The sequence below is a fragment of the Diceros bicornis genome, chromosome X (genome assembly GCF_020826845.1).
Source record: "Diceros bicornis minor isolate mBicDic1 chromosome X, mDicBic1.mat.cur, whole genome shotgun sequence".
Taxonomy (NCBI): domain Eukaryota; kingdom Metazoa; phylum Chordata; class Mammalia; order Perissodactyla; family Rhinocerotidae; genus Diceros; species Diceros bicornis.
The window spans coordinates 67,050,268-67,120,505 of record NC_080781.1 but is presented as its reverse complement, the minus strand read 5'-3'; the positions used below and the strand labels follow the sequence as shown (position 1 = coordinate 67,120,505).

The 70,238-nt window shown below is 40.1% G+C and overlaps 1 long non-coding RNA gene across 4 annotated transcripts; it reads left to right on the top strand.

Annotated features, from left to right (window-relative positions):
* The first annotated feature begins 25,327 nt into the window (after positions 1-25,327).
* On the top strand, positions 25,328-62,851 carry LOC131401142 (uncharacterized). 4 transcript variants are annotated; one of them, XR_009217552.1, is made up of 9 exons: positions 25,328-27,369; positions 43,577-43,606; positions 45,003-45,095; positions 51,499-51,634; positions 53,026-53,234; positions 53,512-53,831; positions 54,190-54,321; positions 55,424-57,317; positions 62,510-62,851. It is a non-coding gene; the product is annotated as an uncharacterized LOC131401142 (long non-coding RNA). The 4 variants fall into 4 exon arrangements; XR_009217554.1 differs by lacking the exons at positions 25,328-27,369; positions 43,577-43,606 and adding an exon at positions 38,888-43,516 and having other exon boundaries at positions 55,488-57,317; XR_009217551.1 differs by lacking the exons at positions 25,328-27,369; positions 43,577-43,606 and adding an exon at positions 38,888-43,516.
* The last annotated feature ends 7,387 nt before the right edge of the window (positions 62,852-70,238 follow it).

Sequence of the window (70,238 nt, the reverse complement as noted above, 5' to 3'; positions counted from 1 at the left end):
CTTTAATGTGGTAAGGAAGGATAAACTCACCATTGTCTTATCAATAGATTTTCTTCTCCCCACTATTCCCACCCAGGATGCCCCTACCTTCAGCTCTACTATTCCAACTCAGGTCTCTGGACATCTTTGCCTATAAGAGCTCCAGACCAGCATCATGCTGCTTCAGGGTCTCCTCCTATAAACCGAACTCTCTCTGGAGCCCAACCATATTTCATTCTACTTCTCCTCCCTACCTTCTTTTATTTATGCAGGAGAACATTAATGTTCTCATCTTCCCTAAGCAAATCAATTGTTCCCTCTCCTGGACTCATGGCTTTGTCTGTGTCTACTCTGTCACTGACTATGAAAGCTACCACCTCATATACCCCTTGTTCCAGAATAGTCACTTGATTGACCTGAGCCCCAACATCCCCATGCCACCGGTAGCCAACAAAGGTGACCTGCTATGGAATCACAAGTTGTCATCAGAAGAGATTGTGCAGCTTCCCAGTGACTTGGATAGCATTTACTCTAAACTCTATGCCAGGGAGTATGTTTGATACCTTCCAGAAGCTATGTCATGAGGTGGACCACAGACATATTCAGCCTGGTGACAGGGCCAACAACAGAGCTCAGGTCAGTGGGGGAGGGGGCAGCACCAACAGTGTGAACAGCAGCAATAGGGGCAATGGGGAAAAACACAGGAGGTGGCTCCTTTCTCTCTCCAAGTCTCCCAACAAACAAGCAGGCCCTGACCTCTAAGAGCAGGGCATCTACTACCCATACCTGAAGAGTCAGAAATGGTGAGCTGAGAATTGAAGCATTTTTGTTTCTCTTCCTGTGTTACTGAATGTCTTGATTTCTAAGTTTGTGGTTTTCTGCTCTTATTGGTTATTTCTTATGGAAGCAGAAGCTCTCTGAGAAGATCCATCCCTTCATACCACCTGATAGCCTCTCCATCAGACCACATCTGTCCTTAGCTTGGAAAAGGTAGAATTGGGTACCCTGAAATTGTCAGTACTGCTCAGTACTTCAGGGAACACCTTACTTGTGGTTGGTCTTTAGGTCTTTCTTTTCTCCTCTCCATCTTATTCATTTATTTTTAAAGTCAAAGATATGACCTTGCTTCTGAGATTTCATTTGAGTTCCTCTTCTTTTCCTCAAGGTGATTCCAGGGGTCTCCTCTCCCAAACTGGTAAACAACTCAGTGTCATGGTCTAATGCTTCTGAACTCATGTTTTCCCCATTCCCTCAAACCTCTGTTGTATTTTCTTGCTTCTGTTTCTTAGCTGTTTTTCTCCTGCCTACCACTCCTCCCATTTTAGATTCTATGGGATATGCATGATAAAATGAAGAGGAAAGCTAAATGCAAGGCAGCATATTGATATCATTCTCTAGCGTGGTAACAGATGAATTTCTGTAAATGTGTGTATGTGTGTGCATTTACGTAAAGTAGTGTTTGGCTCCTAAATTTCAATATTTTCTCAGATAAGTGGATGCCAGAGGAGGAGTCACATTAAATGGCAAATACATCTTGTTTTTCAGTAAAATACATTATATCTTGACCACTATTTTTTTAGTGAGGCTGTCAGTTTGACTGAAGTGCCGTTTTAATAGAAACTCATAAAATCTCCATTCCTGGTAAAAAATAAGAAGGGAAAGATACTGAATAGGGTCCATTTATTTATTAAAGAGCTCCTGCTCTGTGCCAGCCACTGGGACTGGAACCAAGGATACGTTCATACATGAATAATCCATAGCCCCTGCTTTCAAAGATACAGCACTGCAAGCATCCTAGGAGAACTAAAACAATACTAGAAAAGTTGAGAGAAGGAAACAATCACCCATGACGTGGTCATCAGAGAATACTACAAGGAGGAAGTAAGACTTGAATTGGATTTTATATTGAAATGAGAGGGAGCACATTTCATGTAAAAGCATAGAGGTGGGAAGATGCAAGGTTTGGCTAAAGTAGAAAGCACATATATGTGGAAAGTGGGTGATAGGTGAAAAAGGTAGAAAGAGCATAAGCTGGAGACTCAGAGCCCCAAGGCCTGTCTTATTCATGTGGCAGGTCCTGGTTAGACAGGCCCTAAGGCTTTATCTTTATCAACATAAATCTTTGTCCAGCTCAGACAGGTGACAGAAACTGCCCCTTGGCATGACCTGAGGGAGGGGAATATGTAGGGGTGAGGAGAGGGTAAGGAAGAAAGGTATCAGCATGCAAGAGGACACCTGATCTGGGGCTCGTTGATAAACTGATTGGAGCCTAGAGTTCCGAAAACTAGAATGGGAGCAGGGGCTTAGAGGCAAAAGAAACACAAATTTTCTCAGTGCTATACAGAAATGGAAGCAGCAAAGAAGATAGTCTAAGGGGTAATGGAAAAAATCACTGTTCTGGCTCTGCCAGAACTTGCTGCATGACCCTGGGAAGGGCGTTGCTCCTCCCTTGGTTTCAGTTTCCCCATCTGTGAAAGGAAAGAGGAATTTATTCAGTAATCATTACGATACCTTCCAGTTTTAACATTTTATTCTTTATAATTCTATGATTGCATGTGATACCAGAATGGCCACTACTGCAATCCCAATGGTGAGGTGAGCCATGGGTCTGTGAAGGGTAGAAGGTATGACTAGGTTTTGTTCTTTGTTGTCAGGTGAGTAGTCAGAAGTTTTTGGGAATGGCTTGAGCAATAGGGCGTACAGAAATGAAAATAGTGGCTTCAGAACTAGCAGCTCCCTGATCTTGCCAACACAGTACCCAAAGGAAGGGCTCACTTTCTTGTCTTCCTTTTATTTGAGCCTCAGAGTCTAGTATCTAACTTTGAATTTTTATGCTATTGGATAGTTGGAGCCCAGAGTTGTGATGGAGGCTGAGCCTGTCTACAAAGAGAGTATAGGATGGGATGGAGCAGCCCAGAAAGGCCCCCATTCCTTGATGCCTGAAATCTCTTTTACAGGCAACAAAGCCTTCCATTCCCTTATCATATAAGGCTAATGTCAAAAGAATCTTTCCTGAAACACTGCTTGAAGAGAGAGATGGGTACAAGATGTTGGGGTCTGTGGGGCTCAAGGGGCAGGGAGCACCACAGAGGGGGCCAACAAGCTCAGAAATGAAAGTGTCTGTGCACTAAGTCAAACATCAAGTTAAAAATCTAGCCCTGGTCCTCTCTGTGATCCAATCAATCCCTCTACTGGTTATAGCAAGTCGATGGAGAGTTATCTGACTTCAGCATGATCCCCAGAACCAGATGGATCTGGTATATCATCCTAGGTCAGCCCTACATATGGGAAGAATAAGCAGCCACATATACGACACCTATGTTTGGGATTTCATCTCAATCAGGTTTTGCCAAATGCAAATATTTTATCTGAGAGTGGTGGACAAACTTATTAATTAATGCTTAATCATCAAAATCTTAGCTCTATTCAAATTCTCTGACTTGGTTGGAGGAAATGGGGCAGAAAGGGAAGATACAATTTAATAGGGGAGTTGGGGCTGAAGAAATGTCTGAAAGGTTCTGAAACATGGGGCACTGGCTGGGTTGGATAGTATGCCAGAGTGCAAAATGGCATGAGGGAGGGAAGGGTTCCCCCCAGGCAATAAAGGAATAACTTATTTCTTTTTGCATAACATTATAGTTAATTTTGTAGACTGTTTTCCCAGCTGGGCTGAGAGCAACTTGAGGTTCTAGTATGCTCATGGCTATTTCCACCAAGTGTCTAATATGTTATCTCAAAGTGCTGCTCCTGAATTAGGAGATAAACTTCTGAGAGCCAGTCATGAATATGTTTCATGGACTAAGGAGCTTGTACTTCATCTTGTAGGCAGGCTTGGAAATGGCTACTTCTCTTCCTAGAGGTGCTTATTACCATCTACTCTCTGTCAGATTTTAACCTCCTGGGCCCTCCTCATTCATCTATGATCTGAATTAAGGTAATAAGAGTAGGACCAGAAGGGAAAAGTGACCACAAGAGAAGTCAGAAACCTCCTACCTGGTATCTCTACTTCCAATCAGTCATCTTAACAGAACTGCCAGATTGTTCACCCCAAGCGCTAAAATCTGCTGATAAAAAACTCTTCAATAGAAATGGATAAATTCTTAGACTCACACAGCCTCTCAAAACTGAATCAAGAAGAAATAGAGAACCTGAGCAGACCAATCACAAGTAAAGAGATTGAAACAGTAATCAAAAACCTCCCAAAGAATAAAAGTCCTGGACCAGATGGCTTCTCTGGATGATTTTACCAAACATTCAAAGAAGATTTAATACGTATCCTTCTCAAACTATTTCAAAGAATTGAGGAAGATGGGACACTTCACAACACATTCTATGAGGCCAACATCACCCTGATACCAAAGCCAGACAAAGGTAATACTAAGAAGGAAAACTACAGACCACTATCCCTGATGAATATAGATGCAAAAATCCTCAACAAAATGTTGGCAAACCGAATACAGCAATACACTGAAAAGATCATACACCCTGATCAAGTGGGATTTATACGAGGGATGCGGGGATGGTTCAACATCCGCAAATCAATCAATGTGATACACCACATAAACAAAACGAGGAATAAAAACCGTATGATCATCTCAATAGATGCAGAGAAGGCATTTGACAAGACCCAACATCCATTTAGGATAAAATGGGTATAGAAGGAAAGTACCTCAACATAATAGAGGCCATATATGACAAACCCACAGCCAACATCATACTCAATGGGGAAAAACTGAAAGCCATCCCTCTGAAAACAGGAACAAGACAAGGGTGCCCACTCACACCACTCTTATTCAACACAGTCCTGGAAGTTCTGGCCAGAGCAATTAGGCAAGAAAAACGAATAAAAGGAATACAAATAGGCAACGAAGAAGTGAAACTCTTGCTGCTTGCAGATGACATGATCATATATATAGAAAACCTTACAGAATCCATTGGAAAACTATTAGAAATAATCAACAACTATAGCAAAGTTGCAGGGTACAAAATCAACTTATAGAAATCAGTTGCATTTCTATATACCAACAACGAACTAACAGAAAGAGAGCTCAAGAAGACAATCCCGTTTACAATTGCAACAAAAAGAATAAAATATCTGGGAATAAATTTGACCAAGAAAGTGAAAGACCTATACAATGAAAACTATAAGACATTATTGAGTGAAATCAATGATGACATAAAGAAATGGAAAAATATTCCATGCACTTGGATTGGAAGACTAAATATAGTTAAAATGTAAATACTACCTAAAGCAATCTACAGATTCAATGCAATCCAAATCAGAATCCCAAGGGCATTTTTCATGGAAATAGAACAAAGAATACTAAAATTCATATGGGTGATCCAGCTATTCCACTGCTGGGTATTTATCCAAAGAACTTGAAAACACCAAGGCGTGAAGATACATGCACCCCTGTGTTCATTGCAGCATTATTCACAATAGCCAAGACTTGGAAGCAACGTAAGTGCCCATCAAGGGACGAATGGATAAAGAAGATGTGGTAGATATACACAATGGAATACTACTCAGCCATAAGAAAGAATGAAATCCAACCATTTGTGACAACATGGATGGACATTGAGGGTATTATGCAAAGTGAAATAAGTCAGAGGGAGAAGGTCAAATACCATATGATTTCCCTCATTAAGTAGTAGATAATAACAACAACAAGCACACACATAGAGACAGAGATTGGATTGGTGGTTACCAGAGGGGAAGGGGGGAGGGAGGAGGGCGAAAGGGATAATTCGGCACAAGTGTGTGGTGATGGGTTGTAGTTAGTATTTGGGTGGTGAACATGATGTACTCTATGCAGAAATAGAAGTATAATGATGTACACTTGAAACTTATACAATGTTATAAACCAATGTTACTGCAATAAACAAAAATAAAAAAATAAAAAAAAAATTGTCACACACAAAAAAATTCATATGGGGAAACAAAAGACCCCGAATAGCTAAAGCAATCCTGAGAAAAAAGAACAAAGCTGGAGGCATCACAATCCCTGACTTCAAAACACACTACAAAGCGATAGTAATCAAAACAGCATGGTACTAATACAAAAACAGACACACAGATCAATGGAACAGAATTGAAAGCCCAGAAATAAAACCTCACATCTACGGACAGCTAATTTTTGACAAAGGAGTTAAGAACATGCAATGGAAAAAGGAAAGTCTCTTCGATAAATGGTGTTGGGAAAACTGGACAGCCACTTGCAAAAGAATGAAAGTAGACCATCTCCTTTCGCCATACACAAAAATTAACTCAAAATGGTTCAAAGACCTGAAGGTGAGACCTGAAACTATAAAACTCATGGAAGAAAATACAAGCAGTACACTATTCGTCATCAGCCATAAAGGGATCTTTTCGAATTCCATGTCTACTCAGACAAGGGGAACAAAAGAAAAAATAAACAAGTGGGACTTCATCAGATTAAAGAGCTCCTACAAAGCAAATGAAACCAGGATCAAAATGAACAGGCAACCCACCAGCTGGGAAAAAATATTTGCAAACCATATATCCAACAAGGGATTAATCTCCATAATATGTAAAGAACTCATGCAACTGAACAACAACAAAAATAAACAACTAGATCAAAAAATGGGCAGAGGAAATGAACAAACACTTCTCCAAAGAAGATATACAGATGGCCAATAGGCACATGAAAAGATGCTCAACATCATTAATCATCAAGGAAATGCAAATCAAAACCACACCAAGGTATCATCTTACACTCGTTAGAATGGCTATAATCACCAAGACAAAAAATAACAAATGCTGGAGAAGCTGTGGAGAAATGGGAACCTTAATCCACTGCTGGTGGGAATGTATACTGGCGCAGCCTCTATGAAAAACAGTATGGAGATTCCTCAAAAAATTCAAAATAGAAATACCTTATGATCCAGCTATCCCACTACTGGGTATCTACCCAACGAACCTGAAATCAACAATCCAAAGAGGCTTATGCACCCTTATGTTCATTGCAGCATTATTCACTATAGCCAAGACGTGGAAGCAACCCAGGTGTCCCTCGACTGATGATTGTATAAAGAAGATGTGGTATATATATACAGTGGAATACTACTCAGCCATAAAAAAAAAAACAAAAACACAAAATCATCCCATTTGCAGCAACATGGATGAACCTGGAAGGCATTATGTTAAGCGAAATAAGCCAGAAAGAGAAAGACAAACACTGCATGATTTCACTCTTATGTGGAAGATAAACCAACACACAGACAGATAGAACTGTTTGGTGGTTACCAGGGGCAAGAGAGGTCGGGGGTGGGCACAAGGGGTGAAGGGATGCATTTACATGGTGACTGACAAACAATGATGTACAACAAAAATTTCACAATAAAAAATATGTAAATAAACTTTGGAATCATTTGCACAAATTCCTTCAAAAAACAAAAACAAAAACAAAAACAAAGCAAGAAAACTATTTAATATGTTTCCAATGCCTTCAAAATAAAGTCCATCATCAGTTTCTAATAAAAATTGTCAGAAAATGAGAGGAACTTCCTCAACTTGGTAAAGAACGTCTACAAAAACACCTACAGATAACATTATACTTCATGGTGAAAGACCAAACACTTCCCCTTAAAGTGGGAAAAAGGAAAGGATGCCTGCTCCTACCACTCTCATTCAACATATTACTGGAAGTTCAAGCCACTGCAATAAGGCCAGAAAAAGAAATGGAAGGCATCCCAATTGGAAAGAAAGAAATAAAACTGTCCCTTTTTGCAGAAGACATGATTGTCTATGTGAAAATCCCAAGGAATCTACAGAAAATCTCATAGAATTAATGAGTTCAACAATGCCAAAGGCGGCAGAATCAACATACAAATATCAACTGAATTTCTATATACTGACAATGAATATTTAGAAACAGAATTTAAGACACAATAGCATCTACAAGCATTCCAAAAACAATGAAATAATACTTAGGTATAAACTTAACTAAACATGTACAGGATCTATATGGTGAAAATTACAAAATGCTGATGAAAAAAATCAAAGAAAATCTAAATAATTGGAGAAACTTACCATATTCATGAATTGGAAAATTTAACATAGTAAAGATGTCAATTTTCTCCAACTGATCTATAGGTTTCATGACATTCCTATCAGAATCACAGCATGTTTTGTAGACATAGAAAAGCTTATTCTAAAATTTATATGGAAAGGTAAAGGCAAACCACATATCTTACAGAGAACTAGAATAGTTAAAACAATCTTGAAAAAGAATAGATTACAAGTAGTTATATAGGCCTACTATATATGTAGAGAAATCAAAACAATGAGGTATTGGCAGAGGAATAGATACACATCAGTGGAAGAGAATAGAGAACCCAGAAATAGACACACACAAATATGTCCAACTGATTCTTATTGAAGTTGCAAAAGCAACTCAACGGAGTAAGAATAAGCTTTTAAACATATGGTGGTGGAACAACTGGACATGCGTAGGCCAAAAAATGAACTTCTGCCTGAGTCTCATATCTTTTACAAAAATGAACTCAAAATGGATCACAGAGTGAATTGTAAAACACTATATAACTTTTAGAAAAACATAAGGAAAATCTTTGGGATCTAGGGTGAGGCAAAGAGTTCATATATTTGACACTGAAGGTATGATCCATAAAAGGAAATATTAATAAGTTATGCCACATCAAAATTTAAAACTTTTGCTCTGCAAAAGACCCTGTAGAGAAGACAAGCTACAGATCAGGAGAAAATATTTGCAAACCACATATCTCACACAGGATTAGTATCTAGAATATATAAAGAACTCTCACAACTCAACAGTAAAAACAAATAATCTAAAAAACCCCTCAAACATCTAAATAGATAATGGGCAAAAGATGTGAAGAGACATGTCACCTCAAGGGCTATACAGATGGCAAATAAATCCATATAAAGATGTTCAACATCATTAGCCAATTGTGAAGTACAAATCAAAACCACAATTAAAACTACCTACCAGCAGGCCTAAAATAAAAAATAGTGACAACACCAAATGCTGATAAGGGGCCAGGGAAATTGGATCACTCATATATTGCAGTTGGAATATAAAATAGTAATCTACACTGGAAAACAATTTGGCAGCTTCTTATAGACTGAATATGCAACTACTATATGACCTAGCAAATACATTCTTGGGCATTTATTCCAGAGAAATGAAAATTTATAGTCACACAAAACCCTGTAAACAAATGTTCATAACATCTTTATTCATAATAACCAAAAATTGTAAACACTTCAGACGTATTTCAGCAAGTGAATGGCTAAGCAAACTGTGATACATCCATAACATGGAATGCTACTCAGCAATGAAAAAAGAATGAACTAGTGATACATATGACAACTTGAATGAATTTCCACTGAATTATGCTGAGTGAAAAAAGCCAATCCCAAAAAGTTACATACTGTTTGATTTCATTTATGTAACATTCTTGAAATGACAAAATTATAGAAATGAACAGATTAGTGGTTGCCAGGGCTCAGAGTGTGTGTGTGTTGGGGAGAGTGGTGGGACAAGGAAGTGGCTGTGGATAGAAAAGGATGGCAGGATCCATCCTTTAGGTGATGGAAATGTTTTGTATTTTGACTATGTCAATGTCAGTTTCTGGTTGTGGCATTTTACCATAGTTTTGTGAGATGTTCCCACTGGGTGAAACTGGGTAAATGGTATATGGTCTCTCTCTGTATTATTTCTCACAACTCCATGTCAATTAATCTACAATGATCTCAAAATTAAAAATTTGATATGAAAAAGTCAATTGACTCTTATTTCCACTCAATTCTGAGAACAGCTACTCTTGCAACTAAGGACAGGTTTAATGAATGATGCTAAAGAGCAGTGAAAAGGCGAAGCAGGAAGTAAGTTGCCAAGGAAAGGTTTACAAGGCTTGAACAATGTGTACCTGTCTTTGTGGCTTGCAGATAGTTTTGGTTTTGAAAATGGAAAATGGAAAAAGACTTCTGCATGACAGAGTGTAAGTTTGTCATGTTTCCAGGGCGTTTATGCTTAAAGCCACTCAGTTAATTAACAAAAGCCCTTTTAGAGTACAAGAAGATTTAAGTGGACCTGCACTGGAAGTGTTCTTTGGGTTTGCCTACTAGGTCTAAACCTGAGCTAGCTTTCAGGGACCTAGAATATCATGTGATCAGGAAGCCAATGCTGCAGATGTGTTTATTTAAAGACAGGATTTGAAATAGGCAGAGAACTCTGAAATTTGGAATCCTAGGAGGTGTGATAGAGGAGCCCCAGTAGAGAGAGACAGAAGCCCATAGAGAGGGTCAAGTTCCCTTCTCACTACCTTTGTGATACCGCATAGTCTTCTGATGCACTTTTCCTTATATACAGGTTTTTAAGGCCACTGAGGCCAAGTATTTCAGGGTTAGGTGAACATATCTGAGATTCTTAAATCCTGAAGTAACTACATGAAAACAGGAGTGAGAAGTCAATATTCATAGTTCCAACCTTGCCTCAACCCTCAGTGCTCCTCATAGTTGTACATCTCCTCTCTACTTCTTCCTCTCAATTCTGTGGATAAAAAGAATGCTAAGATGGGTAGCTTTTGAGTGGGCCTCATTTTCAAGCACTGATAAGATGTTCACTCTGGTGCCTACCTTCTTTCTCTCTTAGTGCCTTGTTCTTCCTTTCAGGGCCCTGAATCCTAAAACTACACTAATATACAATCGCTTGACTCTGCCTGTACACAGACACAAATACACATGGAGACAGACAGACAGACAGACACACACATCAATGCAAGTGTCTGGGTTTTTAAAAATGTAATGCATCCTTATTTTATTTTATTTTGTTTTTTCCAGCTTTACTGTGGTATCATTGACAAATAAAATTGTATATAATGTGTGCAATGTGATGATTTGATATATGTATACATTGTGAAATGACTACCACAATTAAGTTAATTAACCCATCCATCACTTCACAGCTACCTTTATTTTTTTTTTTGGTGAGAATGCCTAAGATCAACTCTTAGCAAATTTCAAGTATAACAATACAGTATCTTTAACTATAGTCACAATGCTGTACATTAGATCCTCACAACATTCATCTTATAACTGAAAGTTTGTACCTTTAGACCAACATCTCCCCATTTCCCTCACCCCCAGCCCATGGTAACCACCATTCTACTCTCTGTTTCAGAGTTTGACTTGCTTTTTTGATTTCACATGTAAGTGATACCATACAGTATTTGTCTTTCTCTATCTGGCTCATTTCACTTCGCATAATGCCCTCCAGGTTCATGCATGTTGTTGCAAATGGCAGGATTTCTTTTTTTTTTTTTTGGCTGAATAATATTCCATTATATATATATGTATCACATTTTCTTTATCCATTCATCTGTTGATGGAAACATAGGCTGTCTCTATATCTTGGCTATTGTGAATAATGCTGCAATGAACGTGGGAGTGCAGAGATCTCTTCAAGAAATGGGCTTGATTTCCTTTGTATATATACCCAGAAGTGTGATTGCAGGATTACACAGTAATTATATTTTTAATTTCTTGAGGAGCCTCCATACTGTTTTCCATAAGACTGTACCAATTTACATTCCCACCAACAGTGTACAAGTGTTCCCTTTTCTCCACATTCTCACCAATACTTGTTATTTCTATCTTTTTAATAACCATCCTAACAGGTGTGAGGTGATATCTCATTATGGTTTTGATTTGCATTTCCCTGATGATTAGTGACGTGAAGCACCTTCTTATACACCTGTTGGCCATTTGTATGTCTTCTTTGGAAAAATGTCTATTCAAGTCCTTTGCTTATTTTTTATTCAGATTGTTTTTTTTATATTGAGCTGTATGTGTTCCTTATATATTTTGGATTTCAACCCCTTCTCTAATATATGGTTTGGAAATATTTTCTCCCATTCTAAGGGCTGCCATTTCATATTGTTGATTGTTTCCTTTGCTGTGCAGAAGCTTTTTAGTTTGATGTAGTCTCACTTGTTTATTTTTTCTTTTATTGCCTATGCTTTAGGTGTCATATCCAAAAAATCATTGTCAAGAACAATGTCAAGGTACTTTTTCCCTGTTTTCTTCCAGAAGTTTTATGGTTTTAGATCTTAAATTTAAGTCTTTAACCCATTTTGAATTAATTTTTTTGAATGGTCCAAGACATGAGTCCAGCTTCATTTTTTGCATGGGGATATCCATTTTTCCCAATGCTATTTATTGAAGAGACTATCCTTTCTCTGTTGTGTGTTCTTGGCCCCCTTGTCAAAGATTAGTTGACTGAATATGCATGGGTTTATTTCTGGGTTCTCTACTCTTTTCCATTAGTCTATGTGTCTGTTTTTATGCCAATACTCTACGGTTTTGATTACTATAGCTTTGTAATATGGTTTAAAATAAGGAATTGTGATGCCTCCATCTTTGTTCTTCTTTCTCAAGATTGCTTTGGCTATTTGGGGTCATTTGTGGTTTCATACAAATTTTAGAGTTGTTTTTTCTATTTCTGTGAAAAATGCCATTGGAATTTTGATAGGGATTGCACTGAATCTGTAGATCACTTTGGGTAGGGTGGGTATTTTAGCAATATTAATTTTTCCAATCCAAGAACATGGGATATCTTTCCACTTATTTGTGTCTTCTTCAATTTTTTTCATCAGTGTCATGTAGTTTTCAGTGTACAGGTCTTTCACTTGCTTGGTTAAATTTATTCCTAAGTATTTTATTGCTTTTGATGCTATTGTAAATGGGATTAGGTTTTAAATTTCTCTTTCAGAGAGTTTGTTGCTAGTGTATAGAAATGCAAATTTTTGTATGCTGATATTGTAGCCTGCAACTTTATTGAATTTGTTAATTAGTTCTACCAGTTTTTTGGTGGAGTCTTTAGGGTTGTCTACATATAAGATCATGTCATCTGCAAACAAAGACAATTTTACTTCTTCCTTCCTGATTTGGATGCCTTTTTTTTTTCCTCTCCTAATTGCTCTGGCTAGGACATCCAGTACTATGTCGAATGGAAGTGGTGAGAATGGGCATCCTTGCCTTGTTCCAGATCTTAGAGAAAAAGCTTCAGTGTTTCACCATGATGTTAGCTGTGAGTGTTTCATATATGTTCTTTATCGTGTTGAGGTAAGTTCCTCTTATATCTATAATTTTATTTATTTATTTTTTCCCCCAAAGCCCCAGTAGATAGTTGTATGTCATAGCTGCACATCCTTCTAGTTGCTGTATGTGGGACGTGGCCTCAGCATGGCTGGAGAAGCGGTGCGTCGGTGCGCGCCCAGGATCCGAACCTGGGCTACCAGCAGCGGAGAGCATGCACTCAATGGCTAAGCCACGGGGCCGACCCTCCTTTTATATCTAATTTGTTGAGAGTTTTAATCATGAAAGTGTTGAATTTTGTCAAACGCTTTTTCTGCATCTATTGAGATGAGTATGTGATTTTGAGCCTTCATTCTGTTAGCGTGGTGTATCATATTTATGGATTTGGGTATGTTGAACCATTCTTGTATCCCAGGGATAAATCCCACTTGACCATAGTGTATGATCCTTTTAACGTACTGTTGAATATGATTTACTAGTATTTTGCTGAGGATTTTTGCATCTATGTTTATTAGGGATATTGGCTTGTAACTTTCTTTCCTTGTAGTGTCCTTTTCTGGCTTTGGTATCAGTGTAATGGTGGCTTTGTATAATGAGTTTGGAAGTGTTTCTTCCTCTTCAACTGGCATTAATTGGCATTGTGAAGCATTTGGTCTTGGTCTTTTCTTAGGAGACTTTTGATTACCAATTCAATCTCCCTACTAGTTATAGTTCTATTCAAATTTTTTATTTCTTCATGATTTAGTCTTAGTATGTTGTATGTTTCTAGGAATTTTTCCATTTCTTCTAGGTTATCCAACTTGTTGACATATAGTTGTTCATAGTAGTCTGTTATGAGCCTTTGCATTTCTGCAATATCAGTGGTGATGTTTCCTTTTTCAGTTCTGATTTTGAGTCCTCTCTCTGTTTTTTCTTAGTCTAACAAATTTGTCAATTTTTTTATCTTTCAAAAAAAATCTGTTCTTAGTTTCATTGATCTTTTCTATTGTTTGTCTACTCTCTATTTCATTTATTTCTGCTCTGAATTTTATTTCCTTCCTTCTACTAACTTTGAGTTTAGTTTGTTCTTTTTCTGGTGTCATGGGAAGTAAAATTAGGTTGCTTATTTGAGATTTCTTTTTTCTTAATGTAGGCATTTATCACTATAAACTTCCTTCTTAGAACTGCTTTTGTAGTATCCCATAAATTTCGGCTATGTTGTTTCTATTTTCATTTGTCTTAAGATTTTTTTAAATTTCCCTTTTGATTTCTTCTTTGACTCCTTGATTACTCAGGGGTGTATTATTTAATTTCCACATATTTGTGAATTTTCTAGTTTTCCTCCTGTTGCTGATTTCTAGTGTTGTTTTATGTTGTATATGCATTAACAAATTATTGTAGCTATAGTTATTTTTCATACTTTTATCTTTTAACCTTTATACTAGACCACCAATAAATTTTAGAGTATTTTGAATTTTACTATATACTTACTTACCAATGAGTTTTATACTTTCATATGTTTTCATTTTGTTAGCATCCTTTCATTTCAGCTTAAAGAACTCCTTTTAGTATTTCTTGTAAGGCAAGTGTAGTGGTGATGTACTCCCTTACCTTTCATTTGTTTGGGAAAGTCTTTATCTCTCCTAATTTATTAAGGACAGATTTGCTGGGTTAAAGTATTCTTGGTTGGCAGTTTTTTTTTTCACCACTTTGAATATATCATCCCTCTCACTCCTGGCCTGCAAGGTTTCTGCTGAGAAATCTGCTGATAGCCTTATGAGGATTCCCTTGTATGAGATGAGTTTCTTTTCTCTTGCTGCTTTCAAAATTCTCTCTTTGTCTTTGATTTTTGACAATTTTATTTTAATGTGTGTCAGTGAAGTCCTCCTTGGGTTGAATCTGTATGGGGAATTATGAGCTTCGTGTACCTGGATGTCCATATCGGTCCCCAGATTTGGGAAGTTTTCAGCCTTTATTTCTTTAAATAAGCTTTCTACATCTTTGTCTCTCTTCTTCTTCTGGGACTCCCATAATGTGACTATTGTTTTGTTTGATGATGTCCCATAATTCACCAAGGCTTTATTCACTCTATTTCATTCTTTTTTATTTTTTCTCCTCTAAATAATTTCAAATGATCATCCTTTGAGTTCTCAGATTCTTTCTTCTGCTTGATCAAGTCTACTGTTTATGTTCTCTATTGCGTTTTTTGTTTCATTCATTATATTTTCCAACTCCAGAATTTCTGTTTAGTTCTTTTTATCATTTCTATCCCTATGTTAAACTTTTCATTTTGTTCATGTATTGTTGCCCTGATTTCATTGAGTATCTATCTTTGCTCTCTTGTAGCTCACTGAATTTCCTTAAAACAATTATTTTAGGGGCTGGCCCAGTGGTGCAGCGGTTAAGTGCGTGTGCTCTGCTTTGGCGGCCCAGGGTTCGCAGGTTTGGATCCTGGACGCCCACCAACACACTGCTTGTCAAGCCATGCTGTGGCGGCATCCCATATAAAGTAAGAGGAGGAGGGGCACAGATGTTGGCCCAGGGCCAATCTTCCTCAGCAAAAAGAGGAGAATTGGCATCAGATGTTGGCTCAGGGCTAATCTTCCTCAAAAAAAAAAGAAAAACAATTATTTTGAATTCTTTGTCCAGCAATTCATAGATGTTCATTTCTTTGGGGTCAGTAACTGAAAAATTATTGTATTTCTTTGGTGGTGTCATGATTCCTTGATTTTTTTGTGTTTCTTGTGGTCTTGCTTTGATGTCTGTGCATTTTATGAAGCAGTTACCTCTTCTAGACTTTACAGACTGGTTTTGTTGGGGAAAGACTTTCACCAGCTGGTGCATGTCAGGCTTGGTGGAGTGTCACAGATCTGGTTCCAGGAAAGGTCCAGAGCCATAGTCTCCATGCAACTTTGTCATCTGAGGCCAGTTTCAGCAAAAATTGCAGGTGTTCTCAATGGCCAAGTTTGCAGGTATCCACAGGTATGGTGAGCACTATTGGGTCCTTGGTATTGAAGTCTGCTGGGAACCTCCTAATCTCTTTTTCTCCCATGGGGAATGTCATGGCCTGGGGAATTCCTCTTGGTGCTGGGTCCAGCTCGTGGGTGCCCTTGTGGTAGTGGTACTGATGTCTGATGTGCAAGTGTCCATGGAGCAACCTTGGAGCAAGAGTCCGGAGTGCAGGCATTCATGGAGAGATAGTGGCTCTGGGGTCCAGGGTGCTGGCTTACTCGCAGCAGAGGTGGCATCAGTGCCTGAGACATGGGCACATTCTAAATTGCCATGGATCTGGGGTCTGGAGCACAGATGCTTGCAGAGAAACAGAAGCTCTAAGGACACTGACTAGCCCACATTGGTGATACTCTGGTGCCTGAGACATGGGCACACATGGGGCAGCTGCATAGCTGGGGACTGGAGCATAAGTGTGTGTGTAGTAGCCATGGAACAAGGGTCTGAAGTGCAGGTGCAGACAGAGCAGCCATGGCTTGGAGTATGGAGAATGCATGGGGCTGGTGGGGGGTGGCAGACCTGGTCCCAGGACAGCATGACAGCAACTCTTTCTAGGAGGTGTGCAGCAGCATCTCCCTTTCTGGGGAGTCTATGGTGGTGATGGTTGTTGGTTACCTCAGTGGTGAAAGATGCTGGTGTCCTCTGCAGAGCAGGCTGCTAGAGTCTGCACTGATGAACACCATAGGGTCCTCCACTGTGAAAGCTTCAGGGAGTCCACAGCTTTCACAGGGGCTGTTGAGGTCCTCAGAGGCCAAGGCTGCCAGGGTCCTCTGCAGAGCAGGCCACCGAAGATCGTGATGGCACTTGCCACGTGACTGATTCTGATAGACCCCACCCTTCTTCTTTCTTTCTAGCTGTCTCCAGAGATCTCAGCTAAGTTGATTTCCCCAGCAATTCTTTCTGTATGGTTATTCTCCATTGTTTGCTCCTCTGTGTTGGTGTAGGTTCTTAATTGGACTTTTGAGTCCTCTCAGGGCTATTTTCCTTCATGGATGGCTGTCTAATTGTTGTTTATGGGACAACGAAGGCTTGTATCTCCTACTTCACCATCTTGCTGATGTTGCCTCTGCATCCCCTATTTTAAAACCTCTTCGAACCAAAGTTTGCTCTAGCTTACTTGGTGATTTGCAGTGGATATAGTTGATCTTCATTTTTTGACAACATGCTGTGTCACTGCTCATCTCTCTCTACCTTGCTATCTGTTCCCTGACAAAGAAATAAAATAGCACTACACTATTTTTGCTGTAGGAGTTTGAGGTACAGGACCTGAAAGAATACCATTGCTTGAAATAAGGAAAACAACTGCCTAGGAACCTTTGCATTTTGCGTTAGAAAAATCTTCATGGAGATAAAAGGAAACTATGCTGTTCTCACACTGAACTTACTTGGAAGATAACAGTACCTAGGAATTTTTGTGGGAGACAGGAAGGCTTCACTGGGCAGGGAGGAAGCACTTTTCTTAGGAAAACCATTTTTGAAGCAACTTTATGTAACCCTTGTTTTCTTTTACACTAAGTTGGCATACGAGCATACAGTACGTTAAATCTCAAAGGGTTGGGAGGTTAAATTAGGATGGCTGTGTCATATGTTACAAAATTTATTAGAGTATGGGAAAATCAGAAATTAACTCTGGTTTGGGCCTCTACAAAAGCATTCTTAGACAAGGTAGGATAGAGTTAGGCTTTAAAAAGATGGATTTGGCAGCTCTGAATTTAAGCTCTTACTTTGCCTTTTTTTCTTCCTGATTTAAGATCCACAATAGGGCCTCATATGACAGTTTGGTGTGGTTGACACCCATGAGATAGGATAAATTTTTTAGAGACAATGTAAAGTAGTGCTTGTATCATGGACTCTGGCATTAAGACCAGATTCAAATGTCAGTGCTTCCCATTCCTAGCTTTTGGGACCCTGGGATGGTCACCTCACATTCCTGAGATTGAGTTCTGCATCTGTATGATGAAGATGACTTATAATGCCTTTTGTAAGGATCAAATTAAACAAGATATTTAAAGCTTTTGGCATGGAATAAGTGCTCAATATATGGTGGTAGTCATTATCATTGCAGAGAAAAGAAGGCAACACAATCAAACAACTTGAAGTGATTCTGATGCTGCTGGTTTGCTGGACCCATCACTCTTTGAGAACCACTGACCTAGGAAAGCTCATTAGATTGGTAGCTATCAACCAGAAAAATAACTCTATGTGAAACAGTCAAATATCCCAATTTGAATAGGATTAATCTGAGAGATGATGAGAAAGAAATATGGCTCTGAGTGGCAAGTATGGCTATTTTTTTTTTTTTTTTTTTTTTTTTACCTTCGATTGCCTATGGTACTTAGAATTGGGACCAGGTCAATTTCTGGTGGATTATCTTATTCAAGGTTTAGCTTATTTGTTGAATTCCTTTCTAAGAGGTGAGCTGCAGTCTCTTCTTATCTCATCCTTTTTGAAAGAGCAAACTTTGGTGTACTGCAGAATCACCTGGGTCTATACCTAGGTTCCTATTTTTTGGCTTAAAACATCGATAATTTATTATTTCTCATGATTCTGCAGGTTGGATGAGCTCAACCGGGCAGTTTTGATTTATATGGCATTGTCTGAGTCCCTCATGTAGCTTCTTTCAACTGGGAGCTTGACTAGGGCTGGAAAATCCAAGATAGCTTTAGTCACTGGTTTGGTAACTTAGCTGGGGTAGCTGGAATGGCTGGAAGCTGCTGGGCCTCTCTCTATATCAAGGTAGTTAGACTTTTTATATGGTGGCTCAGGGTTCCAATTCCTCCATGACCTTCCTTATTGTTTTTCCAAAATTTTCTTTTCAAAAATTGTGATAAAATACACATAATGTGAAATTTACCATTTTAACCATTTTAAAGTGTGCAATTCAGTGACAGTACATTCAAAAATGTTGTGCAATTATCTCCACTGTCTAGTTCCAGAACAGTTTCAAGAACCCAAAATAAAACCTCTCCCATTAAGCAGCCACTCGCCATTCCCCCCTCCCTCCAGCCCCTGGTAACCACTAATCTCCCTTTGGATTCTATGGATTTGCTTTGTCTGGATATTTCATATAAATAGAATCATGCACTATGTGGCCTTTTTGTTTGTGGCTTCTTTGAATTAGCATAATGTTTTTGAGGTTCATCTACCTTGTAGCATGTTTTAGTACTTCATGTTTTATTATCAAATAATATTTCATTGTATGGATATACCTCATTTTGTTTATCCATTCATCAGTTGATGGACATTCAGGCTGTTTCCACCTTGTGGCTATTGTGAATAATATTCCTAATTTCCTTTTCAAATTGTTCATTGCTAGTGTATAGAAATACAACTAATTTTGTGTTCTGCACTATTGCTGAATTCATTTACTAGCACTAATAGCATTTTTCTGAATGCTTTAAGAAAGCTTTTATATATATAAGATAATGTCATCTATGAATAGAAATAGATTTATGTCTACTCTTCCAATTTGGGTACCTTTTATATCTTTTTCTTGCCTAATTCCTCTAGTTAGAACTTCCAGAACAATGTTGAATAACAGTGGTAAAAGCAGGCATCCTTGTCTTGCTCTTGATCTTAGGGGGAAAGCTTTCAGAATTTCACCATTCAGTGTAATAATAACTGTGGGTTTTTTTTTTTTTTTAATAAATGCCCTTTATCATCTTGAGGAAGTTCCTTTCTATTCCTAGTTTGCTGACTGTTTTTATGATGCTAAATTGTTGGATTTTATCAAATGCTGTTTCTGCATCAATTAAGATGATCATGTTGTTTCTTTCAGTCTATCAATGTGGTGTATTACATTGATTGATATTTAATATTTTGAAACACTCTTGCATTCCTGGGATAAATTCCAATTGGTCATGGTGTATAACCCTTTTAATATGCTGCTGGATTAAGTTTGCTAGTATGTTGTTGAGAATTTTTGCATCTATGTACATAAGGAATATTGGTCTCTAGCTTTCTTTTTGTGTGTGGTGTCTTTGTCTGGCTTTGGTGTTAGGGAATAAGTTAGGAGGTGTTTCCTACTCTATTAGTTTTTGAAAGAGTTTGAGAATAATTGGTATTAATTCTTCTTCAAACTTTTGGTAGATTTCTGTAGCGAAGCTATCTGGTCCTGGATTTTTCTTTGTTTAGAAGTTTTACGTTACTGATTTAATTTCCTTACTTGGTATAATTTTGTTCAGGTTTTCTATTTCTTCTTGAGCCAGATTTGGTAGTTTACGTGTTTCTTGGAATTTGTCTATTTCATCTAAGTTATCTAAGTTTCTGGCCTTCAAGTGTTCATAATAATAACTTATTACTATGTGATAATAGTAATCACATTACTATGTGATAATATTAATCACATTACTATGTGATAATAGTAATCACTTACTACAACCTTACAAAAATAAAAAAGGTAAGGTCCTTTTACTTCTGTAGGGTTGTAGTGCAGGCTGCCATTCCCACTGCAGCTGCCCAGCTGGGAAACAGAGAGAAGTAGTTGGGTGTATAAAAATGCCATAATGCTCTCTCACTGTATTTTAGCAGTCTTTTTTTTTTTTTTTCCATTAAGCACTCCTCTGGTTGCTCTAAGTTGTTTTACGTTAGACTCAAGCATTCTGAAAAAGTTGATTCTGACAGTTTTTCCCAGCTTAGTGGTTGCTTCAGTGGATGGATATATCCTTGGAGCTCCCTCCTCCTTCATTCTCAGTGATGTCATCCACCACCCATATTTCATTTTGAATGTGAATATTTTCAATCACGCAGCAAAGATGAAAGAATAGTGCAGTGAAGCCTCACCACATAGGTTCTACCATTAAAATGCTGTTATACTTGTTTTCAATCATATAGCTATTTGTCTACCAATCCCTTTATCAATCCATTAACTCATCTTATGCTTTGATACATTTCAAAATAAATTGCAGACTTCCATATACCCTCTGTCACTTCCACATGTATATCACTAACAGAATTCAATATTCCTTTATAGTATTGTAAATTCTTATGTAAAGAATATATACAATGAAATACACAATTATTAAGTATACACTGACTGAGCTTTGACATGTGTAACTCCATATTCTTTTTTGATAAACATAAAAACCTATCCCAACATCCTGATATACCCTTGAAAGACACCATAAATGGTGTGTGTGTGCGGTGGGGCAGGATGAGAGAAATGCCCCAAATAGTCTGATGAAGTTCACAGGATTTTGAGCTAGTTAGAAGATCCTTACAGGGCATGTGGCCCAACTTTTCTTTCTGATGATTCTCTCCATAGCATCCCCACGAAATCCAGCATTGGCTTGCATACCTTCAGGGATTGACGTTTCACTAGTTCTGGAGGTATTCTGTTCCATCTTTGGAGCTCAGATTATTCAGACATCCTTATTTATATAGAGCTACCGACAACAAGGCCAATCTTTTCTTTCTCGCACTGCAGACAGTCCTTATGAGTTGTAAACAGCCCTTCCCCAAGTATTCTCGTCCCATAATATGTCCTAGTTCCTTTAACTGCTTTGCAGTGATGATGGAGTTGAGGGCCCTCACCAGCCTGATTCCATTCTGACTGCTTCATCAAAGTGGCAGTTATTAAATGGCACTGCATCGAAGCCAAGGACAAACTCCCACTAAGGAGGACTTTTCAAATTAGAAGAAGTTAAGTACTTTTCTTGCACTCTTTCTTCTGATACTGAGCCTGTATGAATAAGACATTTTCCCCTTCAACTCAGACCTTAGTTGGGCTTGGTATAAGACCTTGGCTTCTTTCCAGCAGTCTGGCTCAGTGTTTCTTTGATAATTTCATGCTGCCATCTGGTGGCTAAATCAGGTAATTCCTACCTTTTTCTGAGCTAGTCTAGTAGGGGAGAGGAAGTATGTAGGTCAACAGAGTGATTAGCCTAGAAGCAGAATGACGGGAATTTTAAAAAGAGGACTTGATTCCTTCCCTCCATATAATTCCTGTTGTATGCCATGCATTTGGAAGCCCAAAGTAGAAGATGTGGACACAACGAGGGTATAGCCACAGGCAATATGCCTGAAACATCCCCATTTTGGTCCAACTCTGACTAGCTAATTGACTTTGAGCAAGTCATTTTTCCTTCTAGTGTCTCAGTTTCCACACCTGTAACCCCAACAGGTTTATAAAATGAAGCCAAGCAGTAGTGAAGGCAAAGCCAGGCTGTGAGGGGAAGAAAGTGAAGTGGAGGACTGAGGGTTGCTGGGGGTGGGGGGGAGGGTGGTAGGGTAGGGATAAGTCAAGCCTGAAGATGATAAATGGCAGAAGAGAGCAGGAATGCTCCAGGGCATGCAGGGCCCTAGGCAAATATTTTTGGGGAGTCCATTTCTATATAAGTGATCTGAGTAAAATACATTATAAAGTTCATGGGCTCATGTGAGGAGTAGTAATTTAGCAATGAAGATTTAGAATAATGAGTAGAGAATATATATTTGTTTATTGAACACACATATATTTGTTTATTGAACAGTTCATGTGAAAATTCTTCATAATGTCCATGTACCATCTCTTCCTTTTCAGGTCCAGAAACCAGATCTTCATGCTCTTTGTTGTCAAATGCACCATACCTGGCTAATTTCATATCTCTCATTATGAGAGAAAGGTAGCCGCACTCACACTACTTCCAATGCGATGGCTCTCTGGAACCTGTTTACATTGAAATAATATAGATTTCTTGCCTTTGCAGTTCTTTTAGCCAAAGTGTCAGCAGTGGGCCTTGGTAGTCTAGAGCCTGAAAATGTCTTGCGTCTGACGTGAGTGAGAGTCACCCAAAATCAGCATGTTATCACCATTTTGGTGGCCTAATCTCACCCGATCCCATGAAAGAAATTACTATGACAGCCAATGGGAGTGATTTGCTAGCCTGGCCACCCTCCTGGAACCATGGCCTGACTGCAGATCCCCGGCACAATCAGTTTATAACTTATCTTTTTACCTTTTAAGGTGTTTTTGTGAAACAAAAGTTTTTAATTTCAAAAAGTTAAATTTATCGATCTTTTGTAGTCAATGATCTTTGAGTTTTGTTTAAGAAAATTTTCCCTAACTCAAAGTTTAAAAAGTATAGAACATCTCTATAATTGTAGAAAATTCTATTGGACAGACCTGCATTGGACAGGCCTAGGTACCCTAATAATTGGTAGCCTGTGCTAAAGACACAATAATAGGTTAAATTCTATAGTGGAATCAGATTCCTATTAGTTCATGGCCTATAGGGAAGGAGTTTAAGACTGGTCCAGGTAGCCTGACAGCGTTGCTGCTGGTGGTAGTTGGCTTGCTTTTTAGGTCCTGCTGGCTAGTCCAGGCTGATTCCAGGGTTAACAGAATACTACTTATAATCATTTTTTTTCTGATGACTGTGTGATATCAAAGTGGTTGTAGCTACTGCCTTTTACAGGAATGGTTGTTATTTTTCAAATATACCATGATCATTACAGTGATTTTAAACTCCACACAAATTCCACAATTCTCACTAGAGAGATCTGACATGCAAGGCAGTCTTGTTAACAGAGTTATTTCACTAAAGTGCAACCAAAGTTATCTGAGTCCAAGGACCTCTACTCTGGGATCCTCATGCTGTCACTAGCTTTTAAACCAAAAGCAAAGGAATCAACATCCCTCAATCTCAATTTACCAGTCTATACAATGAAAGACTCCTTTTCCCCTATTTGTTTCACTAGAAACTTGTGAAAGCTTAAATTAGCGTAAAAACTTAAAGACATTCAGAATTACATATATATATATACATATATAAAATCAATCCATTTCCAGCCCCAAAACTGGAGAGCATAGCAGGTCTTGTTTATAGGTTTTTGCTCCATAGTTTAATTTTTGGGTGTTCAGGAAGGCTCCTGTGGCAAATTATCTTCCAGACTGAAGTTCTATTATTGGATTCTTTTTGCATTAAGCACCGTCTTCTCAAGGGTACCACTTTTACAACACAATGTCTCTCATTTGGAATGACAAGGCAGATTACTTTTTTGTGGGAACCAAGAGCACTTAGAAGATGGAGTATGTCCTTTAAGGAAGAAAATTTTGCATACTTTATTATTTATCTAGAGACTGGAGGGCATGCTTACCTGATAGTATTTGGGTTAATAGTTATACCTTTCAGTTCAGCCAGTGGGAGGGCAATGTGTCCTTTGACTTTCTAGGAGTCATTGTGTGATACGTAAGTTTCTATTGTCTCCCCGGGGGAGGGTTGTCTATTGTCATTCTGATAAACAATATAGGACAGTTTACGAGTTTAATTGCTTCTCATTGAAATAGCCAGGTTTCTGGGGGCAGCTATGGCTTTTATATGAGATTTTTCCTACCAGTTACTGCCAGTGGGTGAACTTCACTACTGTGCTCTTATGATTGGTTCAATGTTGGGGTCATCAGATTCATGGAGAAAGTAAGAAAATACTAAAGATTAAGGATTCACAGTTTAAAAATTACAAACGGGTCACAAACAGTACTCCTTCTTGATTACTTAGGGCCCAAGTCAGCATTCTGTGAAATGCCTTCCTTTCCTTCCTCTCTCTTGCTCACCAATTGACTCATAAGCACTTCCAGTCTCCTATGATCAGGGGCCATACAAAGACAGAATACTGGAGTAGAAAATATACCGACTCAGAATCATGGTGTGTGACCTCATGCACTTCATGTAACCTTTATGGGCGTCTCTTTCACAATCTACAAAACAAAGGACTAAATCTTAACTACCACATTAGATAATGAAAGGGAAAGTCCCTTGAAGAGGGTTCTAACCTTAATGTATTGCTGCTTCCTAGCTTCTTTGGTTCAAAAGTTTGGTAGGGGGGTTATACATTCTGGCAGAATGAGGTATTTGCATACTTTATCAACATATCAAAGCTGTACCATCCCATTCTTTCTATTTCAAAACCAAACTAAACTAAAATCTTTTTATTTGGTATGCTGTTTATGCAGGATTTTAGTATTAGTTACCTAATTGGATTCACTCAACGTCCCTATTCCATAGATGAGAACCCATTGAAAACTCATTGAAGTTGTAGCTCCTGCACTAAAAATGAAGACTATTTCCAGTCTAGTGTTCTTTCTAACATGTTGTTTTCTTGAAATCTCCCTTTTTCTTATTACTGAGTAAATTTTGAGCTGGGTAAACCACCAAGATGTCTGGCTTTCAATCTTCTAGGCCACTCCTCTTCTACTTCTCCGCCCCCAGTCCCCTCCCCCTCACTTCTTAAAGCGCTGCAATTTGCTGCTGCCGCCATATTTCTTCTTTTCCTGGGGCGGAAGCTTGCAAACACTTGATCTCTTTGCCCGTGTGGTTCTTTCTGGAACATTTTCTAGCCCCCGACCACTCCTTATGGCGTATTTCTTTAAAAAAAAATGCACCAAAATTCCATAACACGTTTTTAAAGTTCTGAACTTTCTCCTAGTATTTTCTTGACACCTCCTCCCTGTTTTTCAGGTATTTGGGATATTTTTAGGCAATTTTCCATTTTAAAGGAATTTTTCTTTGGAATGATTTTTGGTTGACACCTCTGTTTTTTGTGGTTTAGTGTTCTTTTTTCTCCCTTTTTCTGTATTTTGCCCATCGGGGCTGTGGATACCTGGTTTTATTATTATTAATTTTTTTGCCCAACGGGGCCGTGGATACCTGTCTTCTAATTCTTCTTTTTTTTTTTTTGCCCATCGGGGCTGCGGATACCTGCTTTTAATTTTTTTTTCCCCCTTAGCCCATCGGGGCCTCGGATACCTGCTTTTTTTCTTAAATTTATTTTTTGGCCCATCGGGGCCTCGGATACCTGCTTTTATTTGTTTTTTTTTCCCTTGCCCATCGGGGCCTCGGATACCTGCTTTTATTTATTTTTTCCCTTGCCCATCGGGGCCACGGATACCTGCTTAGATTTTTGTTTTTAATTGCCCATCGGGGCTTCTTATGGATGGAAAAGTGTTGGTTTTTGTGGTTCCTTGTACTATCTGGAATGTCTACAGATTTTTGCTGCTAATCATTTGGTGGTGTGTGAGTGAACCTACAGCTTTAGCTGGGAGATGACTTGGCAGTTAGGCTAGGAGGTTCGTTGGGCTGGGGAGGAAAGATGGCGGCCACTTGAGATTTGCCGCCCAGCTCCGCTGACTGTTAGTTGTTTGTTCTAAGAATAAACTAGGGAGACAAGATGGATAGCGGGACAGGCAGAGGCAATTGTATGCGTTGTATGAGCTAAATGTTTTGAATGAGCTTATTTGGGGCTTGTTAGGAGCTTCGCATGAATTATGGCATCGTGAGGTGGAAAAACAGGATGGTCCTGTGTCATATTACAAGGGGCTAGTCGAAAATGGGAGGGAGAAAACTTAGGCACAGGGTTCAAAATGGCGGTTTTGACTTTGTGGCATTGCTTAGCATGACTGTCGGCTTTGTTAGCGTGTCCAAAATGGCGGATCCAATTTTGCCGCAGTGTTCAAGTGGCGGGAAGGCCACATCATGGTGGTGTGTGTTCTAGTGCGCAGCATGGTGGTGGAAATATTCTGTTACATAGCAAAATATGGCGGCTGAAGTACTTGCCGCAGTGTAAAATATGGCGGGCTTTTGTCTTTGCCGTGTGCATTTCCTGACAGGTTTTGCCGCAGGGACAATATGGCAGACCTTGTCATGCGCATATCATGGCAGTTTGTCATGTGGACGTCATGGCTGGGGGTTTTTGCCCGGGACATTCTTGGCGGGCTTTGCACCAGGTGGGCCTGCCGCATTGTTAAAGATGGCGGGTTTTTGCCATGTTTGCCGCAAAAAGTGGCAGAAAGGTGGCAAGGGCAGTGTTGGATTGCCGCATGACCCACCCAATCAGAAAGGGTGGTAGAATTGGGAACAACTAATTAGTGAATGATGGAATTAGGCTGTGAGTTAGTGTAGCACCTCACTGTGGTCTTTATTCAGCCAGTCAACAGGAAGTAGAGAAGCCACGTTTGTAAGTCTGCTCCCAGTGGGTGGTACCCAAGGTCTTTCCAAGGACATTTACCCTTTCCATCTCCCTCCCCTCTCACTTGCTCCCTCCCCTCCAGCATTGACTCTTGCAGTGCTGGATATCTGGCTGTGTGGGCTGAACCTCACCCCATACCTCCGCGTTGCTGCCTTGGCCTAAGGCTAGTCTACTCCCCCCTGGCCTCTGCTCTTCTGCACTGTGGCCAGGGGCAGTGCTCCATGCCTGCCAAGTGTGAATATGGCGGTGAGTCGTGGCAAAGACCAGAATGGATCGCAGATGATCGTTGGCCAACAGGTGGCAGAAGAGGAATCCCTGACTTCCTCAAGAGGAACACCTACCCCGTGGCTAATGCTGGGGTCGGATTTTGATTTCTATTTCTTGGATGTCAGTCATATATAGTTTGATTATGTGGTTTGCTAGTGTTCAACTTAAGCCTTAAGTGACTATTATGGAAATATATTTAGAGGCTTTGTTTATTTGTAGAATTTTTTTCAATTACATTTAGTGAGTTTTCATTTTGGGATTCCTTAAAATTCCTTAAAGTTTTCAATTTTTTTATAAATTGCTTCAACATTTTTTTGGCTTTAGATATTCAAAGTAAAATAATTTGGCATTTAAAAGATTTTTACTAATTTGTTCACTTTGAAATTGACTTAATAAACTCCTTCTCTTTGGATTTTTGAAGAGCCTTATAGCACAGAAATAGTTAATTGAAAATTCAACTTTATGACCCTATGTAAATAGGAATATTTGAAGGTCCACTCTAGTCCAGGCCTTGCTTTGTTCCCATCCTTAATGCTGCACTAATTGACTTTATGACCTGCGTATCAGGCAAGAAACCTGAATTGCTGTGGACTTGTTTCCTCTATTCAAACTCACTATATTGGAGTATTAATGCCCACAATTTCAATTTTCTATGGTGCCCTGCCTCCAAGGCCCCCAGTCCTTTCTCCACCCCTCCCCCAGCCCTGCCCTAGCCACAGCCTCCCAGCCCCTGCCCCTGCCCCTGCCCCAGCCCTGCCCCGGCCCCGGCCCCAGCCCCAGCCCCAGCCCCTGCCCCTGCCCCAGCCCCAGCCCCAGCCCCAGCTCCCCCTAGCCTTGCTTCTTCCTAAAGCCGCTACAATTTGCATTGATTCAGTGCTAAAAATAAGTTGACTATTGCTCATCCATGAGACTGGGATACCCTATCTGCCTCTAGCATTGCTGATCTTCAGTGCTGACTACCTGAGTCATCATTTTCAATGAACGTACACAATCCCCTTTGTCCATTGTCCCATGTTAGAACAAAGAATCCATACACCCTTTGTGTTAATGTTAGGAAGTGTTAATTAATCGAGTTTCATATCAAGCAGTTATTGTCCATAATTCAAGTTCATCATCATCATCTCAATCCTCTGCCCTTAAGAAAGGAGAAACCATTCCTCTGTCATTGCTGCAGTAGTCACAGTCCCAATTTTCTGGGCAGTGCTCATATACTGTGCTGACCACCTAAACTCTGCACTGAGTGAAATTCTAATTGTCCATAATTCTGCCCATTGGATTAAATCCCAGTCCAAAACCCTTTTGCATTCAGCAAGGGGCATAGAAAACCCAAGTCTTGTTCAACAGTAAACGTGCTCAGTCCCAATTGTCATAACCTTGTCCATTAAACAAAGGCACCCTACTTTTTTGCCCTGCTTCTGGAGAGTCCTGCTGTTCTTGGACAATTAAAGTATCAAATTGTTGTTGTACGTTGTCTCGCTCATTAATCAACGATCCTCCATCCCCTTTGCATTGCTACTAGGTAGTGCTGACTACCTGAGACCATGTTCCTTGAATTATTAATGAGTATAATCCCAATTGTCTATATCCCTGTTCATTACACAAGTCCTTGACAGCTTCTTTGCACAATAGCAGAAGTGCTCATTCTCAAAGCCCTTTACCTTGGAATGTTAATGGATACAATCATTATTGTTCATGGACCTGCCTAACAGATGAGACCCACCCATGCTCTTTTCATTGCTCCTAGGTAGTACCTACCAACTTGCATAGTATATAAAATCCTCCTTGCCCATGGTCCCACCCATTAGGATATTCCTTACCTCTATGCCATTGCTTCTAAGGAGTTCTGATTACCCAAGGTCCCTTCTCTTAAAGTTGATGTGCATAAATGCATATATTCATGGTCCTGTGCAATAAAAAATGGAATCTCACCCCATGCCACCCTCTGTGGGATATTGCTTGAAAGTGCAGATTATTCAAGAACTCAGCTCTTGGACAATTAATTTGCAGTTGCAGTTGTCCAGAAAGAGCCACTGTATCCCATTTGCATGCTATAATGTGGGCCCATCACTCAAGGACCCTTCTCTTGAATTGAAAATGTCCATAATTGCATTTGTCCCTGTCCTGTGAGGTAGCCACAGCCACTCCCTTTGTATTCCAGCCAGGGACCTTTACTACTCAAGAACTCTGTACTAGGACAGTTTACATGCACAATCCTAATTGGTTAAAACTGAACCTTTGGTATCAGGAACCCTGCACCATCTTTACTTTACATCTGAAAGGTGCTAATTACCTAAGGCCCTTCTTTTGAAATTGTTCATGCACAAAATTGATATCCCCAATGTCTCTTTTGTTAAACTGGATCCCATCCCCACTTAACTCCCTTTGCATTACTACAGAGGGCACTTGGAACAGTTAACGTGCTCAATTACAGCTGTGGTCCCTTCTGTTAGTCTAGGACCCCATCCCCTCCACTTGCTTTGCATCATTGAGAGGGTACCTGGGACTGTTAATGGGCTTAATTACAGCTAAAGTCCCTTCCCTTAGTCTAGGATCCCATCCACTCCTAAGCACTTTACATTACAACAGAGGATACAAGGGACTGCTAATGTGCTTAAATGCAGCTACAGTCCCTTATGTTAATCCAGGATCTCATTCCCACCTAACTCCATTTGCATTACTGCAGAGGGTACTTGGGACTGTTAATGTGCTTCATTTGCATCTACAGTCCCTTTTGTTAGTCTAGGATCCCATTCCCACCTACTACCCTCGCATTACCACAGAGAGTACAAAGGGCTGTTAAGTGCTTAAATGCAGATACTGTCCCTTATGTTAGTGTAGTGTTCCATCCTTTCCAACTCTCTTTGCATTACTACAGAGAGTACATGAGACAGTTAACTACTTAAATGCAGATACTGTCCCTTATGTTAGTGTAGGGTTCATCCTCTCCAACTCTTTGCATTACAAGAGAGGGTACTTAGGACCTTTAAGGTGCTTAATTGCAGATATGGTCCGTTCCGTTTGTCTAGGATCTCATCCCCTCCCACCCCCTTGCATTACTGCAGAGGACACTTGGGATTGTTAGGGGCTTAATTGCAGCTACCGTCCCTTCTGTTGTCTAGGATCGCATGCCCTCCAACTCCCTTTGTATTACACAGGAGATACTTGGGACTGTTAATGGGCTTAATTGCACCTACAGTCCTTTCTGTTACTAGGATCTCATGCCTTCCAACTCCCTTTGTATACACAGAGGGGACTTGGGACTGTTAATGTGCTTAACTGCAGCTACAGTCCCTTCTGTTAGTCTAAGATCCCATGACCTCCAGTTGCCTTGCATTACTGGGTGGTATTTATGACAGAAAAGTACTTAATTGCCACTGCTCCCTTCTGTTGTCTAGAGTCCCCTGCCCTCCAACTCCCTTTACATTACACAGGGGGTATTTGGAACAGAAAGGTGCTTAATTGCAGCTGTGGTCCCTTCTGTGAGTCTGGGATCCCGTGCCCTCCAATGCTCTTTGCATTACACCCAGAGTACTTGGGACTGTTAATGGGCTTAATTGCACCTACAGTCCCTTTCCCTTCTGTGAGTCTGGGATCCCATGCCCTTCAATGCTCTTTGCATTACACACGGGGTACTTGGGACTGTTAATGGGCTTAATTACACCTACAGTCCCTTCTGTTAGTCCAATATCCCATGTCCTCCAACTCCCTTTGCGTACAGCAGAGGGTACTTGGGATTGTAATTGTGCTTAATTGCATCTGTGGTCCTTTCTGTTAGTCTGGGGGCCCATGCCCTCCAATTCTCTTTGAATTACACACGGTATACTTGGGACTGTTAATGGGCTTAATTGGCAGCTACAGTCCCTTCTTTTTGTCTAGGATTCCATCCCCTCCAACTCTTTTTGCATTACACAGGGGGTATTTGGGACTGTTAAAGTTCTCAATTGCAGCTACAGTTCCTTCTGTGCTTCTAGTGTCCAATGCTCTCCAACTCCCTTTGCATTACATAGGGAGTATTTGGGACAGAAAGGTGCTTAATTGCATCTGTGGTCCCTTCTGTTAGTCTGGGACCCCATGGCCTCCAACTTCCTTTGCATCACACAGGGGGTACTTGGGACTGTTAATGGGCTTAATAGCAGCCACAGTTCCTTCTGTTAGTTTAGGATCCCATGCCTTGCAACTCCCTTTGCATAAGCGGAGGGTACCTGGGACTCTTAATGTGCTTAATGACAGCTGTGGTCCCTTCTGTTTGGGATCCCATGCCCTCCAATGCCCTTTGCATTACACAGGTGGTTCTTGGGACTGTTAAAGTGCTCAATTGCAGCTACAGTTCCTTTGTTTCTAGGGTCCCATGGCATCCAACTCCCTTTGCATTACACAGTGGGTACTTGGGACTGTTCATGGGCTTAATTGCAGCCACAGTCCCTTTTGTTAGTCTAGGATCCCATGCCTTCCAACTCCCTTTGCATACAGTGGAGGGTACCTGGGATGGTTAATGTACCTAATTGCAGCTGTGGTCCCTTCTGTTTGTCTGGGATCCCATGCCCTCCAGTTCCCTCTGGGTTAGGCACAGGGTACTTGGGACTGTTAATGGGCTTAATTGCAGCCACAGTCCCTTCTGTTAGTAAGATCCCATGCCCCCCAACTCCTTTTGCATACAGCAGAGGGTACCTGGGAGTCCTAATGTGCTTAATTACAGTGTGGTCCCTTCTGTTTGTCTAGGATCCCATACCTTCCAACTCCCTTTGCATTACACATGGGGTACTTGGGACTGTTAATGTTATGGGACAGTTGCTGCTACAGTGCCTTCTGTTTGTCTAGGATCCTATGCCCTCTAACTCCTTTTGCATACAGCAGAGGGTACCTGGGACTTTTAATGTGTTTAACTGCAGATATAGTCCCTTCTGTTAGTCTAAGATCCCATACCCTCCAAGTGCCTTGCATTACCAGGTGGTATTTATGACAGAAAAGAGCTTAATTGGATCTGTGGTCCCTTTTCTTAGTTTAGGATCCCATGTCCTCCAACTCCCTTTACATTACACCGGGGGTTCTTGGGACTATTAAAGTGCTCCATTGCAGCTATAGTTCCTTCTGTGCTTCTGGGATCCCATGCCCTCCAACTCACTTTGCTTTACACGTGGAGTACTTGCGACTTTTAATGTCCTTAATTGTGGCCACAGTCCCTTCTGTTAGTACATTCTCATGCCCTCCAATCCCCTTTGCATACAGCAGAGGTTACCTGGGATTCTTAATGGGCTTAATTGCGTCTGTGGTCCCTTCTGTTAGTCTAGGATCCCAGGCCCTCCAACTCCCTTTGCATTACACAGTGGGTACATTGGAGTGTCAGTGGGCTTATTTGCCACTCTGGTCCCTTTTGTTAGCCTGGGATCCCATGCCCTCCAACTACCTTTGCATAAGCGGAGTGTACCTGGAACAGTTAATGTGCTTAACTGCAGCTACAGTCCCTTCTGTTAGTCTACGATCCCATGCTCTCCAACTCGCTTGCATTACCAGGTGGTATTTATGACAGAAAAGAGCTTAGTTACATCTGTGGTCCCTTCTGTTGTTCTAGGATCCCATGCCCTCCAACTCCCTTTGCATTACACAGGGGCTTCTTGGGACTGTTAAAGTGCTCAATTGCAGCTACAGTTCCTTCTGTGTTTCTAGGGTCCCACGCCCTCCAACTCCATTTGCATTACACAGGGGGTATTTGGGACAAAAAGGTGCTTAATTGCATCTGTGGTCCCCTCTGTTAGTCTAGGATCTCAGGTGCTCCGATTCCCTTTGCATTACACACAGTGTAATTGGGACTGTTAATGGGCTTAATTGCAGCCACAGTTCCTTCTCTTAGTCTAGGATCCCATACCTTCCAACTCCCTTTGCATACAGCAGAGGGTACCTGGGACTTTTAATGTGCTTAATTATAGCTATGGTCCCTTCTATTTTTCTGGGATCCCATGCCCTCCAGATCCCTTTGCGTTAGGCACAGGATACTTGGCACTCTTAATGGGCTTAATCGCAGCCACAGTCCCTTCTGTTAGTAGGATCCCATGCCCTCCAACTCCCTTTGCATAAGCGGAGGGTACCTGGGACTCTTAATGTGCTTAATGACAGCTGTGGTCCCTTCTGTTTGTCTGGGATCCCATGCCCTCCAGCTCCCCTTGCGTTAGGCACAGGGTACTTGGGACTGTTAATGGGCTTAATTGTGCCACAGTCCCTTCTGTTAGTAAGATCCCATGCCCTCCAACTCCCTTTGCATAAGCGGAGTGTACCTGGGACTCTTAATGTGCTTAATTACAACTGAGGTCTCTCTGTCTGGGATCCCATGCCCTCCAACTCCCTTTCTCTTACACACGGAGTACTTGCGACTTTTAATGTGCTTAATTGTGGCCACAGTCCCTTCTGTTAGTAGGATCCCATGCCCTCCAACCCCCTTTGCATACAGCAGAGGGTACCTGGGGCTATTAAGGGCTTAATTGCATCTGTGGTCCCTTCTGTTAGTCTAGGATCCCAGGCCCTCCAACTCCCTTTGCATTACACAGTGGGTACATTGGAGTGTCAGTGGGCTTATTTGCCACTCTGGTCCCTTTTGTTAGCCTGGGATCCCATGCCCTCCAACTACCTTTGCATTACATATGGGGTACTTGGGACTGTTAATGTGCTTAACTGCAGCTACAGTCCCTTCTGTTAGTCTACGATCCCATGCTCTCCAACTCGCTTGCATTACCAGGTGGTATTTATGACAGAAAAAGAGCTTAGTTACATCTGTGGTCCCTTCTGTTAGTCTAGGATCTCAGGTGCTCCGATTCCCTTTGCATTACACGCAGTGTAATTGGGACTGTTAATGGGCTTAATTGCAGCCACAGTTCCTTCTCTTAGTCTAGGATCCCATACCTTCCAACTCCCTTCGCATACAGCAGAGGGTACCTGGGACTCTTAATGTGCTTAATTATAGCTATGGTCCCTTCTGTTTTTCTGGGATCCCATGCCCTCCAGCTCCCTTTGCGTTAGGCACAGGATACTTGGCACTCTTAATGGGCTTAATCGCAGCCACAGTCCCTTCTGTTAGTAGGATCCCATGCCCTCCAACTCCCTTTGCATAAGCGGAGGGTACCTGGGACTCTTAATGTGCTTAATGACAGCTGTGGTCCCTTCTGTTTGTCTGGGATCCCATGCCCTCCAGCTCCCCTTGCGTTAGGCACAGGGTACGTGGGACTGTTAATGGGCTTAATTGTGCCACAGTCCCTTCTGTTAGTAAGATCCCATGCCCTCCAACTCCCTTTGCATAAGCGGAGTGTACCTGGGACTCTTAATGTGCTTAATTACAACTGAGGTCTCTCTGTCTGGGATCCCATGCCCTCCAACTCCCTTTCTCTTACACACGGGGTACTTGCGACTTTTAATGTGCTTAATTGTGGCCACAGTCGCTTCTGTTAGTAGGATCCCATGCCCTCCAACCCCCTTTGCATACAGCAGAGGGTACCTGGGGCTCTTAAAGGGCTTAATTGCATCTGTGGTCCCTTCTGTTAGTCTAGGATCCCAGGCCCTCCAACTCCCTTTGCATTACACAGTGGGCACATTGGAGTGTCAGTGGGCTTATTTGCCACTCTGGTCCCTTTTGTTAGCCTGGGATCCCATGCCCTCCAACTACCTTTGCATTACATATGGGGTACTTGGGACTGTTAATGTGCTTAACTGCAGCTACAGTCCCTTCTGTTAGTCTATGATCCCATGCTCTCCAACTCCATTGCATTACCAGGTGGTATTTATGACAGAAAAGAGCTTAGTTACATCTGTGGTCCCTTCTGTTGTTCTAGAATCCCATGCCCTCCAACTCCCTTTGCATTACACAGGGGCTTCTTGGGACTGTTAAGTGCTCAATTGCAGCTACAGTTCCTTCTGTGTTTCTAGGGTCCCACGCCCTCCAGCTCCATTTGCATTACACAGTGGGTATTTGGGACAAAAAGGTGCTTAATTGCATCTGTGGTCCCTTCTGTTAGTCTAGGATCTCAGGTGCTCCGATTCCCTTTGCATTACACACAGTGTAATTGGGACTGTTAATGGGCTTAATTGCAGCCACAGTTCCTTCTCTTAGTCTAGGATCCCATACCTTCCAACTCCCTTCGCATACAGCAGAGGGTACCTGGGACTCTTAATGTGCTTAATTATAGCTATGGTCCCTTCTGTTTTTCTGGGATCCCATGCCCTCCAGCTCCCCTTGCGTTAGGCACAGGGTAGTGGGACTGTTAATGGGCTTAATTGTGCCACAGTCCCTTCTGTTAGTAAGATCCCATGCCCTCCACTCCCTTTGCATAAGCGGAGTGTACCTGGGACTCTTAATGTGCTTAATTACAACTGAGGTCTGTCTGTCTGGAATCCCATGCCCTCCAACTCCCTTTCTCTTACACACGGGGTACTTGCGACTTTTAATGTGCTTAATTGTGGCCACAGTCCCTTCTGTTAGTAGGATCCCATGCCCTCCAACCCCCTTTGCATACAGCAGAGGGTACCTGGGGCTCTTAAAGGGCTTAATTGCGTCTGTGGTCCCTTCTGTTAGTCTAGGATCCCAGGCCCTCCAACTCCCTTTGCATTACACAGTGGGTACATTGGAGTGTCAGTGGGCTTATTTGCCACTCTGGTCCCTTTTGTTAGCCTGGAATCCCATGCCCTCCAACTACCTTTGCATTACATATGGGGTACTTGGGACTGTTAATGTGCTTAACTGCAGCTACAGTCCCTTCTGTTAGTCTACGATCCCATGCTCTCCAACTCCATTGCATTACCAGGTGGTATTTATGACAGAAAAGAGCTTAGTTACATCTGTGGTCCCTTCTGTTGTTCTAGGATCCCATGCCCTCCAACTCCCTTTGCATTACACAGGGGCTTCTTGGGACTGTTAAAGTGCTCAATTGCAGCTACAGTTCCTTCTGTGTTTCTAGGGTCCCACGCCCTCCAGCTCCATTTGCATTACACAGTGGGTATTTGGGACAAAAAGGTGCTTAATTGCATCTGTGGTCCCTTCTGTTAGTCTAGGATCTCTGGTGCTCCGATTCCCTTTGCATTACACACAGTGTAATTGGGACTGTTAATGGGCTTAATTGCAGCCACAGTTCCTTCTCTTAGTCTAGGATCCCATACCTTCCAACTCCCTTTGCATACAGCAGAGGGTACCTGGGACTCTTAATGTGCTTAATTATAGCTATGGTCCCTTCTATTTTTCTGGGATCCCATGCCCTCCAGCTCCCTTTGCGTTAGGCACAGGATACTTGGCACTCTTAATGGGCTTAATCGCAGCCACAGTCCCTTCTGTTAGTAGGATCCCATGCCCTCCAGCTCCCTTTGCATAAGCGGAGGGTACCTGGGACTCTTAATGTGCTTAATGACAGCTGTGGTCCCTTCTGTTTGTCTGGGATCCCATGCCCTCCAACTCCCTTTGCATTACACACGGGGTACTTGGGACTGTTAATGGTCTTAATTGCAGCTACAGTCCCTTCTGTTAGTCTAGGATCCCACGTGCTCCAACTCTGTTTGCGTTACTGGGTGGTATTTGGGACAGAGAGGTGCTTAATTGCATCTATTGTCCCCTCTGTTAGCCTAGGAGCCCATGGCCTCCAACTTCCTTTGCATTACACACAGCATACTTGGAACTGTTAATGGGCTTAATTGCAGCCGCAGTCCCTTCTGTTAGTCGGATCCCGTGCCCTCCAACTCCCTTTGCATACACCGAAGTGTACCTGGGACTCTTAATGTGCTTAATTACAGCTGTGGTCCCTTCTGTTTGTCTAGGATCCCATGCCCTCCAACTCCCTTGCATTACACAGTGGGTATTTGGGACAGGAAGGTGCTTAATTGCGTCTGTGGTCCCTTCTGTTAGTCTGGGATCCCGTGGCCTCCAACTCTCTTTGCATTACACAGGGCATATTTAGGACTGTTAATGGGCTTAATTGTGCCACAGTCCCTTCTGTTAACCTAGGATCCCATGCCCTCCAAGTCCCTTTGTATTACTTGAGACTGTTAACTTGCTGTATTGGAGCCACAGTCCCTTCTGGGCGTTTGGTTTCCCATGTCCTCCTACTCTCTTTGGATTACAGCAGAAGGTACCTGAGACTGTTAATGGGCTTAATTGCAGCTGTGGTCTTTTCCATTAGTCTAGTTTCCCATCCTCTCTTATTCCTTTTGCATTACCTGGGAGCACTTTTGGGACAGAAAGGTGCTTAATTGCATCTGTGGTCCCTTCTGTTAGTCTAGGATTCTATGCCCTCCAACTCCCTTTGCATTACACACGGGGTACTTGCCACTTTTAATGTGCTTAATTATGGCCACAGTCCCTTCTGTTTGTAGGATGCCCTCCAACTTCCTTTGCATACAGCAGAGGGTACCTGGGACTCTTAATGTGCTTAATTGCATCTGTAGTCCCTTCTGTTAGTCTAGGATCCCATGCTGTCCAACTCCTTTGCATTACACATGGGGTAGTTGGGACTGTTAAAGTGCAGCTACAGTGCCTTCTGTGTGTCATTTCCCATGCCCTCCTACTCTGTTTAGATTACAGCAGAGGGTATTTTGGACTGTTAACCTGCTTAATTGCAGGTATAGTCACTTTTGTTGGTTTAGGGTTCCCGTGACCTTTGCTCCTTTTGCATTACCTGGGCAGGTACTTGGACTGTAAAGGTGCTTAATTGCAGCTGTGATCCCTTCTGTTACTCTAGGATCCTATTCGCTCCCTCTACATTACTTGGGAGGGTTTTGGGGGCTCTTAAAGAGCTCAATTGCAGCTCTGGTCCCTTGTGTTACTCTGGGATCCCATGCTCTCCAACTCTTTTCACATTACCACAGATGGTACTTGCGACTATTAATGGGCTTAATTGCAGCTGTGGTCCTTTCTGATGGTCTGGGATCCCACACTCTCCAACTCCCTTTGTATTACAGCAGGGGTACCTAGGATTGTTATGGGCTAGATTGCAGCTGTTGTCCCTTTTTAGTTTAGGATTCTTCACCGTCCTACTCCCTTTGCATTACGGTAGAGGGTATTGGAACTGTTAAATGCTCAATTGCAGCTGTTGTCCCTTCTGTGTGTCTAGTTTCCTATGATCTCCTACTACCTTTACATTACCTGGGAGTGTATTTGGGACTGCTAAAGTGCTTAACTGCAGTATGGTCCCTTCTGTTAATCTAGTTTCCCATCCCCTCCTATTTGCGTTATAGCAGAGGATACTTGGGACTGTTAAGGTGCTTTATTGCACCTGTGGTCCCTTCTGTTGGTCCAGGATCCCATCCCCTCCTACTCTCTTTGCATTACTATAGGGGGTACTTGTGACTGTTAATGTGCATCTCATCCTCTCACACCCTGTTAGTGTTACAGCAGAGGGTGCTGAACCCCAAGGCTCTTCTTTTGCACTGTTAATGTGCGTAATTGCATTTGTCCCTCTTCCTCTGCAGTAAAGACCTCACTCATTTCCCTTGTATTCATCAGCGGATGCCCTTTCCTCAAGACCTTTGTACTAGGATAGTTAAAATGAACCATGGTAATTGACTAAAACTATGTCTTTCATTTAAGTCCCCTGTACTCTCTGTTTTACAGGAAGGTGTATTAATTACCTCAGTTACTTTTACAGGAAGGTGTATTAATTACCTCAGTTACTTTTTTCTGGGACTATTTATGTGCAAAATTCCAATGTTCATGGGCCCTCCCTTTAAACTAATATCCCACCCTATTACATTACAGCGGGGGATGCTAGGGACCCAAAGTCCTTCTCTTGGGACTCTTAAGGTGCCTGTGCCCTCCTGGTAAGCTAATATCCTGACTTCTTAGTATTATAGCAGGGGTACCGACCACCTCAAGTCTTTGTTTTGGACAGTTAATGTGCAAAATTGCACTAGGATCCCATCCCTGTCAAACCTCCTTTGCATCAGGGGTGCTGACCAACTATGGCTGCTTCTCCTGTACAGTTAAAAATATGCATAATTACAGTAATCCCTGCTCCCTTATATTAGAATAGGATCCCATTTCCTTGCCCCATTTACATTACTGCAGGAGCTTCTGACTAGCCAAGATTCATTTTCTTGGACTGTTAATGTGCATACTTAATTTGCTTCTGTACTTGTACACCAGGTAAGGACCCTCCTCATTCTATTTATATTCCAGCAGGAGGTGCCTACTACTCAAGACCTTACACACTACTGCAGTTAATGTGAACAATCTTAGTTGTTTTGTACACACTCTCAGTTGTCCACAACTGTGCCTTTTAGATCAGCACACCTGCACTTATCGAAGCAGAGGTTACTGACTACCTTAAAACCCTTCTCTTGGGAATGTGGATATGTGTGATTACAGTCGTGCATGGTCCTTTGAGTTAACTGGCTTCCTTGACTCTTTTCACACCCTCTTTGCTTTACTGCATGAGGTACTGTCCACTTCAGGCCCCTTTCTCAAACTCTTAATGTGCATAATGACAATTACATTAGGATCCTTCCCCTTCACACTCCTTTGAAGTACCACAGGAATTCTGACCTAAGGTCCTATTTCTTCGCCTGTTAATATTCATGATTATATTTATCTGGGTTCCTGTGCACTAGACAAGGACACCTCCTCTCCCCACTTTCTTTTTCTTCCAGCAGGGAGTGCCCCCTCCACAAGACCATTACACTTGGACAGTCAAGGTGCACAATTGTAATTGACCACAACCATGCACCTTAGACATTAATGAGCGTAAATGCACATGGCTCATCCTATTTGAATAAGATCCTACCCTCTCAGACCCCTTTTGCAGTTTAGCAAGGGTGCTGACCCCTAAGGCCTTTTTTCTTGGCCTGTTAATGTATGTTTGATTATATTTGTCTGAATTCCTGTACACTAGACAAGTGCACCCCACTGCCATCTTCCTTTCCCTTCCAGCAGGGAATGCCTCCTCCATAAGACCGTTACATTTCGACAGTCAAGGTGCACAATTGTAATTGACCACAACCATGCACCTTAGATGTTAATGTGCATAACTGCACATGGCTCATCCCATTTGAATAAGATCCTACCCTTTCAGACCCCTTTTGTAGTACAGCAGGGACATTGATCACTAAGGCCTCTTTTAATGGCTTGTTATTGTGTATAATTGCATTTGTACACGTTCCTGTATGCTAGATAAGGACACCCCTCTCCCCATTCCCTTTGCCTTTTAGCAGGGAGTGCACAATGCTTTAAGATCCTTATATTTGTACAAGGTACACGGTTTTAATTGATTACACCATGTCTCTTGGGCATTAATGTATATAATTGCAATGTAGTTCAACCTACTCTGTTGCCCTTCATTTGCATTATACCAGGGTTGTTGACCCCTAAATCCCCCTCTCTTGATCTGTTAATGCGCATAATTGCATTTGTCCATGTTCTTGTGCACTGGACAAGGACACGTCCCCCCACTTCCTATGCCTTCCAGTAGATGGTGCCCACTGCTAAGACCTTTACATTTGAACAGTTAATGTGCAGAATTGTGGTTTTCTACAACTCTATCACTTCCAGGACTATTGTACCTCCTTTGTACTACTGCAGGGGATACTGTTTTCCCCCAAGGCCCCTTCTAGTGGACAGCTTATATACATCATTGAAACTGTCTGTTGTCTTCATCAGTAGGCTAAGATCATACCCCATCAGCTTCCCTTTGCAGTACAGCAGAGTGTGCTGATTAACCAAGGCCCTCTTCTTTTGGACTGTTAATATGTACAATTGCATTTTCTCCTGTTCTTTGCACTAGATAAGGACCCCACCTACTTCCTTAGCATTTTCAGCAGGCAGTGCCCACTACTTAATGACTCTTTCACTTGGAAAGTTCATGTGCACAAATGCAGTTTTCTAAGCATGTCTTATACCAGAATCCCTGTACCCTCTTTGCTTTAGAGCAAGGAGATGCTATTCACCTAAGGCCCTTTCTTTTGGACTTTAATGTGCATAATTGCAGTTATCTATCTCTTCTGTTGGACTAAGATTGCATCCCTTCATACCCCCTTTGCATCAGGGTCATGTTAACCATCAATGAGCTCTTCTCTTGAGGTTATTAATGTCCATAATTGTATTTGTCTGTGGACCTGTGCAGTAGGAAAGGATGCTCTATGCCCCTAGCACTGCCTTTGGACTGCTGCTGAGGAGTGCTGACTATCATGACCTCAGCTCTTGGATGCTTGATGCACCAATAACAATTATCAGAAGTACTGATCATTAGATATGACCCCTGTACTCTCTTTGTATACATCAAGGGTACTGACTAAGACCCATTTCTTAGACTGTTAATGTGAACTTTTGCACTTATCTATACCCCCTTCTGTTAGAGTAGGAGACCATACCCTTACACCCCCTTTGCATTAATGCAGGGGCTGCTGACCACACAAAACTTTTGGGACTGTTAATGGGCACGTGGCAATAAGCACTGGAATTTTCCTTCCTGGCCTTGTTAGACAAGCACTCCCAGCCCCAATTTCCCATGGCATAATAAAGTATAAACATTGCAGTATGCCATGAACTTGTCCATCAAACAGCGACCTATACTCCCACTCCTTTTGCATTGCTCCAGTGTATAAAATTCCGAGTAATCATGGTCTTACCCTTATCCTCCCTTGCCCCACCCCTTGCCTGCCCTTGGACCCTTCTTATGGACTATTAATGCTCACAATTTCAGCTGTCCATGTATCCAGCCATTAGATAAGACTGTACTCCCTCGCCCCTTCCATCCCACCCTGCCCTTTTTGCATTGTTGCTGGGGAATGTTGACTGGGCTAGGCCCTTTCTCTTGAATTTAAAACGTTAACAACCCCAGATCTCATTGGTTTACCCACTTTGTATTGCTGTAATGCCTCAGTTGCACTTTGCTTGGTCCCGCCCATAAGACATGGACCCGTCTACTTCCTTCTTTGCATTGCTTCTGAGTAGTGCTGACTTCCCAAAGCCCCTTCTGTGTTATTAATGAACACAGTACTCATTGTCCCATTTTTTAGTCCATCAGCCCAAGATCTCCCTACCACTTTGATGTTGTGTGTTTGTGCAGTGTTGACTACCAAAAGCAGGCCTGAACTAGGTGGATGGGCCTTCACTCCTTTTCCTGCATTTGTTAATGATCCCAGTTCCAATTATTGTCACATTCTGGGGACAGGAGCCATCTCTGCCCAGCTCTGTTACTGCTTTACTGGGCAAAATGCTCAAGGCAAGTCAGGCCCAAGGAGCTGGATTGCCACCCCTTTATTTTGGATTTTCTATATATATAAGTATCAGTTGAAAATTGTCTTCCCAGGAAGGAAGGTTAACACTCTCTCTGCATTCTTCCTTCCAGAGCAGATTGCCTGGCTAAGAATCTCTCCTCTTGTATATTGCTATTGTACAGTGGCAATTGCCAGGATGCAGCCAAAAAGTTGCTGTTAATTTTTTATTTTTTAAGAAAGACATCTGGCTTACAAGGTGGAATTGATAACCTGGTCATTAAATTTTTGACGTCTAAAAACCCATTTATACCATGTACCTGATGACCAGTGTCTCTCATTTTACTAAGGGTGGTGGGTGTGTGGATGGACCACTGTGACTCTTGCTATCTTGGTATTACCAAAGGAGTTTTAGAGTAGAGCTCTTAAGACCAGTATCTTTGGGCTCTACCACCATTTTAAAACCATTTCTTGTTCGGGCTTTACCACCACTCGCTTTTAGAAAAACTACCTAAACTTTCTAATCCTTAAATTTCTTCATCTGGAGCACCAACCATCCCCTACTTATTTCAAGAAGATTGCTGTAAAAGGATGAAATGAGAGAACATATGCTGAGGTGCTTTTGAAAACCATAGATCACCTTATTTGATTAATCTATTATATAAAATGCACCTTGCTTAATTCTGCTAATTTAAAGTAGCCTGAAGCACCACACTGAAGTGAGGACTTAGAATGATGGGACCAGTTTCCCTGTTTTATATTAAAAGAAAAATAAGACAAGATCTAATTATTCTTCTGGACACAAATTTCAACAGTGAGATAGCTGCCTGGTAAAACTGAATAATATCCCAGCTTCTAGTGTACAGGGTGTTTCGTGGCAGAGAACTATTTAATATGGAACTGCTGAAGCAAATAACTAGTCATCACAACAGCAGTTCTTTGTAATCACTGAAAAAGGATGCTATTCCTCTGAGAAGGATGTCAAAAGATCGGCCCAGCTCAGGGTACAGTTTGTACTTCTAGCTCCTTGGACAGCTGTAAGAAGAGTCTCTGGCTCTTTAGAATACTGTAAGTACGACTTTGTAGCTATTAAGTAATTTTTTCCCTGTTCTATTTTCTTTCTTTTAGATGCTACCCATAGAACAGTCAGAGGGTCCTGTAAGTCTCCTTTCCTGTTCCCACCTCATCTGCAATTTATATATATATCATCATATGAGTTAACCAACAGAATTATAGAATTAATGTATACCTGGCTCCATGCTAGGTTATACTGAAGTGAGGGGTGGAAATGATATAGTCCTATATAATCTCATCCCTGAGATGGTTGTATTGTTGAGGAGCTACTATAAGCACACTTTAAATAACTAAATGATAATCAAGTGCTGTCTTGTGTGTATTATAAGTTATAGAGTTTTAAAAAGGGAGCCCACTTGGGTTTGAAGTTGATAGGATAAGCTTAAAGAAGGAGATGGGTTTACTTTTTCTCTTTGGTTCAGGATATGATTAATATTGCAGCCATCTGGGTAGTCCAGTTGGTTTATTTTAAATGTCATTTGATTTTTACCTCTTTTGGAGGCATGGCAAGAGATAAGGCTTAGCCATTGTGTTTGGCTGTATGCCAAGGCTGGCAAATCGTCGATTGTTAAATCTCATTATAAACTTGAGCTTTTCAAAGTTCAAGTATGGGGAGTATAAAGATGATTTGGTTGTTCATTGTACCTTTTTATTCTGTCTCTGCCCAAGAACAGATGAGAGTAGCGATGCCTTTTTAGTTTGAGATATTTGTGGAACCTGTTTGGCAAGAGGGCAATGGAGAAGTATAAGTTTTATAAGAAAACCCATGACCTTGCCTACTTTATGATGAAGTTGAAATACTTTCTTCCCCTTTGTCTTTTTCAACAGGTATCTTGGTAAGCTAAAAAGCTTAGCCTCCCTGATGTAAAACAAACACAAAGGTCCAGCTTAAAAAATATTAACATCAAATTTGAAACATTTTTTGTGCACATCCATGTATCCTAGCAGCAGCAAGAAGAACCATATTAATGAGCTGGACTTTTCTCTTACTGCCCATTTTAATTAAATCCATATTTTCTCACAGCCTGTTCCCTCCCCACTGGCCCCCATGCCTAAAGACATTATTTGTCTGACTAACTGGGGGTAATATACAAATGGTCCTGAGCCTTCTTGGAAACGTGGTCTATGCCACTGTTTCTCAAACTGAAGTAATTTGTCAGGATGAAACACCTTTTAAAGGAACAAAATTTTTTGAGATCCTAAAGAATATGTGTTTTGAGGAACACTGACTTAAGAAAGTTATTTGAAATGTAAACATGATTTCTAATTCAAGATATCTTTGTCAAAGATATATAATGTTTTATATAATTTATGTAGGACTTGGGGATCCATGAGAATATATCCACAAACCCCCAGGGTTCTTATCACCCCAATTTGAGAAACACTGGTCTACACTTATGAAATCTTTTATTGCTACTAATCAAATTATCATTCAATATTAACATACAACCATAACTATCTACTGGAATTTTTTTTAAAGGGATGAATTCTCAGCCGGTTCTATACTCCCACTCAAGAGGAAGGATGGATCAATTTTAGGTGGATTGAAGCCTGCACTAGACAGCATCCAAAGGTGAATCTTGGAGTTGTATTTCAATTCATTGCTTGAAATAAATTCTCTAGCAATTGTAAAAAGGGATGCTCTGGAAATGTGGGCCACTTCAAAATTGAGATAATCCTTGTGTTAATATATATTTATTGGACCAGGCACTGGAATAAATAGCAAAACCAAAGACATGATTCCTGTCAAGGAATTTGCTATGTGATGGAAGATGCAGAAATGAACAAGTCATTATGGTGTTGGGCAATTTGATGAGTATCATAAAAATGCTGAGAAGTTCTGTGGGGCATAGAGGAAGAAGAGTGGGGGGGTACATTCTTACTGAGCAAAGTGATGGCAAGGGGAAAATGCAAGGTGTGCCTAAGGAGTACCTTGGTCAGTTGGCTCAGGGGATGTATAAGCTGGGGGCTTACAGGCACTACTGCACTATTCCTTGCTTTTTGCAAGGGCATTTTAATGAAGCTCATGTTCTCTTAGATGGAGTGAATCACTGTTCTTTTTCATGGGTTTGGGGGCAGAAGGAGATGCTGGCAAAATTATGAAAAAGTTCTGAAATGGGAATAGGAACACCTAGCCTGGCTCTAACTTTGGATCAAATCACTATGCATCTAAACTTCAATGTCTAAGAACTGCTGATGAATTAAGACAAGGACTTGAATTAAATACCTCAATTCCTAAAAATGACATTTTGTCATTTGGAAAATTTTCAAGGGGTTGAAAAAGAAAGCACTTAAATTTTTTTGGCATTTCTCTAAATGGTTATTGTGATTTCTGACTTTCCTCCTTATAGAACCTTAATATATAGATTGGAGGAAGTTTTCTGACCCCGGTTTTGTGTATCTTTTCCCATATCCCCCTTCAGCTTTTCTACCTATCTTTCTGTAACCCATCTACACATTTCTCTAGCCACCTCCCTAAATTATACAAGATCATAGGACTCATGGCTGCTATGATTAAGCATTCATAATTTCTTTTCAGGGTTTCTGGGCCCTGGATATCAAATGTATACCTGGATGGGAGTTTGTGACTTGAAGTAAAGAATTAAAAGTTGATCTGTGGTGGCTGCTAAATTATTCTTATTTGTGAAAGTGTCCTGGGAAAATTTTCATCAGCTTAAAGAGAAGGCAACTGATTATCTGAACTGAGCTGTTCCCCCAAACTTTATATCTTGGATGGCAAAGAGTACTGATGTGTATGGTTAAACAGAGCGAATACCTTCCTCTGCCTCAAGTCTTACAAACTGGATTGGAAAAAAACTTGATTTTCCCACTACCATATTTTTGCCTACAGACAAGTAGCATTTAATACTAGTCTCCTTCAAAATCCAACTCAAGTTGGATCTTAAGTATTTGTTTGAGACTTAGCTGACCTGCTGAATTTAACAAGTTAAACTTCAATGGCCATGCACATTTATACATCGCTGTATTGGTGCCATTGTGTTGGCTATGTTTTTATTGATGATTTAGACTTTACTAGATTGCTCTTCCTTGACCTCTCCAAGTTAGAGCCCTGAGACATGTTATGTTAGGCTCCTTGTGCATCCTGTATAAATGAGTTTAATAAAGAACTCTTTCTTTACTGTTTGATGCCTACATTGGAAATGAGCTCTTGATTTCTTCATGTTAGGATGAGAGATTGAAACAAAATTTAAATTTGACTAGTGCTAGATTTCTTAGATGATAGATATTATTTTGTTTGACCAATTAGAATGCTCTTCTTCTAGTTTTCCTGGAAATAGTAGAGGCTATGCAACAGACCTAAGTATTACCCTCTTATTGCATAAAATATATAATCAAATGCTTGTAACAATTTCAAAATAGGGATATGTCTGGGAAATCAGTGTACCTGAGTCCTGTTATAAAATGTCTGAGTTACTTAATCCATAGCTTTGAAAACTTTTGGCATACTATATTTTATGCTATGTTTGTTGATATGATGGCCATTGTGCAGTGTTGGTGTGCAATTACTCTACAATCTATATATCATTAAAGTTTTCCAGCCTTTCATACCTCCCTTGACTGAAAACTAGCTATTAACTCACTGCCTTCTCTTTATAATGGATTGACTAGGTCCTTCCAGGAAATCTGTTGATGAACAAGAGTTTAATTGCTAACGTTTTTTTTTTTAATGACTTTTTGATATTATGGATACTTGAATATTTGGGCCTTATATATTTCAGCTTTAAAACTGACTGCAATTAAAACCCTATAAACAGAAAACAGAGCAAGTCTTTGGGCCAGATTTGCAAACAAGGATGGTAGCAAAATCTGGAACATAGAATTACCAGTTCTCAGGTTCCATTTTGCTTGCTTTTTTAAAGCTCTGCATTTTATAAGCCTTCAGCATCTGGTTGGGAGATTTTTAAAAAAATATTATTTTAGAACAGTTTTATAGATTTACAGAGTGATTCTAAAGATAGTACAGAGAGAGTTACTGTATACTCCACAACCAATTTTGCATATTATTAACATCTTATAGTACTATAATACATTTGTTACAATTAGTGAACCAATATTGATACATTATTATTAACTAAAGACCATACTTTATTCACATTTCCTCAGTTTTTCCCTAATGTTCTTTTTATGTTCCAGGATCCCATCTAGGATACCACATTGCATCTAGTGGTCATGTCCTCCTTAGGATCCTCTTGGTTACGACAGTTTCTCAGACTTTCCTTGTTTTTGATTGCCTTAACAGTTTTGAGGACTAATGGTCAAGTATTCTGTAGAATGTCCCTCTATTGGGATTTGTCTGATGTTCTTCTCATGACTAGACTGGGTTTATAAATTTTGGGGAGGAAGACCACAGAAGTAGACTGCAATTCTTATTTCTCCAGAGTACGCACTATCAACCTGACATAACCACGGTTGATGTTGACAGTGATCACCTGGCTAAACGTACAGTTTGTCAGGCTTCTCCACTACATGTAAAATTATTATTTTTTTCCCTTTTCATACTGTAGTCTTTGGAAGGAAGCCACTAAGTGCAGCCAACACTTAAGGAATGGCAAGTTATGCTCCATTTCTTAGATGGTTGACTATCTACATAAATTATTTGGAATTCTTCTACACAGGAAATGTCTTTTGTTCCCAATTTACATATTTATTCAGTCATTCATTTATATCAGTATGGACTCATGGATATTTATTTTACACTCTGGGTTATAGTCCAATACTGTATTTTGTTCAGATTGTTCCAGCTTTGGCCAATGTGAGTTCTTTCAGTTGGCTCCTTTGACATAACCTCATCATTGTGAGTTCTTTCTTTTATGTTTGAGCACTTTCTTACTTTTTGGCACTACAAGATGTTCCAGGCTCATTTGTATATCTCCTATCCCAGTCCTAGAATCTGCAGTTTCTCCAAGGAGCCCTGATTCTTTTTATTGGAGAACAGTATTAGAAATCAAGATCTGGGTGCTATGTGTGCTCATTGCTACTGGGGTGTGATTGCTTCAAAACCCTCTCAGTTGATAAGAGCGAGGAGATATATGCATGCATATTAACTCGTATATGTACATATCTATAAATATTTATATATATAACCATCTGTATCTATTTTAAGCTAAGCATGGGTTCATTCAGATGTCTCCAACACTAATCTGTTACCACATGAATCGTTATAGTCTTCTCTCCTTGCTTATCTGTTATCTCCCACTTGACTTGGTTGGGAGATTTTTTTTTATGTTCATATTAGGGTAGATGAGTGTTTGACAGTTGCCTCTATGGTTAAGTTTAGGAAGAGTTTAGCTGTAAGTTGATTAAAAGTTCTTGAAACTAAAAATGACTGTTCTTCCCTAAATGTTTCTGCTAGTTTTGAAACTTATAATAGGTTGCAGAAAAAAACTTGATCTTAAGAACCAGGATCTATCCCAGTTTCTGCATTTTGCCCCTCATTTTCAGATTCAGTTACTCTGGTGCAGCCAGGTCAGCTGTTCCTTGGGTATGCATTTCTTCTTCCAGTTTTTTTCTGAGAGCTAAAGTACCGTGAGACCACTGGAGGTGGGGAGGGAGGGGAAAGGCATGTTCATAAGTAGGGCAGGGAAGATCCATTTAGTGACCTCCTGCTAGTCTTTCAAAGTGCCTATTTAAGACCCAAGGAGTAGGTTCATTCCTTGGCAATATGTTATCCAAATGCCATTTTCAGTGTTTTAATTTTATTCAAGCTAATTGGTGTGCTTATTTTAAAACGTGCTCTGAGTAATATGATTGTCACATGTATTGCATCTGGATTAGTAACGACATAAGTTTGTATTGGGCATAATTTTAATATTTTATGTTAGATGTTGAGACACTGTTTCTGAAATCTGTGTAACAAAGTTTGACAGTAGAGAGCTCTTATCTCAAATTTTTCCTTTATTTCTTCCAACATTTTATTATGAACATTTTCAGAAAAGTTGAAAAGTTTATATAGTGAACACTGGCATACTCACCATTTAGATTCTATAATTAATATTTTGCTATATTAGATTAAACTTTTCCTTTAAAAATAAAAAAAAATTCTTATGCACCCTTTAAGTTCATGGAAATAACTTTTAAGCTAAAGGGTATGAACAAAATAGGAATAAAATCATTTTGCTTAGATCTATAATACAACCATAAAACACAGCGAGTGTACAAAAATAGTAGTAAATAAATGGCTACTAAAATGTGAAAATGGTACTATTATGGTATTGCTTCTTTGCAGTGTAACATGTATCTGCTGTCACGTGCTGTGACACTGGTTGGTTAATGCACTTAACCAAATTGCTCTTTTCAAATTGCTGCAAAATCTTGTTATTATAGCACATAGCAGTGCTATTTGTCTTTCATTTGGCACAAGACACATTTATATATTGTTTTTCTCAGTTCTTTTTCTTAAGCTCCAGGCAACAAAACTATTACCATTTACCACCAATCTGGGAATGCAATCCTCCATTATGAGGTAATCATCTAGCTGATCCAGACTATTTTTATGATAAAATATAAATATGGTAAAAATTTTATGGAAAGCTCCTGTACCCCCTGAGAATCCTTGCACAGACCCCAGAGTTAGAAGACATCTGAATTGAGAGAAGACCTGGGTTTAAGTACCACTCGGCCACCTACTAGTAGTGTAACATTGAGGGAGTCTCATCTTCTGGGCTCCCGGTTTCTTTATCTAGAGCATGAAAATGTTGGATAACATGATCATTGATATCCTTTCTAGCTGTGATGGTTCTCCAGCTGGAGTATTTGAACCAGCTGGCTGGCTATGCTACTTGGTTTTTATGTCTAAAGTACCTTGACATTTTGTTGGGCTACAAGATGACAGATAAAGAGTCTCAAAATTCTTGTCAATGAATATTGAACCCTAATGAAATGCATGGTTCTGTACCAGTTCCAAAATGTAATGACTTTCTCTAGCCTTAGATTCCCTTTAAGGGAAAGGGAATGCTCCTTGAATATGTCAGCACTATAATGACAAAACTAGAGGGCTTTGATGCTAAAGCAGCCATACTCAGTAAATATGGTTCAGAGTGGCTCAGAAGATCTAGTTGTTTCCTTTTAAATACCTTAACAAGGAGTGTGTAAATGAATTTGAGCTTTGATCCATCAATTTAAAAATTCGAGTAAATTTTCTTGCACATGGAGTGTACATTTATCATCATTAATGGGGTTTCAGGAAGGAGCGGAGTAAATACGTATAAATATGTATGAACTGCCATGTTTAACTGGAAGCCTATATTTTGGGATGAAGTATCTAATCTTAGGTTAAACAAGGATGGGGAAGGATGTTGCCAAGGGATTTTGAAGCCTGTTCTGCTCATATTGAGAACATCATAGAATATCACTTTGGCTTTACTGGACATCTTATCTAGAGAATAGAGTTGAATAAGTGATCTTCCACATACTACTGTTAGAATTTGTTTGATACTGGCGTAAAGGTCCTTATGGTAATTCCTGATCAGGAATCTGGAAACCATACCTGGTGCTTTCTACACCATACTATAACATATAAAGTGTTTTCAAGATTGCAAACTTGGCTTAGACCTGCTTCAGTGAGCTCCTATCCTACAGTAAAGGCAGCTAGCCAATTATTAAAAATGGTCAAGGCAATTGTACCTCCTGCCAGTAGTAGCAGTTGCTCTGCTACCCTGTATCTTGAAGTATTTTCAGCAAGAAGATGACCTTTAGGCCACAAATTTAGTCAGCCTTTAATAAGGTGGGTATTGGTTTGACCCATATTTTCATTTAGTTCTTTTTCTACACTTGCCTAATCCTTCTGTTATACTGCCAGTGCTCGCCATTACAGGACCTTAGGGAGACCAAACAGGCTAGAGAGGAGAGACAGGAGACATCTATATCTAATGTTTCAGGTTAATGCTTCCTAGTGTTTTTTGTTGAGGTTTTCTCAACAGTTTTGTATCCTCCTGAGCCCTGTCTTTCTTCTTAAGGACATTTGAGCACGTGAGACCTGAGGACTGCAAGCAGCTCTAAGAAGCTCTACATTGATCAGATCTTTCCTTTTGAGAATCTGGATAAGCTCCAACTAGTCAAAGAGGATGGCTTGCAGGCCACCTGGAGAAAAAGGTAGTTTGGGGAGCTCATGCTTGTGGGAACTCTGTCTTTGGCTTTAAGGGCTTTTAACTTCCTGCCACTCTCCTTTTTAAAACAGAATATGAGCTAGTTCTTATCAATTCCTACAGTTTTTTTTTTTGGCTTATACACATACATTTTAACTTTCCAGAATGAGTTTCATCTATTATTTCATTTATCCTTCAGAGCTAGGCTCCTTTGAAGTCTGTAAGGACAAGCATCTTGATCTCCATTTCATAAATGAAGATTGAGAGATGCAAAACAATAAATTACTTCCTTTCACATCTCATAGCTACTATGCAGGAGAGAGAGAGAATGAGCCTATGCCTTATGTTTAGTAGGCCTTGAAATTATTTCCACCTTCCTTTGGCAGACTAGTGGTAAGTGCTGAGGGTTTGTTGATGACTAGTACCAACTTGATCTGTGTCATAGCCGTTTTGGCAGGCCTAATTCCATTGTCACTGTCATTGTCTTGTTTTAAGAAGTTGAGGGTTTGTTAAATTTGAAAAACCATGAAATTGCTAAAAGGTAGAATAACAGACCCAAGGGCCTGTGTAAGCTACCTACTGGATCCCTAGCCTTCTGTACCTTTTTTTCCTTTTGTGTAGATTTGCTTAGCTATTGTGATACCTGGGGTTTTATATGCCTATAACAATTCTTGATTTCTCTGAATATCCTGGGACTCTGGTGGTGCCATATTTATATAAATCTGTTCAAGAAATGTACCATGTGGATTGAGTAGAAAACAATTCTGTTTACCTTGGCAATGCTCCAGCATCTTGCTACTTAACTTACAAATTAAAAGAGGGGAATGATGCAAAACTAGGTGAGAGAGAGGCACTTTGAAGTACATTGCTCAGTTCTTAAAATAGTGCTTTATAAAAGAAGCCCGAGGCACTGTAAAGAATTCTTACAGAACTCAGAGAGTCAGACCACATTGTAGCTTTTCTAAGTGGCTTGATGGCTCTCTTGGTTGAGAAAGCTTTAGCTTCTTCTGTTATTTTCAACTGCTTGATTTCTTGACCTTCACTATATTTTATGAAGAGAACACCAGGACATTAATAATCCACAGTCTAGAGGATTGCTCATCAGTGGACACTGGAGAATAAAGCACAATATGGGAATTTTGGTAATTATTCAGCTCTTAATTGCTCTTGGAAATGAGGGAAAATATAAGGAAAGGAGCTGGAATGAATAGAAGAATTTGCATGTTGCTAGGCTGGTAGCTAGAATATAGAGTTCTACACAGTTCTAACTCTCCATCCCTCAATCCATCTGAAGAAAAGCGTAGACAAAGTTTAATTTAACCACTAGTTGCTCATTGGGACAGACTTTCCTAGTGTATTCCATTTCAATAATTTATTTTTCTTTTGTCTCTTCTCCAGATCTTCCTCAGAAGAATAGGCTTGTTGCTTTACGGTGTTAGTGACCCATTCCCCTTGACGATCCCTAGGTGGAGATGGGGCGTGAGGATCCTCCAGGGGAAAAGCTCACTACCACTGGGCAACAACCCTAGGCCAGGAGGTTCCATCAAGATTCTTTTCTGGGCCCAGGTAGGAAGATGAAGTCTCAAGACAACTACCACACATCAGAGGTGGGTAACGTGTCCCTAAAAACATAATAAGTAGTCTTTAATTTTGATCTTGTTTTGCAGTATACATTGCACTTAGCTTTCCACTGAGATTGTTTTCATCATTATCAACTGTGTTTGCTTTGGTAAAAACAGCTCCCTAACTAACCTGGGAAACAACTGGGTGTGAGATGGGTGAGAGTGATGATGTGAAGAGAGTAGCAGGCTGCATGAGTTAGGGTTTTAGGGTGGGACTATAGTATTTGGGAGAGGCTTACAGCTAAATTGTTCTTTCTTTTAGGAGAATGTGGACAACAACTGCCACATCTGTGACTTTGATCATGGGCAAATCATCATTCTGGACCTTCTCATCCCCAAAATCTCCCTTGAGGCCCTGTTGGAGAACTTTGCTAGTCATTTACGTACTTCAAGATGCCTTGACATATCTGTGGGATGAAATACAAAACAAGCTCTTTGATAAGATAAATAATTATATCTTTTTATGCCATGCTTGCTGATTGATGGAAGGCTCACAACTACAAATGGGAACCTGACCAGAAATGGCACAAAATTATCTATTGTCGGGGAGGATCTAAAGAACCACGACCCTGCATACTCTAGGTCAGTGATGAGAGAAGCTGATTAAGGGGAGGTAGATTGGGAGATAGAGGTAACTATTCCGTGTAGTAAGTCCTGATTGTACAGGCTTTGTACAGATTAGTATTCCTGTAAAGGAATAAGGCTATGATTGATGGTGATGTTTCCAATGGCTCACCAAGTGTTATTAGGCAGGACATTTTCCTATTTATGCCGTAGTTTCCTATTCTGTTGAATCAGGAAGTTATATTTTATCTCTAAGGACCTAAAGCTTCAATTTATATCTATAGCTCATGAATTTGAATCTTCCCATAACTCTAGTGCAATACTCAGTTAGTACTTCTTTATGGCATTTATATGGTTTCCCTCTTGTTTTTTGTAGCTCCTGATTGTTCCCTTCATATCTGCCAAATCATTATCCTTCCCAAAAGCAGTACAGGGAACAAGAAATTTGAACACACCAAAAGAAGATCAATATGCCTGGCACCCTAGCAGTTAAAAATAGCAGAATGAAGTAAGTTGTTGGTGTTGTAATCCCGTGAGGATCACTTTAGAACTAATAGCTGTTTGTCGGGGGTTCGTGTGGGATGGGGTATGGTGGCCTAATGTGCAATGTGGGGCAAATGTGAGATGGGAGAATGATCAAATCTGTATCACCAGCTGGGTGCACTGAAGCAACTCAAAAGACATGACAGTCTGCGTACCAGTTTTGTCACAGAGTAATTTAGTTTCACCTAGTCTGTTCTTTATCTTTTCTTCGTAGATCCTTTGCCAGTCTTAGAGGCCTAAACATATAGAAACCTAAGACAAAGACTTTTTGTTTTTTACTGAGAGGATGGCCCTTTCTCACCTTCTATCGTGAGAGAATCTGTCTGCAATTAGATTTGGTGTTAAAGGAAACCCAGTCCCTGAAGCTGCCATTGTAATTGTGAAGGGTGTGCAAATCAAGTCAGTTTTCTAAAGAGATGGGGAAAGGTGAAGCTATAAAATGAGGAGATTGACTAGGTGCTCTCTAAGGGCCCTTTATTATGATATTCACTCATCTGTGGCATCTTGTTTGGCTCTCTGGAAATCCTTCTAAACAGTTGTAGCAGAATGTTAAGAGGCACACATGCTGTGTTTAAATCCTCTGCCACTCATTAGGTGATGGCCTTTCGCAATTTAGAATCTCTGATTAGACTTGTCTGTGAAGGTTAAATGAAATCATGTATGTAAAGTGGTTAGTATACTGCCTGGCACATGGTAAGTATAAAGGCAACCCAAGAACTTTCATAAGTTCATTTGACACAATACAAGTGACCACTAAGACTATCTATTTTAGTGGCAGGCAGAATTAGCATGTTTTGGCTCTATGTAAGAAATTCCTAAGGTAAAAGTTTGTAAGTAGAAGAGCGTCTATGTTGGTGGTGGTGGTTGTTAATTATTATTATTGGTAGTAATATAAGTGGTATTGGTATAATGATAGTTTATTGTAATTATTAATGCACTTTTGGTTTTCTTGTCTTCTCTTTGTGATGTTTCTTGTGCCTGTTGTGCCCCTCACTGTATCTCGTTTCTTCTACTTCTTACCTTCTTCCTCTGAATGTCTGCCTTTGCTTATGTCTTTCATTCATAAGTGTGTATTTCTTTGCTTGTCTATTTCTTCCTTGAATGTCTTTGCTCTTTCTTCTCTATCTAAAGGGTGTCTTACCCATTTCCATGATTCTCTTGCTAGTTTCTTCTCTGTGTATCTTTGTCTCATTGTCTTTTTTCTTCCTAAGAGTGGTCTGTGCCTTGTCTTAGATGTGTCTCTCTTTTCATTTTGTTACTGATTCTCTTTGCTCTCCTAGATCTGGCTCTTTTTTCATTGTTCTTCCCTTTGTGTCTCTGAGTCACGTGCTGTGTGCTTTTTGCTCACATCTTATTCTGTCTCTCTCTCTTCTTTTTCTCTTTGTGAATTCTGATTGTTTGTCACCTCCTCCCTGTCTTGTTGGTTTGACATTTTATGTTTGTCTGATTCTGGCCTTCCTTCTGCTGTTTCTACTCCTTATCTCACATTTCTCTTCTCTACGTATCCTTTCTGCCTCTCTTGGGCCGTTTTCTCTTTTTTTCCTGCTTTGTGTGCCTCAGTGTCTCTTTGCTCTTTGTGATTTTCCATTTGAGCATTCATCTCTCCGTTTTTTGTTTCTTCTCTGCTTTTTCCCTTCTACTCACCTTTGAGTATTTCAGCCTCCTCATGAGTCTGTGTCTGCCCCTCTTTGATTTCATGCAGTCCTCTCTCCTTGCATATTTATTGTGCATGTGTATGTTTGTGCTCATGTGTGTGTGTTTGTTTGTGCTTGTGACAAAGGGGCTTCCTAACCCCTTCCCAGTAGATGCAGAGTGTCAGCTATCAAAATAAACATTGCAGAGCTGTTCCTTATGCCAGGCTTCCCTGTGAGATGATCCAAGACCAGTAGAAGGCCAAGAGTCGAAACTGAAGTAAAACCCAAGACCTAAGATGGACAGAAGGTGGAAGGTCCATAATGGATAGAAGGCCCAAAGTAGAAGACAGATGGTTTGAGACTTGAGTCCTGAAGACTAAAATGGAATACCCATGTCCCAGGATAGATGGAATCCTCAGGCCTGAGACCATCAGAAGCCGTGAGAGCCACAATGTACAGAAGGTGGCCCTTATTGTATAGAAGACCTGACTGAGTTGGATGGGCGGCTCAAGTCTTGTGTTAGACAGAAGGCCGAAGACCCAGGATATGGGAGACTGAAGGCCGAAGAGGAGAGATCCATGGAAGGCCTGAGACCTAAGACACAAGGCCTAAGACCTAAGATAAAAAGCCTTAGCTTAGACACCTAAGACCCAGGGTTGGAAGGCCTCAGACACATATAAAGACCTAGGACTCAAGCCTCTCTAGATGGACAGAAGGCCCAAGAGAGACGTATATATCTGAAGACTAAATTAGGCAGGAAGCTGGAGGCCCATGACCTAAAATCCAGGAAGAATAGAAGCCCCAAGACCAGAAGAAATTCAAAGATGAGAACCCTAAACCTCAGCTCTTTTCTATTGCTATTCTCCCTACTCTTGGACATTTTCAGTTCTCCCTTTCCAGTTCTCATATCTCCATTTAATCCCACTTCTTTTGAGATATCTTTTTTGATGTTGCTATTACCTTAAGGAAACATATCTTTAGATCAGCAGTATTATGCCTGGGCCAGTCTTAAGCCAGTTTTTATCAGTTTTGAGCCATATAGCAAGTTTTTGGTATTTTTTTTAAACTTACATTTCTCTTCATCTCCACTCTACATGAAAGAGACATATATAGATGACATTGTATTTCAGTCCTCCCTTTTCCTCAGAAGCTCTAGGCTGATGAGAAGAGGAAAGCATCAGGCTGTTGGGGAAAATATAGTGCCAGGCTATCTAGAGAAAATGTGAAGAGATGCTCCTGGCCAATGAGAAGAATTAGACAAGAAATATGAGAAATGCCAGCCTGCTAAGAAGCACCAACCAGCAACACCTTACTTCTTTGAGCTTGGGTGAGCAGGATTCCTGGGGTTTTGGATTCCTAGTGATGGTTACAAAAAAAGATGATTGGGCCTGGGACAGAGTGAGGCCCCAAGGAGACAGCCTGAACTCCCTGCTCATAGTAGTGGCCTAGTAATTTGGTAGACTTTGCCAACCCTGCCCCTGGGTTTAATACCCACCTCTAGGTTTAAAGGTGAGAGAACTTGGGAATATTTAGCAGATTTAATCCTTTCCTTTTTTTCCCCCTTACCATGAGGGAAAATAATTTAAATGATTGAGAATATATATGAAAGCACTGTAAGACACACAAGAAAACAAGGTGTTCTCATTAATAGTATATTGGCAGCCATGCACAGCTAACATTTGAAAGTGTACTGTTACTTGTGAAGCATTATGTAAATCAGGGGTCATCATACCCTTTCTGTAAAGGGTAAATGTCAGATGGTAAACATTTTAGTTCTTTGTGGGCCATATAGTCTCTTGCATTTTTTTACAACCCTTTAAAAAGGAAAAACTATTTTTAGCTTGTGAACGAAGTGGATTTGGTCTGTGGGCCATAGTTTATCACTGCTGATGTAAATGCCAGAGATTAATATTAATTTTCTTCTGTGCACCTGTTCCTGTGATCACATCCAGGTTACCTGAAGAAAAATATGTGGATGTGCTTTGTAAACTATAAAGCACGTAAAAACTTACAAGTTTCAGAGTTGATGAATGAATATTGATTACATAGTATATACATTCTACTGTGCTATGCACTGTGGATACAAAGATTTAAAAAAGCATGAATAAAGTGCTTTATCAAAAGTATGTAATACCATGCAGATATTAGGAATTAAGTGCTTGATAAATGATTAATTTGTATATATGTGGCCATTGTGTTTCTGCTGCTATGGTGATTTTGAGTAAAAATACAGTATTTCAGGTAGCAGAAAAGAAAACACATAGAAACTGCTTTTAAACTATAAAATATACTGCAGACACAGAATTAAGCTATTTTGATCACTTATAATGTGCCAGATACCATGCTAGGCACTACAGATGTCCAAAGGAAAAAAAGTGTTCTCATTATCGAATTAAAAATTTCAGATAAGAAGTGCATATTAAAGTGCTTTGTAAACTAAAGCACTATATAAATACCAATGGGCTACATGTTTATGAATGAATGAATAAATATTAATTTCCTTTTATGTGCCAGTTATTGTTTTGGGTACTGTGAAATCCAGGATAATGCTCCCAAGTAAGAAGAAGGAGGTTTATGCCCTATATTATTTAGATGTAAGCAATTAGATATTGCTTATTTTAATTAATCAAGACTTTACTGGTGATGTCAAATTAAATTATTATATTATTATAATAAATATATTATTATATATTTTCCTATGTTACAGGAAAATGTAATTGAGATTATGCTTTCTAAACTATAAAGAGCTATATAAATATAAGACATTAGTTTTCTGTGTGAATAAAACTTTCTGTGAGATAGGCATTATCTCTACAAAATTCTCATTGTGTGGTTGACCCATTATGAGAAAGGTAACATAAATAGTTATGCAAACTGAAGGTTTAAGTACCTGTTAAATGAATGAATTGATATCAGTTGCCTACTATGTGTACTCACTGTTACAGGCACTAAAGAGATACACAAATTTATTATTTCATTGGGTCTACAGCTGAGAATAAAGCAGTATATATGTTAGCATTTTGTGAACTTAAAAGCACCATATAAATGTAACTATTGACTTTCATGTGGTGTGGAGTACCAGGCTTATAAAATTTTATCACAGTTATCATTATACTATGAAAAAAAGTTGTAAAAAACTTGAGGAAGGATTGTTAACTGTTGAACACTCTGATTATAATGTGTAAAGGATTAAATGGCTGAAGAATGCAAGACTGGATAATTATTGTCTACTATGTGCCAGTCTCCTTGCTAGGCATCAAGGTACAAAGATAAACCATCATTATTGTGTCCTGGGTAGCAGACAATAATGTATAAAATTAATTTATAAGTCTGAAACTACCATACATATATAAGCAATATGTGCTGAATGAACATTGATTATTTACTCTCTCATCCCTAGAGATAGCAACTGGGGATACAAAAATTGATTATCATTATTATAGAACTTACAACAGAGATCTGTGTGTAAATTTACAAAATCTACTATTCTATATAGATATAAGGAGTTAACTGTTCGCTTAATGAATGATTACTGATTACTTTCTATAGGAGGCTCAGAACTGCACATGCCCTAGGATATAAAAATGATTTTATCCTTATGGGGTGCTCACAGGAGGAAATGAGGTTATTAGCTGTGAGATCCAAACTAAAAGTGAAAGTGACTTAACCACTGCTAAGCTTATTCAGTGATGAAAACATGGGGAAAATGGAATTGTGCAAGGCAGTATGCTAAATGCTGAGCTAGGCTGAAAGATAAAATCCAGACCAGAAGGCTACTTGCTCCTTGGCCTGACTGAATAGATGGGAATTTTTTTTTTAAAAGCAAGACGTTGTGGTTCTCCATCAGTTTTTTAAATGCTGAATGCTGAAGATGGAGGTGAATTAGATCCACCTTGGCCTGGTTTAGAGACATTAAAGGCATAAAAATAAATGGCTCAGGTTTGCTTTTAGACTCATTAATAAACAGAGCATCTTTTATATGGAATACATCATTCTAGGTCCTGAGCATAAGAGAAGTGAACTGGGTGCAGTCTAAAGAGCATTAGATCACAGACCACTGCTGAAGATATGAAAACATCTTTGATTTTTTGAGTAAATATTTGAATGCCTGTTCTCTGGAAGGTACTATGCTAGATGAATTAGTTGAACAGGTCCAGAAAACCCATTGATTTGCCTTGGAGATTAAAAAAGAGAAAAAAAAAGGCATAGTTCATTCATTATAAAATGAAGGCGTTTTTCGTAGTTCTAGAAAGTCCTTAACATCATTTGCTCATTGACCTAGTTTGAAGCTAGAAGACTGATAAAAGGGCTGAAGGTTTGTCCTTTAATTCGTTAATTTAACATTCTGCTTTTATTATAGTTAAATGGTTTAAGATGAGAATTAAGATGAAACAACTGGTTTTAAAAGTATTTGCTCATTGGTTTGGTTTAGAGTCAAGAGGCCCCTTGAGCAATAAAAAAGATTCTTTTTAGATTTTCCATATTTTGTAAAAATTTATTCACTCTGAATAAAGTACTGTTCTTATGTGCTGAGGAGAATGAAGAGATTTAAAAGACCTAGACCAAAATGCACTTTAATCTCACTAGCTTATGGTGGAAACAGAAGAACGAATTTAATAAGAGACTGCTGTTCTTTCATTAGTAGAAAAAACTTCCTTGAGTAGCTGTGATATTAAGACACTGAGAAGGAATGATTAAATAGATCATCTTCTCTTTGGCATGTTTTGTAGATGGGAATAACAGAACTTTTTATTTATTCATTCATACAAACATTGAAGAAAGTGATGCTAAATGAAATAGATCTAGTACAAAAGGCACTTTGTCTTGGAGATGCAATAAAAAAATAAGAAATGGAATGAAACTCTTCATTAAGCAGAAGTGTCTATTTCAAGGCATTGTGTTAATTCCCAGATAGAAAACAAAAAAGATCTTGACTGAAAGACACTGGCTTTTTAATTGGCTTGGAGACTAAAATATAAGAGAGATGTTATTGTCCATTCATTTTTTCATTTAGTCATTCATTCTACAAGTGTATTTGAGTGCCTATTGTGTATAAAGTCCTTTGCTAGGTTTTCACTTGGCCCCAGAGACATGAAAAAATGAATGCCTTCTCAGAGAACTTTTAAAACTTTCCTTTTGGTCTGTTGTCTGGTTAGGGGCATGGCTTAGTCCCTGAATAACATTGTGTGGCTTGATTCCTACTCCATATTTCTGCTACCACTCTGGCCACTACAATAAGCAGGGTTTTCTACTGAACTTCCTCCTTAAGTTGCAGGAACCATCCTTATAATAGATACTTCATTTTTCCTAGCCCATCCCTCATGAAAAATGGCTGTGACCACTGCTGGGCAGAAGGAGGGATGACAAACAACTAATTCCCAAACCCCAGTTTCTTTGATACCAGCCTTGGGGAACCACTCAAACTCGAGCCACAATTGGTTTTGAAACACATTTACCAGTTTTGTCTGTTTTCAATTCTTTACCTTTTACATTCTGACAAATATACACTGCCTAAATAGATCTCTTTGAAGAACAATCCTCGGATAGTACATAGCAAGATTGGAGATGGAGACATGATTTCTCTTTTGTAACAGCTGCTCAACTTACACCTTAGAAATCTCCTTCTCACCATCAAACCTGCTCAAGAAAGGACTTATTATAGTAGAATAATCTCAGTGAATGAAAATAGCTTAACAATTTTATCATGCTTACTTTTTAAGAATAATAAAAATTGGAAGTATTTGGCAAAAATTGGAGGGAAAAAATACAAAAAAACACACCTAAATCCAGGCCTAACTGGGCTTTGACCTTTTCTATTTTTAAATCACTCACAGAGGGTGGGATAGGAGGAAGAGTGAAAGAAAAGGTCAAACCTGTTTCCAAGGGCAGCCTGCCTTTGTTCTGAATTGGTCTTAAGAGGCTTACTACCTCCAGGTCTAATTTGGGGATTGCTTTTTCTAGTTGAATGCAATTCCAGTAACTGGTCATTGTTGAGGTGAGGACAAACTCCTTTGTCCTAACTCATTTCTAAAGTTTTTGAGAAACAATTTTTGGCTGAATAGTTATCAACTAAGCCTTGGGTTAGATAATTATGGGGTTTATTTATTAAATCAATGTGACCTGTCCATCATAAGGTTGTCTTAAAGCTAAAGTCAAAATTCACTGCAAAGGAAGAAGACCTTATTGTTCACTGTAATTCATACATACTTTCAAAGCATCTAAACTTTAGTTTATGTGGCAAGCCAACAATAACATCCATAAATGGAGAAGGAAATAGATGAATGGCAAAGGATAATTGGCAGAGGGATCAAAGTTGAAGAGGATTTGGGTGTAATGTTTCTAGTTTTCACTTTGTACATTTTTATTTATGCATCAGATACATCCGAAATATTAATAGTGTTTGGCTTTTAATACGTGGTATCAGCTGGACTCAGTAATACCCCTTTCTTGAGATGGGGATGGGGGCTGCATTACTGGGAAATGGAAAGGAGAAAGTAACTAAAAGCCTTCCTTTCACAGTTTCTGGCATCGTTAAGACTACCACTACTGGTAAAACAAGAATAAGAGAACATTCCATCATCATGTGATTTTTGTGGCATAAATGAAGTTGTGAACCAATCCGTTTTTAAAGGAAATGGCTTTGTCTCTACCCTTCAACCTCAAAGGGAACCTATTCCAAAATGCTCCGATAAATAGAAGACACACTTTGACTTGTGAACTGATGTGAAATGCAGAATCTTTGTGCCTTGAATGTTTTGAAGATTGAAAAATCTTGCTCAGCATGAGTGAACACCCAAAAGCAGCTGAGATGAATTGGGGAGTATGTTGTCTGATGTCAAATAAAATGTACTGTTTTGAAAACTTTGTATTTTGATGTGATAAGTTCATTTGTTTTTTTTTACTACCTTAATCACCTAGCTTGAGTATATGATTTGAGGTCTCATTTCTTTCTAGCTTCATTTGCTTTGGTTAGGGATTACCAATAAGCACAAACCCAATAAATAAATGTGAGAAGCAAAAAAAGTATTGAGCAACAGGGGTGGGATAGAAGTAGGGCATAAGAAAACTATAAAGTTGTGAGAAGTAGGATGTATTCAGGAAGGAAATCACTGTAATAAAAGAAGTTAACAGGCCCAATCCCTGAGTAGGTGAAGGGATCTTTGGTGTTCCTAGAATTTTGCATGATTAAATAACCAAATGTTAGATTGGTGACTTCATAGGCATTTGACCTAGTGCGGTGTGTATAGGCAAGAGTTTCTATTCCTTTGTGAGCAATTAAGGTGGCAAGTACTGTCTTTGGAAGAAAGCCTTAAGCTATTATGTGCTAAGTGACTATTCAGTACATGTGCTTTTAATATCGATGCCTAAAGAACTCCTGCTTTACCTGTTACAGTCAAATCTTGTTATTATTAATGAGTAGGGTGTGAGGTGATAAAATTGACCTATATCCTGGTGTGTTGCTTCTGAAAAGGAATGAGCCTAGGTAGCCTTTGCTGCTTATTTCTATTTCCCTGCAAGGCTAGGTGTGTGGGACAGGGGGAAAGTCAGTGAGAAAACCCAGTGGAGAGTTTAGCACAGTTCCTTGTGAAATTATTCTTGGGTGTAATCTGTGGCTCTGACCCCTTTGGCAGCTCTGATTCCCAGGGGCTGGCTTCACCACTCCCCTTGTCATGTTTGCTGTGCTTACTCTTAGGTTTGTGGCACCTTTGGTCCTCAAAATTCTCATTCTGTGTTGTAATCCTCTACTGGAGAGGAAATGAAAAGCACCATGTCTTCTGGTTAATGGAGAAAGGTCAGACATGGCAGTTTTAAAGGAGCAGCAGGAATATTTAGAAAATGTCAAAGCATTTGATAGTTCTTTTCAGCTTTTGTTCTTTTTATGGGGTAAAGATGGGGTGACCACTATGTGCCCCTAGTTACATTTGTTTTGTTCTAGGCCAAGCCACACCCACAGATTAATTTATGTCTCTTGTCAGGTTACTCTTCTACCCTTGGTCATGAGAAGTTTCCCTCCCTTGTGTTCCTTTGGAAAAGGTAGTGTTACTGGGACTAGTAGACTTAGGCAAGCTTCTACTATTTCCATTTGAAAGTTGTATAATTTAAGTTGGGTCTAAAATTGAGCCAGCCATTCTTTTTACTGTGAATGAGTGGGCAGGAAAACTGCTAGTTATAGGTGCAACTTCTAAAAAAAGATGGAGGGGGCCAGGACAACCAATAGAAGGACCTTGAGACAGTTCCTAGGAATTCTACCAAATGATGGATCACCAAGACAGTTACATGGTGGCCAGGCAACCATATGAATAGGTCTCATACATTTAACCTCTCAGCTTTATTGCTTCCCTGGGCTTAGTAAAGGTGACATTTTGAGGGGTTCTTTACTGCCAGTAGTTCCTGGGTTTGCCAGAGCCTTTCTCCCAGTACCAGCATTCCTAATGGTGATCTTCCATTTACCCACTCTGGTTTATTTTCCATGTTTACTCTGGAGCAAAATCATAGCTCTTCTTTAGAGTGCTAGAGTGAAAGCCCTCATCACTTGAATGCATAAAGAAAGATCAAAGGAATAAGGGAATGTAAAGTAGGATGGGAAAAAGTTGGATTTGAGCAGCCTTGCAGATAGCTAACTAAGGTAGAACCTGTCACTTTTTGGGAACTCAGTGGTGAGGAAGCAGAATTTGCAGGTAGGATGAAAAAACTTTGTTTCTCTGGAAGAAAAATATGTAGAAGAAGAATATTAAAGGTAGGATGGGTTGTTAGGACCTCACTCTTATAATCTATAAGAAACAATTAGATGTATCCTCCAAACCTAGGATAAACCCCCACCCCTTTTCTTTTCAGAATTGTTTTAACAGTCAATTATTTCTGAAAATATCCCAGGAAGGCCAACTGCATTCTAGTGAGAATAGAGGAAGAGATGTGGGATCTATCTATGGCAGTGAGCTATTGTGCCCTCCTCCCACTCCCAGGGGACATTTGGCAATAGTGCTGGAGATTAAGAAACTGCTCTTCTATTACTATGCAGATAGTCTCATCTGCATAATGTGGTAGTTTTACTCCCTCACTCCAATTAAATTCCATTGGATTTTATTTTGTTTTGGTGCACAAGGGAGTTAGCCATGTAATTCTCATTAGAGTAATTAGAATTGCATATATAAATGCACACAGTAAAGATGAAGCATCTGAAGTCCAGAGAACATGACTTGCTCAATGTCACAACGCAAACATAGCTGAGATGACTCTAGATCTAAGGTCACTTGATTTCTAAACTAGTGCTTTTCTCACTGTATATTCTGTATAACCACTTTTATGAGAAGGAGTACATTCTTACCAGGAAAGAGTTTGGGTTATGAGTAGTTTATAGTTGGGAATAATTCTCTCTAATCATAGCTAACCTCCAGCAGACTACTTCATGTCAGTATGCTTATGGGGAGATAAAGTCTTGGGGAATATCCAAAGTCATGGTTATAGTAACTGAGAGCAGGCTTGGGAATCATATTGCCTGAATTTATATGTTGCTGTTGCCACTTACTAATATGAAGTCATTAAATCTCTTAGCTTTTGTTTCCTCATCAGTAAAATGTGGATGATGGTAGTACCTGTCTCATAGAGTTGTAGTGGGTTTTAAATTAGAAAATGCATTTAAGCACAACAGTGTTTGTCACATAGCAAATGAATGCTAGATATTATAATAATTTTAGCAATATGGTTGAAGTGGGTATGACCACTTTTGGTGATTCACCCTGGCTCATTGTAAATTACTTCCTACTGGCAATGGGAGTTGGAAGACATGTGAGCATTTTCCTAAAGAAATGGGCCAGAAAGCCTTGGAGAAGCCACAGTTTGCCCATGATCTTAAGGCTGTTTTTATGTGTGTGCTCATCTTGGACCTGTAGGGAAGAACTTGCCATTTTTCCTGTTTGTAACTACATGGTTCCAAGGGTACAGATTCTATGCAAATGAGAGAAGTGTGAAAAATATGTGAACCTTCCTATTGGAGGAAGGGAATTCCGTTACCTACTCTAGATCCTTCCCGCTGGGCTACAAATTAAATTGGCATGAGACAGAATAACAGGAGAAAATCAAACAAAGCTTTACAACATGTATACATGGGAGGAACCCAGGAAAACCAGGTAACTCGCCAGAATGGCCGAGCTGCCAGCTTAAGTAGCATCTTCAGCTAAAGACAAAGGAGGACGTTTGGGTAGTGGTTTGGGACTTCAAAGGGGAGGAAGGCAATTCACATGGAAATGGAAAAGCAAATGTTTGGTAGATAAAAATGGGCTTAGCAAGGACCCTCACAGTCTACCTATACCCAGAGTTATCTATGGTGATGGCCTGTCCTGGAGACAAGCCTTTTATCTTAAATTCTTTTAGGCAGTTATAGGGGAGGTCAAAGTCTCTTTCAGAGTCTTTTGTTCTATCAAAGCAAAGAGACACATTTTGGAGTGGCCAATTTTGATCCCCCACACTATCAAGGAGAAGATTTGAAGCTTTTTTTATACCTCTTCTCCATGTGTGAATCACATTTTCTCTCAAAGCAGATTCAGGGAACTACCTAGCAAATCTTGTTATAGATGAACTGGAAAACAAATGCAGTGCTCTTTAAATCATTATGAGAATGAAGCACCTCTAGTTAAGATGAATCTTTCAATCTTAGAATGGGATTGAACCTAGAGTTGAAAGTGAAGGAGTTGTGAGGGATTTCCTTTTGGCACTGATAATAAATTTCTAGCCCTGAAGACATGAACAAAAATGGATAGTTAAGGATCCTCTTACAGAGAGTCATAATCTTTGCTCTCCCAGACACTAGAGGATCTTGCAAATGATGCCTCCCGCCCCACTGAGTGGGGGTGGTTGTGGCTCAAATCTGGTTCCAAAAACAGCAATCTGAACAGCTTGAAGGAAGATAGGAAAATATTTCATCCATCTCCCTTCTCCCCACCCTGGCCCCATGCCTCCTCTAGCTCAGAGAGGTAGGGTCTGAAGCAAGCAAAAAATAATTTTTCTTCTAATACTACTAGCCTGCTGAAACGACCGAAGTACTCTTTGCCCCCTCCACTTTCTCATTGTTACGTCTCTTTTTATATCCATTTTTTGACTGTTACTGTATCACTACAAAATGACAAGAAGTGGCTGGGGGTAGGCAAGGATTGAAATGTGGAGCTGACAATCTGAGGTAAACCCTTACTTGTACCTGCTCATGGCTGGAATCTAGTCATTGTGCTGCTCCAATCATGACCTAGAGTACTCCCAGGTGCTACTGCCTGAAGAACTGGAGGCCTTGTCTGGCATAGTAACATGGTATTTGGCGTGTGGACATAGGAGGATAGTTGAAACCTGAGTCTGCAGGGAGACAGTAAGACCATGAGGGAGAGGCAGTTGTCAGAGCACCTTAGAAGATACCATTTTATAATCCCAAATCTATCTTCTCACCGTCACCCCTTTCTTGCTTGAATAATCATTGGAAAGAATGGATCTTAGCCGGGGAGTAAGTTACTCTTGAGCTACAAGAAGTGGTGAAAAGATAACAGAAGTGGATTCTAGCTCTCCTCCCAATACTAAACTCTTGCCTCCAAAGGGAAGGGAATGAAGAAGAATATAGCTGGCACTGACTAATTTTGCTTCACTCACACTCCAACAAAAGAGACTTTCTGTAAAAGCTATTACCTATTTTTTGATATAGCAACTAGACATATATTTTTGGGTTCTAGGACAAGGGCTCTGGCCATGGGTAGCTAAGGGTTGAGAAGCAGGACATGAGATATGGGACTTAACTGAACTATAGCCAAATAGAAATGACCACTGATTACTACAGATGGCAGGTTGGCTTTGGAGAGAACCCAGAATAAATAGTAAATCCCACCATTTTCAGCAGAAGAGAGTCTTCTGGAATTCAACAAGGTTCACAAAGAATAGCTCTAGTAGCAATAGCCACATTAGGCACTAGATTGGTTACCAATTGGTTAGATTGGTTACCAGTTTCCAAAAGTAAAACAGTCATACCATTAGCTCTTCTGAAAAGGTTAAGCCAAAACCAAAGAGGGAAAAAAAGCCCCAACCAACTATGACTTCCAAATCTAGTCTGGAATCAGAAGTACCTTTATTTCTTCCCTTCTATCTCTTGCCCTTTCCCTACACTGCTAAGAGAGTGCAGTGGCCAGAAGAAAGTCTGAATATCTATAAACAGCCCCTAGATTACGTAGTGAGCAAATACACCGTATGGAAAAAAAAAATAGAATAGCCCCTTCTAGTCAATATCACGATTATGCTAAGTCAGGCGTTTTTCCCATCTTATGCCATTCGTAATTGAGCGAGAGACAGGGCTCAATCCCCTCTTTCCAATGCCAATCTTTGCACACTTTTTCCTCCATCAAAGTTTTTTTTACCTGTCCACCTTTGGAATAACACATGTTGGAGGAATGACCAGTGTTAGAGGAAATAAGCCTGTAAGGGAAGGCATGGAAGAGGCAGCAGGACTTAGGATAGCAAGGCAAAGAAGGACCCCGTTATCAAGCAAGGGTTCCCATATCCTGGAGGCCCAAAACAGATGTTAATTTGGTGAGGAGGAGAGTTTGCACATTACCTGATAGGCTGACTAACCAGATACCAATGCCATTTAGTTGCCTCTAGAACCCTTGCCCATAATTTGATCCTTTCTCACCTTAGTGTTTGTAGCTTTTACCCTGCCAAGTGCTGTCTCTGTCCATTTCCTGATAATATCTCTGAAACCCCACAATCTCACTTTTATAGAGCTAGACTTATATATAGGTAGAGCTGTATAGTGCCTGTGTGATGTGATTTCCAAGGTACAAGAAGGCCTTATTTCTCAAGCTTGTATTGCCCCTTCTTGGTAGCTAATGTCTGAAATTCGACTATCTAGAAATCAGTCTTTGATTCTTTAATATGTGATAAAGCAGGGACTATGTTTATTTTATTTTTGTACTTGCACAGAACCTAACAGCAGTGCCTTCCCCATAGGAGATGCTCAACAAATATCTGTTGAATTAGACCTAAAACTTCAGAACCCTCTAGGAGAAAACACGACTTTCACTCCACACATAAGGCAAGACCAGCTCATACATCACAGTTTTTCTCCCAAACCATGGCAGATACTATTAAACAATCCTGGCACATATTCCTGCTAAGCCTAGTCCCTAGAGACTGCTAGTTGCCCACCAAACTACGGTCTCTCCTTTTTGCTTAACATGTGGCTGCCCAGCTAGAATACATTTCACAGCCTCCTCCTTTGCAGTTATGTGTATTCAGATGATTGTTATAACCAATGAAATGTGAGTGGAAGTGATGTGTGCCACATCTGGGCCTGGGTCTTAAGACTTAGGGTATGATTGCCTCTCCACTCTCTTACCCCTTCCCACCAGCTGCAACCTAGACATAATGGCTATCCACCTTCAACCACACAGATGACGATCATTCCCTATGAGATGGAAATACAATGACTTGGAAAGAAACCAAGTCCCTGAATGACTCTGAGAAACAGAGTTGTCCTTCTGACCTGAACTTTTTACATTGGGACTGTCATGTAAGAAAGAAATAATATTTCTCTAAGCCATTGATTTGTTGATTCTCATTCTTATAGTAGCCCATTCTTCTTCTCATAACTAAAAACAACTGGATGCAGCTCCACAATCTTTCTTTACATAGCATTTCAGGTAGCTGCTACTAATAATTTAGAGTTGGCATGCAAGATAAAATTTATTTACCATCCTAGCACTAAGGAATAAATTATCAAGAGCAGATCCTATTTTGAAAGCAGACTGTGAAGAAGCTGGAGAACAAAAGGCCCTCAGTCTCTGAGAAGAAGGGAAAAGAGATTAAAAGAGATTGGGATGATACAGACCAACCTCACCTTCTTTATAACCTTCCCTTAGGCCTGCTCTATGGTTCACAGTATAAGTGGGAAAGACAGCTCAGAGATTTAGGACTTTCAGTTCCAGGCTAGTGGCCAGAGGGGAAAGAGAATATCTTACCTGAAATAGGTCCCTTTGATGGCAATGCTAGGGAGAAAGAACACAGCAAGTGAAAAAACAAAAGTATCATGTAGCACCAGCTCAGGAAGAGATAGGCAGGTCTTGCAAAAAGGTCAAGGTGAGTTCTAAGAGTTTGTCCTGTTAATCTTTTAAAAACTTTGGAAAATAAGAATTGGCACTAGTTCATGCACTACAGTACCAAATCTACAGAAAACCTGTGAGTGAACCACATGGAAACAAGATAATGGGTTTAAAAGAAATGG